The following is a 72,089-nucleotide window of genomic DNA, read 5'->3' as shown; positions in this document are numbered from 1 at the left end:
GTTATCTCCTGTAGGACTTCAAGTGACTCCATCTGTCCCAACATATTCCCTCCCTCAGTGTAAGACCCTTGCATTTCTGCTATCTGCACCAGGCTCTGTACTGTTGGAACTGCTCCTAGTTTAAAACAATCAAGCAACAGCCCCCCCACTACTCCGCACCAGGGGCTCTAGCCTAAAGGAAGGCTGAAAATTCCTGCAAAGATAAGAGGTGGATCCAGCTCTGGTTCCCATTGAGCTCAGCTGCAAAACTCTGAGGGACTTCCTTACACCAAGGCTCCTCTCTCATGGCTAATATTTGCCTGTGCCTGTCTTGGACAAGTCTGTGTGTCTCATGCTTTATTTCAGACCTATCTGGCTATCCACACCAGGGGTGCCTTCCCCATACAAGCTTCTTGTACACCACTTGCCTGCTCCTCCCTGCTCTCGGGGGTCCTGCCTGCCCCCCTCACCAAAGCCACTTTTGCTTCCTGCTTCTCCCATCCCACACCCAGTGTCTCTTTGTTTCTCCTTAGCTGGCAGCTTCATATGCTCATCTCCTTCTTCTCTCTCTTCCTTTCATTCTTCTCCCTTTCAATATCAGGATGCTTTATCTATCCCTCCATTTTCACATGAGGGGTGTTTAAGCTTCCCTCATGTCTTCTCTGTCTTCTGCCCCCTTTCTTTCTGCACTTCCCTGGGGATTAGGCAGGAAAGCTCAAATGCCTCAGCAGAAAATGGTGATGTGGAGGTGAAAAAATTCCCCAACGTGATTAAAAGGATGTCTACACTGCAATCAGGATAGTCTGGATAGTGCATGTACGAACAGGGCAACAGGGATGATAACAAGCTTTCAGGCAGCGGGGCAGGTCTGCTGCCCAGCTGTGTGCCTGGGGTCCTGGGCTGGCTGGCCTAGGAGGATCCATCTTCCTTGTTGCAGCACTTAAGCTGTGGAGCTGATGGTAACTTCTCAAGCCAAGGCTTGAGAGACTTTAATGGTGCAGGGAGAGGCCCTCTACCACAGGAGTCACTTGAGCAGCCTCAGCTGAGCAGTGAAACATGGAAGGGGCAGGCCTCTAGGAAGCAGCCCTGGGAGTCCTCCCTCAAGCCCAGATCCCTCACACCACTGATGCTTGCCACTTCTTCCAGGGCTTGGGTCTGGTTTTGAAGATGTGTAGGCCAAGGAAGCCAGGCGAGGGGCAGCACTCCTTCTCCCAGTCTGGAATCAGAGCTGGGTTTGGCGTTTCTGTGGATTTATACCTGGGTTGACAGGACTCCCCCAGCCACTGTCTGGAAAGTAGGAGAGCCACAGTGTTGAAAAGACTCATGTTTACCAGTCCCTTACAGAGGCCCACAGTGCGCAGGCAGCTCTTAGAGACAGTGGGTGGCTGCTGAGCTCTCCAGGTAGTTCTGCTCATACTGCAGTGCACTTCTGATTTTCCAGTTCCTGAGCATCTCAGGAGCTCTCTCTGTTCTGTTCTCCCTCTCTCCCTGCATTTCCTTGAAATGCTCTGCTTGTTATTTGGAGTGCAAATCTAGGTTACACAATGCAATTTCTTCCCTGTAAGTGCTAGTACAAAAATGGGGGGGAACTGGGTAGGGGATGGGAAGGACGAGAGAGGTATGGTATAATATCTATTCAGCTCCTTGGTAGCTAACAGAAAGGCTCCTTGTTTCAGTGTAGTATCAGCCTAGTCAAGAGCTCTTACACCCTCTGTGAGCAGGATGGGTGACACTGAACCCAGCTGGGCCTTCAACACTACCTGAAGAGTGAGAGTTACATTTCTACCTTGTGCACCAGCAGGAAGGCTGACTGTGGTCCCTGGCCTTCATCATCTTTCCACTGACAAACAGCATCTTCAGTCTGCAGCAGAAAAAAAAATCCCATCCCTAAGAGGCCTTGAAGGAATCACTCTGGATTTCAGAAATGTTGTGGCTGCTTTCAGCTCTCCAGTTACACTTCCCATTGCCTGGTGTCTGCTGTGGTTCCCAGGCCCGCTGTGCCTTTTTTCCAGCCACTGCAGGGCTGCCAAAGATGGTGAAGTTGCATAAGTCAGGAACTGAAGCAGTGGCTGGGAGAAGGAAGCAGAAGCTCCAACATGTGCCTTGTAGCAGGGTTTAGCTGGGGAACTCCTTCCCCATGGAGGGTAATCCTGTGAAGTAATGCAGTGCCTTTCCTTTCCCCTGCACATTTGATCCCCACTGTCCCTGCTGTAACTAGCTTTACCACCTAATGACAGAGAATAGCAGGACCTGCCTCTGTGGGCAACCATTTTCCAGGTGTTTCATTTGCAGCCTGGAGTCTCAGCTCTCTCTGTGACCACCCCTGCGCCCCTTTTCCTTTTCCACAGATTTTTTGCCTCCTTTTTTGGTTCACTTCCAGTTTGTCCACTGCTTTAAGAGGACAGTCAGGGAAAGGCTGATGAGTATAGGATGAATACTTCACTCACTCCACATTGGATACACAGTGCAGTGCAACTCTTGTGTCTGATTTCTTTCCTTGGACTCTGGACATCACAGCGAAGCTGCATTACCTAATCACTCTGTCCTCACTGCACACTCATCTGTTTGGTTATCTCTTCCCAAATCAGTTATTCTGCGTCTGATTTTCACAGACCGAGCTGTGTCTCCTGCGAGCCGATATGCTGTAATTTAAGGCTATGCTGTCCTGCGCTGTCTTTCCTGGCCTGCTATCACTTCACATCAGTGTTCTCTGCACTCCACCTTCCAGCTCCTTGTCATTACTGTGGTGCACGTACATGTACACACCATTATTAGTACTTAGAGACCCAGAACGGGAACAGGTCTCAGTGCCAGGATCTGTAAGGCATGATGCTGCCTGGGAGCCAACGCAGCTGAGCTTAAGAAACATGGCAGGAAGGGAGTGTACCCTGCCTCCAGGGGCAAGGGGGACAGCCTACATTTGTGTGGCACTGGCCATTCCTGGCATTTCTCCCCGATACTTGCAGAAAGGAAAAGATAAAAGAAGCACATTTTGTACCTGTAACAGAACAGTTGATTTAATGCTTCCTCTTTTTCCCAGGGTGTAGCAACCCAGGAACATGGAGGGACATGGAGGCACTTAGAGAGATATGGAGGGACATGGAGGAATGTGGGAGGATATTGGGAAACTCAGAGGGACATGAGGGGATAAAATGGCAGTGGGGGAACAGCACGTGGTCAACACGAAGTGTGATACCAGCTGTGCCAGGCTCATGGATCCTGGAGTGGAGGAGATGGTGACCATGGTGGGCCACAGCCTCTAGGCTCTGCTCGCCACCTTGCCTTGCCAGAAGTGGGCCTGGCAGCAGGGCTGAGCACTGGGACATCTGCCTCCGCAGGGCCTTTGTGTCACTCCTTCCTCAGCAAACAAAGCACCAGGGTCTGGCAGGGAGCCTAAACCTCCCTGTGGGGCTCCTGCACTGGGATGGGCTGGAGGTGGAGGGGCACGGTGTCAATATTGAAGGTCCCAGGGCGACCTGAAAGCTCGGCATCTCTAACAGGGTTTTATGCAGCAACAACCCATTCCTGGGTCTTTTCTGTGATGCTGAGTGAGGATCAGTATCTGACCCCATCACCCTTTCCAGCAGAGCTTCCTTACCCGAACATTGTTTTCAACCAAAATGTTGAAATGAGTACAGTAAAGATAGCGGTGAAATGTCTGCAGCCAACCTGCTCAGCAGGCTGCCTGCATTGGTGTGGTTGGCTGGGAATGACTCTGCCTGGCACACCACAGCTGCCAGAAATAGGTCCAAGAGCCACCTGCTTAGCTGGTACTGTTGGTAGGGCTGTTTCTCCAAAGTTAAAACAGTTTCCTGGAATAAATGCAGCTTTCTCATATGAGAATGTGAGCAAATCTATGTTTCTTCTCCTTCCATTATTTTAAGCATAATCTTTCTTTGACTTCGTCTAGTATCTGTGGCATGTGTGACAAGTCACATGCCTCACACTTGCTTCTTCCCACCTATTTGTGTGCACACACACATAAAAAATGGGTATAAGCTTTGTCTCTCCAAGTGTCCACCTTTGGCTTTATTTAAAAAACTTATAGATCATACTAGGTTGTGCTTATACTTCCATGAAGGATTTAGGTGTGGGTTTTTTTCCCAGCCAATAAATGCATTTGTACCAGCCCCACAATTTGGGTCAATTCTCAAATATTTTCTTTCAGTCTCTCAGTCAGAAGTACAACTACCATCTCAGACATTTGGGTACTTCCAGTTTTGCTCAGTTGAGAGTTTCTTTATAGCTGGAAATATGTCCTCCAGTTCTTCAGTTGCTCTGGCCACACTCTCATCACTGAGTGCCGGCTCTCAAGGAGGCCAGATATTTGAAATGTCTTTCATTTCAACCTAGTTATTTTTTTTGCCTGGTTCCATTACAAACTCTGTCTTCTTCCACATTCTCTTATTACTGTTTGTCTAATTCTTGTGCTCCTTTCACCGTGGTGGAAGTGTGACTCATTCATAGAATCACAGAATGGTTTGGGTTGGAAGGGACCTTTAAAGGTCATCTAGTCCAACGCCACTGCCACAGGCAGGGACATCTTTCTCTAGATCAGGTTGTTCAAAGCTCCATCCAATCTGACCTTGAATACTTTCAATGATGGGGCATCCACATCACCTTTTGGTGTCTTTGGGTTTCTTAGGACAAGGCTTCATGGCAAGTAAGAGCAGAATGAAATGCATTTCACTCACACCGTGTCAGTCAGGTGCAAGGCACGTCCAGCCTAGAAGCAGTGTGACTCTGCAGGCAGCACTGTGCCCTAGCTAGCATGCCCTGTCCAACTTGGGAGAAAAACTGCCATTTGGCTCTGTACCCACTTAACAGTGGATACAACCAAGCTGTGAGTCCTGTACAAAACCTGCATCTTGGCCTGCCTTTATCAGTTCTCTGCACTGGGTGCAGCTGGGCCCTCCACTGAACCAGAGAGCGTGTGATTTGCCAGAGCCAACTGTGTACGAGTGTGTGTTTGTGGAGGAGAAGGGAAGTGCTATCTTTTGTGGTTGAAAACACAGTTCATCTGGGCATCTTATTAGTCATTTCAGGATCAAGAGGTCTGTGAAGGTCATGGGTCATTAGAGAAGTGTCCTGCTATTGAGACTCTTGCAGGCTACCTCCACACTTACAGTTGCACAGAAAGAGACAGTGTCCTCTCCCTTTGGCTAAGCCTGCCTGAACTGGAGGGCTTTTGCATGTCTCTGAAGGAAGGAGCTTAATTCTTCCCCATGACCTGCTTCAAGCAAAGCTAAAGCAACCAAATGGACCATGCTGTATGAAACGCAAAGTCACACTAGTGTGAGTCAAACATCCCCCTCTGGTGCCGGAGAGCTCAGCTAAAGAGCAGAACAAAGGCAAATACATCAGCAGCTGAAAGCAGGTGGTTTTTTGCTTTCTTCATGGCAAAATCCCAGCAGACTCTGACTGAGATCAAAAAGTAACATATCACCTGGAGGTCTGTGGAGAAGCAAAGAGATGTTGAAACCTCCCACCACTTCTATCATCAAAGGCTCCAGTAAGGTTCTTTCCATGTGTTTTTTCATAGCCAGCCTCGGTGAGAGCAAACATTCAAAAGGCACGTTAGGTGTACCTTCTGTTGGCTGAACAATTAAAATTAACCTTCAATGTCACCAGGAGCACACACACAAAAAAAGGAAAATTCAAGGAGGAAAAGAGAAACAAACACAGAGTCCCACCTAGGGAACTGCCTAGTTTACAGGGACTGGTAATGGGACTATACTGCCGTGATTCAAGGTCACAAGTTTGACTTAAGATAAAGTCAGCAACAGCTGAAAAAAATTTTATTGGTATCTGCTCAGTGGTCTACGTGAAGTTAATGGATAGTCTCTTGTAGCCATTTAATTTAACTAGATAACTGCTGTTGCTTAGTTAAAAATATCCTCAAATAAAGCTATTGAAATTGTTGATGACCAGATGCGTGTGAAAATGAATAACAAAGTTCACTGAATTCTTTTGTACTAATTTATTAAATGATGATGTATTCAGATCTCTTCACTCCTGAACTTATGTCCTGTTTGTTGGAGTTGGATTGTAGAGCTTTAGGGGAGAGATGTTGGCAAAGGATCTTTTGTATGTGTGCAACATATCAAAATAAAAGATTTATTTTTTCTAGTCAGGCATGACTACCATTACATGCAACTCTAACATTAAACGTGCCGTAAGATAGCAGCAGCATCCAAATGCTGGCTGTCTTCCATACTACAACTTACTGAGAACACCTTTCCTGGAAATCTGGTTTATGTTCTGTACCTTTAGGCAGGGAGAAGCCAGAGCTCCTGGTGCAGGACTCTGTCAGAACTCTGATGAGTCCTATGGTGCTGAGCTCTGTTTTTGCTGAGTTCACTGTATTACAGGTGAAAGTATCAGTAGCATTCTGTTTTGGCTTTCACCAGAAGCCAAAATTTCACCAAAATTTTACTTATTTTAAAATACTTCCCAAACTTCTGTACTGCAGTAAACGTTTTGTGTGTTTTTAGTCAGCGTTGGATAACAGAAGTTACACATGCCATAAATGTCAGCAACAATGCAAAGACAGACCAAAACAAGACCTATCAAATCTTTAATTTCTGTAAAGTGCGGTGAAAGAAGAGACTAAGACTGTTCTTTGTTTTGTTTGTGATCATCATATATATTCATCAACAGGGTACTCAGAATCCATTGTTAACTAAAGTGATAATAACTGGTAACAAAGGTACCTCTTGGGTACCAGTGAGAGGCTTGTAGAATGGCTTTAGTATTATTAAATCATGGATTAGTCAATTTTTTGTTCTTGGAAATGTTTCTATTATTGCTTTTGGCGACACTGGAAATAAAACAAAGCTCTACTATAGTTTGTTGCTGTAGGTGCAGTCCTGACACCTTGTCCCATATACACACCAGGCATCACTTCTGAACCCTGGAGAAGCTGCAGTCCGAAGCTGCTGCTAGTGAACAGAAAACACACTGGTAGGTGGCAGAGACAGAGTTTACTGGCTGCATTTTGGAAAATGCTGTAGGTTATTTTTGTTTATTGCCTGGAATGGTACAAGTAGATTAGAATTTAAACTTGGGGACACTCGGCCATTTTCCTCATGAGATCTGCATCTGTATAGAGAGAATGTTCTAATATGCTTTCTTCTCCTTGGGGAAGGGATAATATCCCCTTGGCAACATGACTGATCACTTAAATGGAACAATAATATTAGGCAAGTGTTTGCAGTTGCCTTTCAGGGCGCATTAGCATCTGGAAACAGGAGAGGGAAGGGTAAGCACTATATGGGTAAGCAATTAGGAAGATAGGAACGTGGCAGAGGGAGAGCAGCATATTTCAAAGCTGTAGTTATTTTAGAAAAGGACTGAGAAAGGTAGGGTCGTTACTTGTTATCTATATGCAAATGCAAGGAGTACTCTTTGAAATAATGCTGTAATTGCAATTTTCTCATTATCCTTGTTACATTAAAGAGGAAAAAGAGAGATGAGGGTATAAAGCTTTTCATTTCAGGTTGAAAGCATACCTTTAAATGAGCAGCTTGGGAAGATCTTGTTCTGTGGGCTACTTATGATGTGACCATTGAATGTGAGGTATTTGCCTCTTTCTCCATGGTGTGGGCCATTGTCTGAGATAAGACATTAATTTGGCTTAGGGATGGTGGGAAAACCCCAGTCAGTGACTGTCTCTGCGAAGGTCACGCCTGGCTGGCTCTGTGCTCAGTGCCTTCTCCCAGGCTCGAAGGAAATGAACAATGAGCACAGCTGCCTCCTTGGCATCTCTGGGTGAAACAAAGTCGGGGACCCTCTCCAGCTGGAGCTAGGGGGAAAGCTCCAGCAGGAACAGGGTGCATTGTATAACAAGTTCTGTACCCAGACATTGTCATTCAGCTCAGAAATAGTTCCTTCAAGCCTCCCACTGACATTAACAATTTTCCCCTTGCTTTAACTGAAGGCTGTTGGGATCAGTGAGGCCCTGACCAGGAGCTCTTGAGCTCAGATAGGAGAGCTGAGCCCTGGTCCACTTCCTGCCATGTTGTCCCTTGCAGAACTGTGAGCTTTAGCTTAGTTCCATTGGCCAGTCCTGAGTCCCTGCTAGCTCCCCACCAGCCTTGATGGCTGCTGCAAAACTCAGATTTTCACCCATGCCAACTTCACAGTGGGTGCTCACTGTGAGGCCCAAGTGCCACTGCCCTGCTCTCCCATGTGGTACATGTCCTCGGACAAGGGTATGAAAGGGTGTTGTCTCCAGCAACATGCAGAGAAGGGCTGGAGCACTAATCATGCTGCAGTTGAAGAAGGAAATTACTATTGTGATGCCAAAACAAGCAGCTAAAATATGAAAGTCAAGGAACTCAGTCAAATTAGTTTGCCATAAGGACAGGATGATGCCAATCAGACACAATTCTTTTTTTTTTTTTTTCTTAGTGGTTCAAATTTTTTTCCTGCCTTTCACATCTTTTTGCTTGGAAACATAAGCTGTTTTGAAGGTCAAAGCTCTAAGAGGCAGAACTGGTAGTGAAATCTCAAATAATTTCATAGCAATGCTCTGTTGCCCACTCCTAATGCTAAGAACTCTTGATGTAAAAAATCCCCAGAGTCACAGTTCAAGCATCCATTGGAGCTCCAGTTTGTCCTCTGGTGGTTTTGGTTTTTAGGATTCCTGTCTGCATGTACTCATATTTGCATACTGTTTTATGCATCCAGAAGAGCTAACTTCCTCCCCTTTCTTCCTCCCCAGAGATGAATGCTATGGTTTTCTGTGGGGATGAGTGACACTTGTGACAGATGAGCTGACAAAACACTGCAAAATCATGGCAGTCTGCAACACCAACAGTCACATTGGTGTTTCCATGTCCCTGCTGAGAATGGGAGGTATTTTGCCATCACTCTTCCTACGTATATAGTCCTAATGGATTCAGAGGGGGTAAACTTCTAGTGATGTGATTTTCAAGTGTTATGTTGTCAAGACAGGGAGAAGTTGGACTCAGTTCTCATACATCATAACATAACATGAGGCCTGTAGCAGAACTGCAGTAGTGCAGTGGGACAATTTTCACACATTGCTACCTAGCTGGAGTGACCTTTTTTGTAAATGGCCTGCAATGGCAAACAAAATGGCCTTTTCCCTGTACCGTCAGGATAAATTCCTTGCAGTCCATACCCTATCTTTCTCTGTGTTCATCTGCTAGCTACACAGAAAGTGCTACACAATCATGCATAATTCATTACTCTTAATTAAAATGTAACTTTATAGATGGCTTTTTTTGGTAATTAAAACACCATTGTAGGAATAGGTTTAAGTTCTGTATCTGGAGTTCCTTTTGCTAAAATAAACACATGATGCTTTATGCTGCTTGAAGTGGTGCAATTCACTGCTGAGTGGGACAGAACCAAGCTTCCAGGGGAGGTCAGTTGGTTTGTGTCTAATATTCAACAGAGTGTGAATCCACTTTGCTATAAAGTGAGCTGGCTTTCTCTCCATGGTGTTAGATGCCTGCATTTCAAACTTGGCACAGATAGGAAGGATTATTTATAGGTGTATTTCTCCACCCCCCAAAAAAATCCAGACTATTTTATTGGCCTCAAGCTGTTCTTCAGGAGCCTTCAGAAGGACGTTTGATGGATTGCTGTGCTTACTGTAAACATTTGACTTACCAGAGCGTCTTGCAGGTTAGGCTTCATTCTTTATAGACCTTGAAGCTTCACATGCAGTTGGCTATCCATTAAATGGATGATTAAGTCATGGAAAAAAAAGCGTATTCTAGAAGGATGGGGTAATGACAGAGTGCTCAGCAGGGGACTTAGTTGTAATTGCTAGTGTTTCCCCCCTCCTCCCTCAATGCAATAAAATCCTTAAATTAGAAAAGAATGTAGAGAAGGTGGTCTTGGGGTTGTGGATGAAGTGCAAGGAGCTCTTCATGAAAGAAAATTGTCATGGGGCTGTGCATGAGTAGAGAGAAAATTCCCAGCTCTACCGTACAGAGTCATAGGGATTAGGAGTATTTTACCAGCAGGCTTTCGATTATTTTTTTCCCTCTAACAAAAACATGACCTCTCCTCTGCCTATGTCCTGTCTCTGTCTGTCTCTGTCTCCTGTGGACAGGCAGACAGAAGGTCATTTCAACTCTCAGGGAGAGCTTGATACTGAACAGAAGTCTCATGGACACGGATGGAAAATGCTTTGCTTTGCCATTCCCTGAAGTCACATTATTCTTATGTTCATGCTACACATGGCTCTCTTGGAAGGTCTGGGATTCATTACATGCCTTCTGCCGTAACCTTCTGGCTTTGGAGATATGCAGAGAGTTTCAAGATTAGCTCCCCCGGCCAAACTGTGACATGAAACCACAGTTGGCCGAGAGGCAGACAGGTTGTGTGCATGGCTCCTGATGCCCCTAATACTGTCCCCACCTGCACCACCCCAGCAGCTCTGCCCCAATGCTGGCAGCCCTTGGACAAGCAGGGTGAGGAGAGCCAGGGCAGGAATGGGCCACCAGCTGCCTTGTGTACCTTGTTGGTTTGCAGCACAGGAGCAATTTTTGCAGCCAGCTCGCAGCAATCCCCAGGTTGCGGTGGACTAGAGGAAGCAGAGTCTGACATTTATTTTCTAGGCCATGTTTTGACAGAGTCTCAGGAGCCCCGTTTAAATTAGGTTTTCTGTTATTGTCCTTTGCAGTGCATGCTACAGGATGGGGGATCTGCAAGCGGTCCTCTGCAGCAGGAGACGTCCAGAGCTGCCTGGGAGCCACTCACCTCCTCTCTCAGTCTCACCTGGGTCTCAGGTTTTGGGCAGCCAAGAGGGGGTTTGAGCTGACTTCTTGGCACGCACATGTACGTAGGGGTGTAAGGGGCGGGGGGAGGAACAGCACATCAGCAGCGGGGCCCTCGCTCAATGTCAGAGGCTGGTTTGAAAGTCGGTTGCTGGAGCGGTCTGACGTCAACTCTGTCGCTGTAGGAAGTATCGAGTTAAACTGATAATTATCTACAGCACGTGTACGAATTACGAACCTTTTGATGTTCAGGCTCATATGTTTTGAGTTAGCCAGCACATCTTAATCAGATTTTCTTTCCTTTTTAAATGAAGATTTGAAGCTTTCTTATCTCCCATTCCCCTCTCCTCCTTTGAACTTTTACTTCACTGAAATTTTCAGACACAGCCTTTCCTCAGCCAGGTCCCACCAGCTCCCATTCACAAAGCCAGCTCAGCAAGGTAAAATGGCAGGTGTTGTTGGCTTTGCAGTAATAAGTTCAAAACAAGGAGCTCTTTGTCACTGTTTTTCTTTCTGCAATATTGAAATGTATTTTATCAATGACACTGGGTAGTGCAAGGGGGAGAAAGAAAGAGAAAAAAAGACCCTCAAAAGAGACTCTCGTTAGTTCAATAAAAGCCTGGCTATTCTGCCTTCCTTGAGCATGAGCAATTTCCTCACTGGTGCAGGGAGTCTCCAGAAAGCAAACCCTAAAACTCATCGGCTCTGCTTGCAAAATTCAGTGTCTTTGTCCTAACCGCAAACACTTCACCAGCACCCCACCCGCCACAAAACACAATAGCTCATTCCCTCTATGGCTCTCCAAGTTTTTCACAGATATTAGTCAACGTTTTCATATTATTATTACAGCTTTACTTTATTACTCTCCATTTTTTAATAAAAATAAAACACTCATGCTGCTTTGGCCCAGTTTTTTTTTTTTTTTTATTTATAACCCAATCTGTTTTAATAGCTGCATTTATGACTGAATTGAGGGAAAAAATGGATGTATTTGACTCATTTCAGAATAATTTCTGAAATATTCTTTCATCACTTTTAATGGCCTGCATCCCTGTGGGGGGTTCAGGTGTTGGCCAGTGTTAGCTGACCTTGCCCTAGCTTGGTCCATGACAGCAAACTTTCCCATTGCAGCATGCTGCAACTCCCCTGTGGTTGTCCCGCTACCACTCATATTGTGCCTGTAGTCATCTGATCCTTCCCTGCATAAGACTGGACAGGATCTCCACAGCCACTGAGCTCAGTTTTCTGCTACAGTCCTGACCACCTCCTACCACCCTTTCCATAAACTTTGTGAGCTCCAGAGTTAGGGATTTTCTTCCTGCCCCTGCCAGGAGACTGGTGCCTGTGATGGCCACCACCATGGATGTGACGGCACCTTCTCCCCATTCCCAGCCTCAGACCAGCATGTACATCTCCACCCTCTCGGATGAGGAGCGGCTGCAGGTTGGGTCCTGCCCAGTGCCTGTCCTGAGGTCCCTGTGGCCATCACAAGCCATTCACGTGGCCTGGGAGAGGTCTGGGCAGAACTCTGGCATCTGGGGGACAGTAGCTGAGCACATGCAATGGCTTGGCAGGATTATCTCGCAGCCACGCTGGAGTAATTTCTTAGGTGGATTACACCTAAGCCACAGCGAGAGCGTGCCATTTCAAGAGTCTCAGACAAAGCTCTCACGGGGCTGTTTCTCCGTCTGTTTGCCTACCGATAGCCAAAGGGCTAGTTAAAAGCCACGTGCTACTCAGCCTCCTGACGACCCTCAGTGCATGCCTGCCCTTTGCCAGGGGGAAGGAAAGGCTGATTTTTGGAGCTGAGAAGAGCTTTGAGAGGACGGCCGCATTTCATAAGGCTCTCAAGCCCTCTGAACAGCGTTGTCAAGGGAGCAGGCAGTGAGCTGACAGCTTTTGGGTCAGTCCCAGAACAGCTTGCCAGGGAAGCCTACCAAGCCCCAGTAATCAGGTTTGATTTAAATCTTTCTTCTTCTCATCACCCTTTCTGGATTAAGTCATCGCCATCAAATAAGAGAGAGGCTGCCTTGGGAGGGGCACAGCCAAGCTCTTGTACAAGTGTTCGGGAGAGGAAGGGAAAGGTAGGCAAGTCACTATCACTTTTGGATCTTATCATCTCCATTCCAAGTTTGCTGCTCCATTGGAGTCGCAAGATGACAAAATCTAGAAACCAGGAGCTTTTGAGCCTACTTATTCTCTGGTCTGCTGTGTGGTTAATGTATAGAGTTATTTCCTTGGGTGCTCAGGAATCATGCTGGCTGCAGTGGGGTTTGTGACACTGGAGTAAGAGGATCTTCGAACCCTGATACTTTGGGATTGCATGAACTGAGGGAGGCCATTTCGCAGGCTATTTTTTCTTCATTTCACCCACTGTTTCTCACACTGAAAAAATGCAGCTCTTTATCTGAGGCTACAAGCTAGCACAGGCTTCACTTGTGAGTAAGCAGCACCCTGGCTTGCAATACAATGCTTTCTGTGTGCTGCAAGGGCACGAGTACATGGGGGAGCTGGCAGGGTAACCTAGTCCTGGTCTGTTCTTTCAGTGTGTCCCACTGCTATGACAGAAGAGAGAATGTCAGCATGGTGTTGTCTTGCTCATGGCCTTGGAGGAGCAGTAGGGTGGGTGGGAAAGGTTATTGCAGCAAGGAGAAACCGATGGCAAAGCTAACTGAAAAAGTCAATAAACACCACCTTTGCAGTTGGTACCACTCACAGAAGAGTGATCTTGTGGCATCAAGGTGAAAGAAAGGGGATCTAAACTGCCTGGATCTTGTGGGGAGAATGGGGGAAAAGGGAGGATTTCTTTGCAACATGTAGGAGAAGGGAAGGGTTTTTTCTCCCCAGCTCAGTGCTCACCCTGTGAGTGTGAGAGGGAGGTCACTGTATGCAATGCATGTGATCTTGCAGAGTAAGAAGGATCACTGAGCGGGTGACGCAGGAAAAGGAGGATTACTCTGCATGTGATGGAAGAAGGAGGATGGAGGAACATTCTTGCAAGGGGTGTAAGGATGGGGATTACTAAGGGATTTTCTTGGGGATCTAGATATAACAAAGAAACTCCACCCTCTACCTTACACTTGGGGCCTCTGAAAGGGTGTGAAGGGTCATCAGAAGCCATCTCATGTATGTTAAAGTCCTGACAGCTTTCTGTCACTCTTTGAAGGTACTTGCTGCTTACCCGGTTGACCTAACTACTGTGAAGTTTCATTGGCTTTTGGAGAGCCTATGCCATTTCCAAATCTCTGGTCAAAAAGAAGAAAATGAGGCCATCTTTGTGTAAGCTAAGAGTCTGTCTCTGCTGGAACAACTGAAATAGTTCGGCCACTTCCTCCTTAATTGTCCAAGTGCAACTTCCCATCCACAATGGATTTTGTAAACAAAAGCGTAAGCAGTACATAGAGGCTGACACACCTCAGTGCAAGAGGCTCTAAAACGTTCTGAGTTAACGGGAAGATGCTTCCATTCATTTCAGTGGGAGTCCTTCAAATGTACTGAATAGACTAGAAGCAATGCCCTTTTGTGTTCACACACTTCCAGGCCACTGTTGCTGCTTCATAACAAGCTGAAAATTTCACAAATTCATACATTCATAAAAACAAGAGAATATATTTTTGGGGGCCATACCCAGCAGGATCATGTCTTTCATGGCAGGAGAGGGTGGGGTGGAAACTTTGCTATAACTGTGGTAGTGACTTCTTTAATAGTAGTAACATAATCCTACAGCTGGGAGAGGAAGGCTGAAGTCTGGCTGCAAGTGAGTCTTCAGAAGTAGCAGCCTCTGTGAACAGTCCAGCAAAAATGGTTGAGTTTTGGCTGAGTTATGAAGTTTTGACAATGAATAATCGCTGTTGTTTACATAACACCCACGCACAAACCATAACGTTTGGCTCTTTGACCTTAGCCATGACCACAGAGATCTGCAGTAGATGCTCTTCACATCCTCTCTGTTACACTGCTCCCTTCCAGCTGTCTCGGCAAGGCTGGTCTGGGCAAGGGCTGCAAGTGATACCAATGGCAGGAATAGGGATAGACTTAGCTTGAGGTGAGGAAGAAAAGCTGGCAAAGGGCCAGACTGCAGGAAACACAAGGGAAAACCAAGACCTGAGGAACAGAAGAGGACAAAGAGAAGAATGGAAAGGATAATTGCAGGCAGAGAGACTAAGCTGTTTGTCAGAGCAGAGGTAAGAGCAGCCTTTGTATTGTAAGTACAGACTGTTTGCTATCTGTACATCCTTTCATAGAGGACATAGCACAATGCATGCGATGACAGTTGTACTGGCAGAGCAAGAGACAGAAAATTAGCAAACACTGAAGGGGAATTACCAATAGAGGGTCAAAGGGAAAAAGGGAGCAAAAAGAAGTAGAGGGAAATAATAGGCAAAGAAAGCTAGGAGAAAAAGAGAATAAATTCAATTAAAATAAAAAAGGTTTCACAGAAAAAAATAAGTTACGTTCTTCATAAAGGTAAGGCTTAATTTCCCCAGTGCTTTCCCTTGTCCCCATTGCACCTCTTCATTCACCTTCTGTCCAGTCTTTGTCCTGCCTTGGACCCAGCCCTCCCCCTCTCCAGGCCCCAGCCCTTGCCTGAAGTCCCTCACTGTGCTCTGCTTACCATTTCCACTCTGTGTCCTCATCCAGCATCCACTCCTTCCTTGTCCATCCTCCCTTCCTGTGCCCCCAGGCTCCTCCAGCCCAGCACCTCCATCACCCCAGGCCATGTCCCTGCCAGGAGCTACCTCTGCCTGCTCTGCTTCTTTTCCCAAGAGCTGGTCCATGGCCCTGCTGCTCCGTTCCTTTCCTCCTCAGCCCCCCTCCAGCTCCTGCAGACCCTCCAAATCCTTTGTGCCTCCAGGTTTCCAAGCTGAGGCTGCTGTGAATAGAGGGGATGTTTTCCCTGTTTCACAGAGATGCAGAAACCCAAGTTTGCTCGTACGTGGTGTTCTGGCTGGGAGTTCAGCACCCTTAGTCCCTCAGGTGTACCTGTCACTGCAGCGACTGACACCTGCCAGTATGACTGACTTGGAGGAAGACGGCCATCATCTGCGCTGCCAGTTCCACTACCTGCTGTAGCAGTGCATGGCTTTCCCTTGGAGGTACCCTATGCCAAGCCTCAGACAAGCTCAAACCCATGTTAAGTCTTTTCCCAAACCATGAGCACATGCTGTCTGTGTGTCTGTCTTTGGCCCAGCGGGCAGAAGCCCGTCGCTTGCCCCTTGGCCTCTGTGAGGAGCTGTGGAGCAGGGGTGCAGGGACTCGTGGAGCAGGGTGCAGGGCTCAGTCCTGCATGGAGGCAGCTCTGATCCAGCCATCCCTGCAGCCAAAGGCAAAGATAGCCATCTCCCAATTCACAGGCCACTTTTTGCATGGACCCCAGGGACCCTGCATCAGACAGGGGTCCTGCCAAAGTGCTTGCCCCCTTCTTCCCTCTGGGCACTGGTGGAAGGGGCACAGCAGCCCCAAGGACCCTCCTGTCCATGGTGCAGCAGCACAGGGCACACCAGGACAGGCAGGGAGCTCCGCGATGGCAGGGGGTGAAGTGCCAGAGGCACAGATGACAGCAGGATTATCTCTCTGCCTGCCAGCAAGGGTGAAACTGGACAGCCGGGAAGCAAGTGAACCCTGACCCGTGGCCACCACAGCAGCAGGCAAGCATGTTTATTTTTAAAACCAAGAAGAAAGGAAAAGTACTGTCCCTACGTCTCTTGCAGATGAGGTGCTGCCCAGGTCCAAGCTGTGTTTTCGGACCCTGGGAATGTCAGTTTACTCTTTCACAGTATTATCCACTTGAGACTGAGCAGATCAGGATTTACTCTCCTTTTACTCCTTCTCTGCTCCCCCTCACAGAGCAATTGCCCTCCACCGCTGCCTGTGGGAGAGGGAAGGTCAGACCAGCTGGGCGCCTCTTTTCCGGAGCCGTCACCCGCAGCTGCGGTGGCTGGACAGGAACCAGGGGAGGGGTTTAGAAAAATAGCCAGGAGAGAAATGGGCCGTTCCTTCTGTCCTCATCGCTTGTGAAGAAAACCAGGGGCAGTTCCAGAGCACGGCGTGGTGGGACCTGACAGCAGGAAGCCCAGGAGGAGCGATCACCTAGGCACTACCTGGCCTTTCAGTGGGCTTGGCTATGAGCCCTCTGTTGCTGGGGCTCATACCCATGCTAGTTGGTTTAATGCAGGTCTGGGTATTATGTATTAGTGCTTCGGTTATAGCACAAACAATCAGGCTGATCCAGCTAAGGTAAAGCAACTTTCATTTGCAGCCCTGGATAACATACCTGCCTTAGCCAATTTGCAAGAGGGCCTACAAGAGAGGGAGTGGCTTTCCTTCACATCTGCTGGTTGACTAGAGGCAAAAAACATCTCTTTAGGTGCTGGCACCATCAACAGAACAGAGATACAAGGAGAGGGAAGCCTAAGCCCCCTCTGGCCTCTCTTTGTTTATCCTTAAAAAGCAGCTCCTGCCCTTCAAGCTGTAAGCGGACTCTTATGTCGAAGGGCAAAACCCACAAGCCCTGCTCAAACAAATCTCAGGTGACGGCTACAATAACACTTCTGTGTGAGGATGCGCTCCAACATTTGGCCGATGATGTTAGATAAATAGGTAATTGTGTTAACAGTGAGAAGTGTAAGTAATTTGTTGTGGGAATTTGGGATTGTAGCCACAGTGGCTAGAACAGTGACTCTGAGCCATGCCTGCTTAATTAGAAACATAGCTGGGTTTTGTCGAGGCAGGTAGCTTCTCTGATGTCTGCTAATGGACTGAATTGCATTTGTTTAGACTGGATTTTTGGCCTTCCTGACTGCTGGGAATAAGAGCTAGATTGGGCCCTGCCATAAGCAGCTATCTCTTACACTAACTCATTCAGGGACTAGAGTTGTTGCAGCCTGCCAGCATGCTCTGGCTGCTACACATGTATTTCCCATTACAGTTTCTTTGTTGATCACACTTAGCCAGAACTTGGCCTGATCCCATATCTTGATCCTACAGCCTGTGGATGACCACACAACTCTGGGAAAATCAAGGTGAGCAGCCTGTTTGAAGGTCTTTGCTCCAGCTGCCCAAGCATAAGCACTGGCACCTTCAAAAGAGCACTTTTATTTTATTAAAGAGAAAAAACCACGAAGAAAACGGCAGATGCTGGAGCATTGCTCTGTACTGCATCCTGCTGAGGTGTGTCCCATGCGATCACAAGCATTTCTGATGAAAAATTAAAGTAACAACTGAAGCTGAAGTGATGAACTGAAAACACCTGCCTGCCGAGAAACGTTAAAGCACCCAGATTTACCTGTGAGGTGTTCAGAACCAGTGTCATTTATTTTTCTGGCTACCCATCAGGCTGTCCTTCTGCAAGACAAGCCTTTGAGGTGCTTGGTGCCTGCTGGCTCTGCAGCTCTCCTGGTTCCAGCCCAAGAAAAAAAGAAAGAAAAGGGAAAATTTCAGAAACTTTCCTCCCTTGGTCTGAGAGGAGCTGACAAAAGTCAGTTGCAGAGCCAGGAGCTGAACATTCCCTTCAGCTCTCTCGCTTCCTTTAGCTACTGTGTTGAGTGATGTTATTAGACTTGTTGCTCCCAAAAGCATCGCTTTTAGGATCAGCTCCAGAATGACTGTGAAATAAAGGCAGCTTACGATCCAGGCATAATTCCTAAGGTTTCTAACCCTATCAGAGTGGTTGAATAATGAGAGTGAAAGGCAAAAACTGTCTGGAACAAATCCTCCAGCCTCCGGCATGCAGTGTTTTGATACTCCCCTGTGACATGAAATCCTGTCCAGAGCTACTTCACCTACCCAAAGCCCAGACGTCTTTACGGGTGGGAAAGCTGTGCTTTCCTAGTGCCGCGGAACAGCCCTGCTGCATGGGAAGAGATTTTAGCAGAGGTGCAGACTCAGTCCATCAACAAGGTTTTCAGTCCAAGGGCTTCATGGGATGTTCTCTTCATCTTCTGTAGGGAATTGTGCACAAAAAAGCAGAAAAATCTCCTGGTCTCCAGACACTGTCCAGGAAAATTGAAAAGGTTCAATCTAAACTGTGTCCAGGGGAAAACCATGCTAACAACCACTCAACAAGGCTTAATGTCCTTGGCAGCTATTAATTATTATCAGTCCTTTACTTCAGCAAAGTGTGTGAGGCTTTCAGATGTAGCATTCCACAATCCCCGCACAAGCTGTTATTGATTTGGCACAAAAAAAAGAGGGTGATAAGTTTGTGTTTGGAGTGGGCTGGAAGGACATGAATAAAACTCTACAGTCAGGGAAGTATGTGCTTGTTTTGAAGGATGTGTTACTTTTTCTTGTTTGGTTTAACCATTCCTTCCCATCAAGGTCTTGTTCCTACTTTTGGGAGGTGATTGATTGATGGAGAGGAAGCTTACTTTTGACGTATTTCATGGAAGAAACTAGAATTAGTGGTTACTGCATGCTGGCAAAGCATTTATGGATTTAGATTCAGTCCTTTTATAACCATTTTCTGACAGCCCTTGACAAAGTTTGTCCCCGTATATTTTTCCATTTGTTCCCAGGATCCTTAGTGGTGGGACAGAAACACTGCAGCAGTACAGAAATGCGTGAGGCTGTTGGATCTCTAACAGGACAAAAAGCAGGGATCTAAATAGCTGTTATCCTGAAGATCCTTGGTCTTTGGCACTACAGTATGTGTCTCAGTTTCCTAGCATGGTGAAAAATTGAGCCACCCCCATTTACACAATAGCCTAAACCAACCTTGTGATTTGCCCTTAATTTGCAGTTTGCCTCCCGTTCTCCCCTTCTCCTTTCCCTCCTCCTTTTGTATTCCTCATTCGCACTGTAATCAGAGGTGGGTTAACATAATGCAATTGTGAATCAGGTTTTAATAACAGCCACCATCTGTGATGAATCAGAGAAGATGCAGCAGGGAGGAATGGCTCAAAAGGAGGTGATTTTCCCTGTAGAGATTTTAAGCATCAGGGATTCACACAGCCTACTTCAGGCAGTCAGCTGGGGTGCCTGTACATTTAGGGAGGCAAGCTCTCTGAGTAGCTGATGGACAGAAGCAGATACCTCCAGATGTGATTCAAAGCTGCTGTGCAAGATAGTTAAGGTTACTGTGTTCAGTTTTGGGCCCCTCACTACAAAAAGGACATTGAATTACTCGAGCGTGTCCAGAGAAGGGCAACGAAGCTGGTGAAGGGTCTGGAGCACAGGTCGTATGAGGAGCGGCTGAGGGAACTGGGGTTGTTTAGTCTGGAGAAGAGGAGGCTGAGGGGAGACCTCATCGCCCTCTACAACTACCTGAAAGGAGGTTGCAGAGAGCTGGGGATGAGTCTCTTTAACCAAGTAACAAGCGATAGGACAAGAGGGAATGGCCTCAAGTTGCGCCAGGGAAGGTTTAGACTAGATATTAGGAAGCATTTCTTTACAGAACAGGTAGTCAGGTGTTGGAATGGGCTGCCCAGGGAGGTGGTGGAGTCCCCATCCCTGGAGGTGTTTAAGAGTTGGGTTGACATAGCGCTGAGGGATCTGGTGTAGTTGGGAACTGTCAGTGCTAGGTTAATGGTTGGACTGGATGATCTTCAAGGTCTTTTCCAACCTAGACGATTCTGTGATTCTGTGATATGAAACCTGCTCATCCTTCTTCTCCCTGGCACTGGCCTGGTCCATCACATGCACATCACTCAAAGACAGTATCTATGCTAACAAATTGATTAGTACCAGGGGATATCCCTCAGCACCAGCTGCTGCTGGTACATCCCTACTACTGGTACAGCCACACCATCAGGATGGTCCCTGGCATGCTTTTGCCCTGGACCCACTGGGATTCTCCTGAGAAAGTCTCCCGGAGGGTTTGGTGGGAGCCAGGAGCCATTTCCATCAGGCATTTTGCAGAGGTCATGCTGAGTTGCAGGGTGAACCAGCTCTGCTGTGGTCTGCTCCCTGTCAGCTGGCTGGGGAAGGGTCTCAGGGAAGTTTAATGTCCTAGCACAGACACAACCTATTTTGGGGGGGTTTCTCTTCGTCTTCTTCCTCTCCAGTGCCAGAAGAGCCCTGTACATGCCCAGCAGATGGCACTCCTCCATGGTTTTACACTGAAAGCCCCTCATAAATAACCTGGCCCATCTCTGGGAGAGCAGAGTGGCAGGTCAGGGCTGCCCCTCTCATTGGGACCCTGCAGGGAGCCAGCTGCTGCTGTCATGCCTGGGGAAAGCCATGTTAAGTCTGGGCATGCATTTTGAGGAATTTGAATAAAATTACTTCATACATATACATATGCATATATATACATATATACATACCTACCTCTATATATATGTATATATCTGACAGGTGCAAACCCACTAGTCATTGTTAGAACACCTTCAGGGCATGAAGGGCCAGAGAGGGCAGAGAGTGCTCAGCATTTCAGGAGGTCAGAGGGTGGCTGTGTGCTTGTAATATGGTAATGCTCACAGGCTCCAAGCGAGACCAAGGCTTTGTCATACCAGGCCTTGTGCACAACCACCATGAGGGACAGGCCCAGATTTTAGTCCACACTGACATGGGAGGATGGTATTGCTCTGTGTAACCTGCAGCTGCCACTCAGGTCAGTCTGCCACACTTGCTCCGTCTCAGCACCCATTTCTATAGCTGCAGAGCCATCCCTTTCTTTTTCTTTTCCCAACTTTATGAATCAGTGCTCCCTCAGCCAAAAAGTATGGCTCAGCACATCTTCTCATCAAATCTTGAGTGAAGAAGTTAAGTTCTTCATCTGCTAGTCTTCCAGAGATTGCCTTTGCAGAGCATGACAGGATTATTTTTACGATCGCTAGAAAATGTTAAAAAACAAAGGCGGGCCTGCCAAATTCGCTCCAGTGAACAGTAAGCCTTGGCTGCATGAGTTTAGTCATTTTTTTCTGAGCTAATTCCCTCAGATAGCTCTCCCTTTTTGTCGCTTCTGCTGGCTTTTCACCCAACTCCATGCAGTGACAGATGCTTGCAAGGACAAAGTTGCTGTCTCCCCTGGTGCTAGATGAAGCCCAAATCTCAGCTGTTCTCACCTCCTGCGGATGGTCGGGCTCCTTGGTGAGCTGGGGTATTACATTTTTGCTGTAAGCAAACTGACAGCTTTGGGCTTGGAAAGCGGAAAGTTGCTGCTTGGCAGCAAACTGCTGCTCCCAGAGTCAGCGTCTGCACACAGGCTCCGGTACAAGGCTCCTCGACTGAAACAGGAGTGGGCTCAGGGAAGATAATGTGGCATTACAGGACCGCTGAGCCAACAACCACGGCTTCCTACCAAGCATTTTAACCTTCCCTAAGTGGCTTTGGATTTCGTCTGTCTCCTTTTTCCCTCTGACATTTCAAAAATGTTCAGACTGGTGAAAATTTGTGCTGTAGTTTTGAAGCAGTTGCCTCCGTGATCACAATTTCTCTCTTAAGGACACAAGATGACCAGAAATAAGTAATTTCTTAAATCTGTTGCATGTAAGCATGCGCTTTTCACTTTTAAATGCAGTTTCGGATTGTTTCATGCACAAAAGGGCAATTATTGGGCTATTGGTATCTTTTGTCTTCTAGGGTAAGTGACACTGCTTAGCACTGGTATGCGTAAGATGGTAAGACCAGAGCTTGAGCCTTGAACCTGTATCAGAGGAGAAATACGTCTATTTACATCAGCAGAAACAGGCCTTGCGTTATTTAATAAGGAGCTTATGAGTTCATTGTTGCGGCAGCTTAGGTCCATGTCTGTGCGCGAAACTCTTCCAGGTGGCTACACTGGAAGGCTGAGGAGCAGAGTATCTGCCCAGGAGGTTTCATATCACTACCCCTGTCAGCATCACTGTACCTGTGAGCTTGCCATCTCCTCTGAAAGCTCCTCCATGGGGAATGTTTCCGCTAACACGGCTGTGCAAGCGGACTGAGTTTCCCCAGCCAGAACAATCCCCTGAGCTGGGCAGTGTGTGCCCTGCTCTCTGCTGGGTCATCCTTTTATTCCCTTGTCCCTGGGCTGAGGAGTAGTGGACAATCAGGATTTGCCATCTCCAGTCACAGGCAGCAAAACTGTTACCTGCACAACCTGAACTGGCAGCTGCAGGTGTCTAATCTTGGAGGGAAAAGGGCAGCAGGGAAGAAGAAAGATGGAGACAGACAACCCCACCACACAGTCTGAATCTATTTCTTCGTTCCTGGAAGAGCTGCCATGAGCACTGGGATCTCTGCTTTGCTCTCTGAAAGTTAGTGGCTCACTCCTGTCAGTTCATAAGGATCGTGAGTAGCTCTGAGAGCATCTCAGAAGGTGAAATCCACTCCCTTCCCTGTCTCCCACCCTGGTGCTTGCTGTTTGCACTCTGGTCTGTCATGCTGGAGCTGGTGCATGCCATATGTGGTCTGTCCATGTCAGACCCAGCTGGCAGAGTTCAGATCTCCTCTCTGTAACAGGCAGAGTTTGGCCTCTGGCTGCCTCCTTGGCTCTTTCTGTCATAGACCTTGTTTCAGCTACATCTCAGCTTCACCAGAAGTGAACAGTTTGAACTCAAATTGCCCACACTGAGTATCTCTTTGGGGTTTCAGTCAAAACATTTCTAGTGTTTCCATTGGAAGCAACCAGCTGTGCTGGGAAGAGAAAGGCTGAGAAACTGAGGGGCTGGAGAAGGGGATCAGGCATGGAGGGAGAGAGGGCTGCAAGAGGCAGGGAAGTGGGTATAGGTGCTATGGTCTTGACTATGCATCATGCTTCAGTTCCTCCCAGGAGTGTGGAAAAGAGGAAAGAGGTGGTGTGGGAGAAGGCAGAGAAGCTTCAGGCCCAGCCCACCTTCCCTGAGCAGACATTTCCCCACCACAGTCCTGGAGGCAAAATCATCAGTGCTGCACAGAGACCAGGAGAAAAGCTACTGAGCTATCCAAGAGCCAGCATTATGGCCTCTTCCCTCCCTCCTTTCGAACTGTGTGTGGTGGGGCCACCCCCAGACAGATGGGAGGCTGGGACGTGGCTCCTTCTACTAGTAACCCTGGGTGGCACATAGCTATAGCTAATTATGTGCTTGCAGAGTACAGAATTTGAGGTATTTCCTCATCCCTGGGACTGTTCCAGCCTGGATTCAAATGTACACAGTGCTGACCTCAGGGCTTTGATCAGTGAAGGCACAAGTATGCAATTCCCCTTCCACAGGGTAAAGGATACACATGGTTCACGTACAGACAAAAAGGTGGCTTCTCCAGGCTTCTCCTCCTTCTGCTGGGTCTGTATTGCTGGCAAGAATATCACAGGACATCTGTCTGCAATGTGAAGGAGAAAGTAACTATTATTATGCATGTGGTACCCTTGAAAGTTGTCATAGCAAATAAATGAGCACGGAGAAATGGCCCTCATTGCTGGGGGCAGAGCCTGCAAATCAGGTCATTCTAGAGCAAGAACAAATACTTCTCTGGTGGGTGCAGCTTTCCTCATGACATAACTGTTCTGTGGGTATACAAAGACCTTCAACTGCAGGTCTGTAATTTCAGCATCTTTCATTGAAAGTTGTGTTTCTGCTTAGTTAGAAGAACAAGCCACTGTTCTTGGTTCAGATAGTGGAAGAAGACTGAAGCATGTGTCTATAGGATTTTTTTCCCTATAGAGTGAAGGAAAAGGAGACCATTCTGTAAGTGTCATCCAACTGACCCAAAGTGTCCAAAACCGGAGAGAAAGAAGAAAAGGGAAATTGTATATATACTAATTTTTTGTCCTTGCCATTTCCATCAGCTGACTTACAAACCTAATGAAAAAACTGTACTTCCATCCCAGGCTGTGATGCCAGTACTGCGTATTGCTATGATAAGCAGTTCCCAATTTAACTGAAAGAGAGGACACAATAGCACAGAGACAAAGCGACAAAATGTGCAGTTTTTACTTAAGCATTTCATTCCTGCAATTCCTCTAGCCTGTGGATTTTTTTTCCCCAACTCTTCCCTTTTGAATTTTACCTTGGAGCTGGGAGGCTGGCTCAGCCCAGCCATCCATAGCTGTTTTACACACACACGAACAACAGCCAGATGAACCCAGCCTAGCTTTAAAACACATCTGGGCTAAAACTCTGCAATTTCTAGGGCTTCCTCTCCCCACCATCCTCCAATATCACCCCTCGACATGCACCTACAGAAACCCTTTGTGTTTCCAGACACCCTGGGCTCAACCGGGCAGCCAAGGCTCCAGAGGTAGGTGTCCCGATTTCCAGCTCAGCCAGCTGCCCGGCTGCAGAAAGCGATAAGCCGTTGACCAGCATGGCGTTTATCTCCCCGGCAGCGGCTGCAGTGGGCGAGAACAGTGTGTCCTTGACCTGGGCAGGCGCTGAGCACACCAGGCTGCCTGCAGCCCAGCTGGGGAGCGCTATCCCAAATACCAGGTCCCACGGGAGCCACACCTGCGCTCCCCCAGGGAGTGAAGGGGGCTTCGGCCCCCACCCGGCAGCCACACATCTGGGTCAGTGTTCGGGGTGATGCCACCTCACGTCACTGATGCCTGGATGTCTCACAGCGGGCACAGGCTGCTGAATCCAGGAGAGGATGGGCAGCCAGGCAGCAAGCAGTGGTGCTGGGTTGCTGGAGCAGGGAGGAAAACTGAGGGAGTCACTGCGTGTGTGGCTTTTCTTTTTCTTCTCCTTCTTTTTTTTTTTTCCCCCTGGTCTGCTTTCTTGAAAAAATAAAAGCATCTTAATTGTGTGAGTTACCATCTGGAGGTCAGGCCATTGTGAACAATAAGCTTAGGTTGTAATTATATTTGTTCTGGGTAGGTTTCTTCATGCAACTCATTTTAATGCCTTGGGCCTCCCTGGTACGTTCAGCTAAAGGAGCAGAGTTAATTGGAGGCGTCTGGCTTAAATACTAAAGGTTACTTGAAACCTGCAATTTCGGCCAGATTAAAGAAATCTATGAAAGCACTCAAATGAACCACAGATCCTAAAGCATACCCATAGTACAACTTCTATTAGCTTGCAGTACACCACAGACCTGGAAAAATGCTTTCAATGAATATTGGTTGTAGAAAAAGTTAAACATTTGTGATTTACAAAATACCTGTGGCAATGAACTAAGTTTTCAGCCATAACACAGTCTTGCCTTTTGTGTTAAAGCAACTGGGCTCTGATTTACAGCACCTATGGAAAGATTTTTCAGGATAAGGAATTATGTTTAATATTTTTAGGAGAATCTTAGCCAAGAAACACCCTCTCCCTACTCTCTAACCCCTCACACGAGCCCTCTCATCCCTCTCCTGCCCCAAGTCCATCTTCTGGGGATCACCCCTTTGTGCACTCTCTTGGAGACTGTGGTGAAGTAAAATTGAAAGCTGCATTAATTTCCAGGCATCACTGAAGGAGCACCAGTGTATTTCTTTTCAACCACTTATCCCCACCACTGCTGCCGAACCATTCTGTGTTGTACAGAGATGCAGGCGCCTCTCGTGGTTTGTTCCCTGAGATGAGCCTCTAAGTTGCTGTGAGATGTGAGGAGGAAAGGACTGGGAGGCAGCTGAGCATGGAGCAGGCTTGTGGTATGGTGTCTGGACTCAGCCTGAAGTTTAGTGTGGGAAAGGCTTTCCCTGAACAGCAGAGATGCAGCAAATGTCTCCCTCCATTCTGGCATGAGGCTGCGAAGATAACGGGCATCTGTGAGGGACGAGTGGGAGGGACAAGAAAGACAACTTGCTTAAAACCAGTTGTCATGTTGGAGGGAACAGTAAAGACAGAAGCTGGCAAGTCAGTGTGTGATTAAGCTTGACCCAACAGTTGGTCCTGACCCCATGTGGGAATGATGCCCTTTTGGGAAGGAGATGCATGCCCAGGCTTTGTGGGCTAGCAGGCCACGGGCTCAGAAGAGACCGACCTCCTTTTGTCTCACATGTCTCTGAGTTTTGTATACATTGCTTTTTGTGGTTGAGGGTTAAAGAACAAAAGAGATCTTTTAAACACAGGGTCTGTTTGACTTATTCATCTCATGTTCTTGAGATGCTGAGTTGGCCAGACTGTGCCGAGGTCAAGAAGCAAGGCTAATTTTGGTTGTGTATTGGAATTTATCAGTAAAATAAGGATGAATATCCTGGCAATGAAAAACAATGGCACTCTCAAATGTGTTGTGCCCTGCAGTTTCCTCCCCATGCTTTACCCATCTCAGTTTCACTGCTGAGAAGGCTTTTCCTGGGATAGATGCTGCTTCTGGAGCCAAAATGGAAAGAACCAGCTCAGAGGAGGAGAGAAACTGGGCAGAGGGGACCAGAGGTTGCTTTTAGTCTCTTGTCCTGGTGCTGGCAATAGCAAATATAGTGTGCTTAGAGAAATGGTAAGAGACACATCAAAAATTCAGGGTGTCATCCATGAATCTGCAAATTCCTCTTTTGCATTCACTGTTACCACCATGGTCACTTAGAAAGAAATTTTACCTTTGGGAAGGACTACTGCCGTGTATCAGGGCCCGGAGAAGCAGAGGAAGGAAACACAAAGGGAGCAGATGGCTGACTGAAATGCTTGTGAAATGAGAACTAATTACAAAAGATATGTGAGGGGATAAAATAAGGAGGGAGGAAAAAGAGAGAAAGAAAGAGAGAAAGAGAGAAAGAGAAGAGAGAAAGAGAGAAAGAGAGAAAGAGAGAAAGAGAGAAAGAGAGAAAGAAAGAAAGAAAGAAGGAAAGAAAGGAAGAAAGAAAGAAAGAAAGAAAGAAAGAAAGAAAGAAAGAAAGAAAGAAAGAAAGAAAGAAAAGAAAAGAAAATATTTACTGTTGTACTTCTGTAGAGCCTCTAAACTGTGATCGTTCTGATCAGAGTTTCTCTGAATTGGGGAAGAAAGTCTTTTATTCTGACACTTTTTGCCTATTGCCCTTTAGGAAATTTCTGTCAGCTGTGCCATTTTGCCTTTTATACCATAGCTGTGCTGCTTTGACATTCAGGTTATGGACCAGGAACACACACTGGCACCAGTGACAGCCATTGTTTTCATTACAATGCCTGGGTCACGAACCAGTCAGAGAAAATTGGCATTCAATTCATGAGAACTGTTGCAAAATCCCAAATGTTGCAAAGCGAATGCCCCATCTTTCTTCTGGTTTCTTGTCTCCCAGAGATGGTCTGGTACTGTAAACATTTTGCTGGGAGCCAACAAACAACCCCAAATTTACTTTATTTTATTTTTTTAGATGAATACTGTCTTCATTTGGATATTCAGTGGCAACACTGTCAATGTTAAGGTGAAAAGCACAGGAGAGAAAGGAGAGATAGGAAGACAATAAAGGAGAAAAAAGATGGAGGGGAGTTGTGAGCAGAGGAAAAGGCAGAAGTAGTTGGCTAAAAAGAGGTGTTAAAGACAGTAGCAGAAATGTGGGAGAGGTGAGTGCAACCCAACAACCCCAGTCCACAGTAGGAAGCAAAGTAACTTCTCCTTAACCCCAACACTGGGGTGAGGAGGGTATGCAGTCATTTATACCATAGATGGCTGAATAATAAATGAATCCAATAACATATACTGTCCTTATTGTTAACACAAGCTTGAAATCCTCTGCTCTGAGACCATCCAACCCTCTGAGACCATCCAGCCAAAAACCATTTATTTTTCTCTCAAGTGCAGTTGTATTAATAGAAGCAGTTCAGGAAGCCCTCATCCCAGCGCAGTTTCAACACTTTATACAGCAGGGGGTCTTAATGGGATCTCTTCCATCCAGGGTGCCATTAGCTTCCCTCCCTGTCTCTCCATTTCCCCCTTTCTAATAAAATACTAGTCTAAACACGCACTGGGGTGTTAAGAGGAGTGATTTCTGCACTGGATGTGTGTGTGCATGAAGTAGCTCTGACTTGTTCAAGACTTTGGCTTTAAATGTTTGCATTCATGCAAAAAAAGACAAAAAAACCAAACCATGCTAAGTAAGTCTGAGTGATCCAGGTGTGGGCTTTCTTATTGCTGCATCACCGCTTCTGCTTTTCTGACCCCTTTCTCTTTTCCTTTCAGCCTGCCATCCCATGTCAGGGACACTTTGTAGGTGTAGGTTTCCATCACACCCTCTTGCTCAGTCTGAGCTGCCACTGGGCATGGCTCTGGGGCACGCGAGAAGCATTTCAGATGGCCTCAGCTGGGGGGATCTTGTTCCTTATATCATAGTTGACAGATGGAAACATGCATATCCATCATACATTAAAGAATTGTTACTCAGCACCCCTGCACAGGGCTGCAGATGGCTGGGGACTCGAGCCAGACTGTAGATACCATCATCTTTTTGGACCTGAAAGGCCTTAGCAAAGAAATAGTCACTGCTAGTGGCACCAGTTTGATTTGGTATCACTTTATACCTAATCGTCATGGATGGCCGTGACTACAGATGGGAGAGATCCACAGTGACTGCTTGCTTGCTGCAAAGTTCCCTAATCTAATGGCACCCTGCTCTGGGAAGGGCTCACACCTCTCAAGTAACCCACCTGGGCTGTGACACTCTCCAGCCACCCTTTGCATACTGAAGCATCCAAGCCAGGCTGAAAGGGACTTAGCCACTGTACAGTGTGAAAGCAGCTACTTCACTTACAGAAACAACATTATTACTCTCGTTACAGATGACACGGGTGCCTCCGTACCCAGTGATCGTTCACTCTCTTCCCTCAGCAGTAGCCTGGGAGGTATTATCCCCCATCAGAAAGATACTGATGTTTGCAAAGCCCTTTAGAGCTGCTTTTCCAAACAGGTCTATAGTCATGCAAGGGATGAACACTTCGTAAAAATATTTTTGTTTGTGGTGTGGTTTTTTTCTTCCTTGGCCTGCTTGTTGACTGGCTTCTTATTCCTGCTGTGCTGTCTCACCATTCACCAACTAACCTGGCACAATGACCTTTTGGACTGCGCTGGCTGAATCCTCCTCCTCCCCAGAAATAGCAGATGGCTTTCTGTACAAGCACAGGCAAGCAGCACACGGGTTCTGCTCTGAGACCTCACTTGCTTGACAAAACTTGCTGTTGTTCACGTTTTCAGGTAACTCGGGTGTCACAAGGATGCCCTGTTCATGTGCTTCCTGACATAAAGCTGTGATAGAAGTTGCAAATTTGAAGAAGAGCAAAAGCTCTCTCCTTGCACCACTGCCCATGGTTTCCTTCCATTTCTCTTGAACCATTTGGAGCCAGAGTTTGGGGAAAATCTGAAGACAGTTCCCAAACTGGAGTTCTTGGAAACAGCTTGTTTCCACGTATGTGCCAGTTTGTGGAAACAGGGAACTGCATCGCGTCCCACTTCATCTGCTGTGTTTCGTTACACTTCTGGACTGATCTGTTCAGTATCTCTCTCCCTCCCCTGCAGCAGGGGGGAGAAGATGATAAATTAGATGTATTAAGGCAAATACATCACAACCCCCAGCTGTCTGAAATCACACTTTCTTGCCCAGCCAGAGCATTGCGACAAATAAGCAAAGTCCCCCAGTAACTGTGGTTGGTGTCGGTGGGGACTTAGAAAGGAGAGTCTGCTACTGAGAAGTGAAGGCTGCTTCAGGCAGAACAAATATAAATGCTGCCATTTTACCAACCTCTTTCTTTTGTCTCTCTTTTCGTTCTCTTAATTTGTATTTTTGTGGGCAAACCAAGCAATGCATAGCTCGCTTGTTACTGTCACACACTTGGGTCACCCCAGGGAGCCAAGATGCAGATTTTCCATTAGCGTCAAACGTACATGGATTTATGAACTCCCATAACCTGGAGCTGATGAGAGCAGATTAGGGAGCAACTGTTTTTAGATAACTTGCATACCTAAGAAATCAGCTAATATAAAGCTGCATGCTGAAAGGTCACTTATTTCCCAAAGAGCGTGAGAGAATAGTATGGTGACCCCTTCTTGTTATACTGTCACTTTATTATACACGTACACAAGCACATATACACTGAGAGTTTGATATCCATTTCCCTCTCTCCTCACACTGAGCTAATTCTCCATGCTTTATGCGGTGCATTCTGTACGAGGACATCTCCCTGGCTGCAGGACCTTTGGGTTGTGTCTGCGCTACACAGACTCAAGGCTAAAGACACACCTGTCCAGTTTTAATGTAGGTAGCTGTGCCAGGGGTCACAGGCCTCAGCACATACCATATAAGCTTGGCCATCTCCTCCAGGTGGATCCAGGCTGCAGGTATCCTGTGTGAATCTCTACTGCTATAGGTCACCAAGATAAAGGATCTGTACCCTGCAGTTACAACATAGCCCTTTTGCGAAGATTTGACCACACAAAATGAGAGCGGTGAGTGAGAAACTGCACTTCCCCAGCATCCTCCATCACCAGGGCTCTGGCCTTATTCAAGGTATTGGTGTGTCCTGCTCTACAGGACCCCTGCTAGACAGAAAGGTCTGTCCCGTGTTTAAATGTCCCATGGTAAACTGTGTCCCATGTCGCAGCGTCTGAGACTCTAAGATGAGTGTCTTGTGCCCGGTCACAAAAGAACGCCCCTAACAAAATGAAAACTCCTAAATCCTTTGCTTTTAATACAAGATGATCACTCTGTCCATAGCAATGAAGTTCTGGGTCTGGTTCTTTTTGTTTTTGTTTTAAAGAAAAGTTTAATTTAAAACTGTGTGTTCCTTCCAGGATTGTGTTTGTGATTAAGTTCAGGTTACAAGCACAGGGAGACAAATAATCTGGATTTCAGGCTTTATACAGAGGCTTGACAGGGAACATACCACAGTGAAATGAGATGGAAATTTTCAAGTCTGGAAATATCCAAACTATCATAATTCTCAACTTCAAGTTATTGAAGGCTTCCATATCACCCCCTCCTCTCTTCTAGGCCTTCTTTGTAATACCTTATTTTTGGATTAAGGTCAAGTGCTGCATTCAATCCTGCAGGAGAGGAGTTGAAAGCAGCATTTCTCTAGTGAATGTGTGGAAGCTGCATCTGGTAACTTGGGTTTTGAATAACCCCAAGTGCTGGGACAAGGTGGAGAGATGAGAAATGGTCATCACTGGGTGCTGCACCTCCCTCATCCTGCAAGTGCCTTGGAAGCCATGCTCAGTGCAGGGAGAGCTGTGCTAGGGGAGCAGAGCATTGCCTCTGAGCTCCCTGACGCTCACTACATTAAGCTGATGGAAGTGGCAAGAGATTTCCTTGGACTAGGCGCTTTACCTGATGGAGGGTCTGACATGTGGTGGAGGGGGTGATATGGGCCAGAGGAGGAGAGGAAGGGGCAGAAAGGTTGACTTCCCTGGTGGCAATACAGAGACTGAGAGCACACCCTGCTCCTGTCTTCTGTTTTGCTCAAGAGATGAGTGACTCCAGTGTGGGAAATCAGGATTATTCACCCAGCCCTCTCTGCCGCAAGAAAAAGGTGTAGGACTGTGGGGAAAGGAAGATGCATTTTTCCTCTGCTTCAACATACACTTGCCCTTCCCAAGGCAGATGGGAGCTACACATGGACCTGGGCTCCCTGGTGCCCCAAGATATTGCCCAGGTCCCAACCTTGCAGAAGGCGGCCACACTTGCATTAGAGCTGACAGGAACCAGACACAGGGGTTTCTCTGTAGGAAAAATTACTGTAAGATCTTTCTGCCACTGGTAAGCAGCATTTGCAGCCTCCCCGGCACTCCTCTGTGCCACTTGAGGATTCCCAGCAGGGCAAAGGCGCGCGCAGCTGCTCATCACCAGGGTCAGCACTGCTTGGGCTAGGAGCAAACCTTCCCAAGATATCCACAGAAGCCTTGCCCAGCTCAGATGCACCTGCATACTTTGCATTTCTCAGTCAGGGTGATAGCCCTTGGTTAAATATTTTCTTGAGGAGCAGTCATTTAAGTAAAACCACTGATGGTATCATCAAGAATTCAGAACATTTGGAGAGCCGATGGGTGAACCAAGCTGAAATGTTGATTCAAGCTCACCATATCCTCAAGAAAAATCAAAGTAGATTGGGTGAATGGAGTTTAAAAAAAGTACATTTCACTCCACTTTCTTGCAAGGAATGACTAGCATAGACGTGGATGTGTGAACTGTAGTTGTTCACAGGTCAGAGATAAATCCCAGTCCACCCCATGCCTAACTCAGAAAGAAGACGCAACTTCCTCCTTCTCAGGAAACTGAAAAAAAAAAAGGACACTCAGATGAATTTCTCAATCCTAAGAAGAACTTTTTGGTACTACCTAAAGAGCATCAGCTATAAATGCCTTTTCTACCCAACTGACAGAGAGCAGAAAGGAGACAGGCACACAGCCCCACAGTGGGGCTTGTTCTTCTCTGCTGCATTTCTGAAAACAGTCAAAAGTAACTTGGAAATGGAAACTGAGTTAGGAGGTGTCTGCCATCTGGTCCAGCATGGCCCAGCCATCACGGCTGTTCTCATCAACCCCAGTCTAAAGCAGACACCTCCGTTGACTGAAGCTGAGTGAAATGATGAAGGCAGAGGGAAGCCTGTCTCCCCCTGAGCAGAAGGAATGGGACACAGGCATGATGATTCCCCAGCAGATGGCTTGTCCATGGAAACCAATGCTAACTTAATGAGTTGTGCTCTGCATGCCTCCCAAAGGGAAGAAGCAGCAGGATTAAGAGTTCAAAACTTACCACTTCAGGTCAGGATATGAGCTGCTTAAAAATCAGACGGTGCCTGGGAGGGCTGACACAAGCAGAAAGAGCAGTCCAGAGTCCTGGGTATCTTTATACTCTCTGCTTGAGTCATTTTATTCCATTTTGGAGGGAGCAGAGATGGGGAGAAGAGAGTGCTGTGATGTAGCTTATTTTGCACTGTGAAGTTCCCCCAGACTGCAACCAAACAATGTCTCCTGATGTACGAAGTGCCTGCTGTGTTTTGCAAGAACGCTCTGGTGCTTTCAGACCCACTGGTGGGGCTGTGCGTTGATTAGCAGTTCTGCAGGCTCACGTCTCCTGGGATCAACCCAGTCACTACAGTCACTTTTGGCATCCACAAAGGAGGAACCGTCTACTGCTGGAGGTCTGCATCTTCCAGTCTCCCCCTTGCTGGCAGTCCACGTCTCCTTCCGTTCCTGCCTTGCCTCATACCTTCTCTTTCATCCCTGGAAGCATAGCACCTGCCTCTGCAGATCCCTGTGAAGACCATGTTTGTCTTGTTTGTTATCTCCAGTGTGGCAAGGATGGCTTGTTTCTTCCTGCAGCCCCCACTCCCAGCACTGTGGTGTCTGTCAGAAGAGGTGCTGGCATGTCCTGGCTGATGGCTCTGCATCCCTAGATCAGCTGCCAAGAGCTAGGTTAGTGTGGCATCTACATAGCCAGATCCACTGGTCCTTTCTGTGGGTCAGTGTCCTGCCGAAGTGGAGATTACAGCTTCCACCTATTAGGGGAGTGGCATGGTCCAGAGTGGTGAAATGGGGCTGGGAAGCTGGAGATGTCAGTGCTCCTCTCTCCCAGATGGCTGGGGGGATGCCAAGCACTCTCATCCCTTTGGTGGCCCTGGCTCCTCTTAGCACCTGTAATTCATGCGAAGGGACAGCTGAGCTGGAGAGAATGGGTCAAATCTGAGAAAACCCTGGTTGCGCTAACCTGGTGTTCCCAGTCTAGACCTCTTTTCTGAACCCTGAAGTTTGGAAAAGGCAGTTGCAGTTGTGGCTTGAACAGCTCAGCTGGATAAACTATTAGTCCTTTCCTGGTCTAGTTAAAGACTTTGCAGTACTACTCTGGATGAATGGGGTTTTTTTTTGGTTTTGGGTTTTTTTAGAGATTTTTGCTGTTTAACTTGGCTTTTGTGTTCATGAAATGTAGTGGAATGGATTACGGATGTGTGCAAAGATCTGTAAATAGCTGTTTCTTGCTTACAGCTGTGACTGTATACTGTTTATCATGCTAAATGCATTCATTATTTCCTCCAGAATCAGCTATTGTCAAATATTTTAAAACAGATTATTTTAAAAAGTGAGAAAAAAAATCAAGCAAGGTTGGTGGCTTCTTTTTAAGACTTATGACTAAATAGTTGGGCATAAGCCAAGGCCTATGGACGGTCTTCCATCCTTTAAAAATAATACTCCTGATTAAAATAATAATGTAAAGAACCTACTTTTAAGAGTGTGCTTTTCTACCATTTTACACTACCACAGCTTTTCTACTTTACATACACCCCCTCTGTAATGAATACAAGGAAATCCTAGGAAATTGTTTTTACTCAGAAAATAATACTGATAAGCTACCAGATAAGATGGGTTACGGCTGGAAAGAGAATACATTCAAAGGAAAAATAGAGTTGAATTGATTAAACAAGTGATTTTCCTTTAAGAAAAAGAAAAATGCATATTTTAGGGGAGTTTCTAGTAATGAATGCAAATATTTTACTTCAGTCATTTGTTTTAAACTTTGACCATTTCTGTAAGTTATTAATGACAGGAGTTTGGACTCACTTGTCCTGGTATGTCATGCCAACTTACTCACTGTAGAATAAATACAATTTTAGAATGACCTGAAATGAAATACAATTTTTAAGTGACAATTTAAAAAATTGCTTGTTATATTGTACCCTTCAACATAGTATGAATGTTTTCCAATTATTCTGCATGTGCTAATTCCCTCACAGGGTCTACATTCTTAAGAAGTACTGGGCATTTGGAGACCCTGGCATCATGTCCCCCCAGGGATTGTGCTGTACCTCTTCTGCTTGCGTTTAAAATACAACCTTCCTCCCAGAGCCCATCCTTGGGCTGTCACATCCTTGGGGACGAGGTAGCTCAAGGATCTTGTGCAGCCCCTCTTGGAGCCAGTCTGCCAGCCACAGCCTGGTGCCCGTCACTCCCAGGGTGACAGGTCTTGCTCAGCCCTGGTGCTATGCAACTTCAGGTCTCTTGTCTGATAGGGACTTTGAGTGAGGCAGGACTCTGCCCATTTTTTTGGGGTGGGGCCTGCAGTTTCCCGGTGACTGCTGCTGGTGGTATTTTGGTTTTGAAAACATGCATTAATTACCCTTCAACACCTGGAGTTTTGTCACAGAGCGCTCCTTTATCTCACACACCTAGGCAGGAATACAATTGCTAACAAACTCGTAAAGATACAAATCACATGTATCAAGCTCGTACAACACTCTGTGAATATACCGTGAGTCTGCAGCCTCTATCACATTGGGTTTGAACTGGGTTGAGCTGACAGAGCTTTTGAAAGAGATTGGCAGCTTTATCCCCATCCATACGAGCCTGGCAACCCTTTATTTGCACAAGCCTTATCTAGTCTACCTCAATTGCATGCAAATAGTTTCACTCATCTGGCCCGATCATTGCTATCCGCCACGTGGAACATGAAAAACATCTTGGCCTCATGTACCTTTTCATAAAGAAAGTACCGTACGGAGTAGATAAAGCGGAGCATGTCACAGAGGCTTGGCAAAGGTTTTGAGCTGTTGCTGCCTCCATAGGCTGGAAATTACCCATAGTCATGAAGGACTGCACCCCCATTGTGAAGAGACGAGCAGCAAGGTAGTTCTGTATCAGAAGGGCATTTTCTATAGATCAAGGGTTACTCAACTTTTACCTTGGAAACATTTAAATCCATCTGCTTTGGCTATCAGGGTCAGTAAAGCACACAGCACCATTTGTCTTAGTTTTTGATGCTGGACCCCCATACAAAATCCCCCATAAGTGAATCCTGCATTAGTAAATTAAGACCACATGCTCCCGGAGCGGCTTGTGCTCCAGACCTTGGGCTTGCCGCCATGTCTGTGCAATAGGGCACACATGGCTGAACCAGAGATGGGACTGAACCCAAATTCTGCATCTAAACATACCCAAACTTGGTCTGGATGTGAGCGGGAGGGTCATCTGTGGGGTGCAGATCCAGGCACCCTGTGGCTTGTGCTCTGAGCCCTCACTGAACCCAGAGTCCTGCTCCTCCGGACCCCTCACAGATCCTCTCACCCTGAGAAAAAAAACCCTCTTTCTCCATTTGCAGATAGGCGGATGTTTTCTATGTCCTGAGTCGCCTGATGATTTAACTCTTTCTGTGTCTCAGCCAACTATACAGGAAAAGGGTGCAGGTGAACCAAATTACAGGGGTTTGGCTTGGCAAGCTGCTCTTGCTGAAACCATGACAGCAATATGGTTTGCACACTAAGAGTTCAAACCCAGGTTAGAAAGTCCCACTCATGCCCTCGTTGTCCTTCCCCCATGCTGTGTAGGGGGTATGTTGTGCAGGGCACCTACTACTTCTTGGAAGGGAAAGCAAAATCCCCCTACTTCTCCCTCCCTGCCAGCACCGCTTGCTGGTGCCTAGTGCACACACGAGACCCCTCTCCCCTCACCATCTGGGGTTTTCCCACTTTCATAGCCTGCTGCACTCCACAGCTGCCTCCTTTGTTTCTCCTAAACCCAGCCTCAGTTTTGCATACAGATGAATATGTGTTACATCTTGTGCTGGACGTAAGCAGTACCTGGCGAAAGCTAAGACATAGCAGAGCAAGATACCCATTACATCCATCCCTGCTGCATTCATGGTGAGCTTTGGGGGTGTCGTGTGCTTTGATTGAGTTGACTCCACTCACCATCACCAATTATCCTTTCTGTATGTCCACTTTCTGCTGTCATTATGCAAAGCTGCACAGCTGCAGCTCCTCGCCAGCATGGCAGCATCCACTGTTATCTTTAGGCGCCTGTGAAACAGCATCGATAATGGGGGGACGGCTTATCACTGCCATCATAGGCCAGGAGCAATGAGGAGCCGCTGGACAGCCTGCACGGCAGTCACCTCCTAGCAGGCGCCCAACGCAGCTGCACACAGGTGTGCTTGGGTGCGGCCTTCTGCAAGTATTTTATAAACAGAGCACACCATTGCATTTGCAGTAAATATGCATTACAAAGCAGATGATTATGTGTACCAAACAGAGCTCTGAAGGGTGCAGCTGGCTGGGGAAGGCTTTTCTCAGCACATCTAACAGAAACCCTTTTCTTTTTCATGTTACAGAGAGGAAACACATCTTCTGAAACTCTGCTGAACAGCTACTGGCATCAGATGTTAGACACATCTCAACCACACCAGCTGCAGCAAAAGGGTTTTGCAGTATGTTAATAGAACTTGCGAGGCAACTGGCCCTTGAGATCTGGGCTGCTGCTGCTGCTGCTGAAACACTGAACTCCTCAAGTTGTACATGATGAACAAAGACCTCAAAATACAACTCGCAAAAGTTGGGGCGTTAAAGGCACGTGGCTTTCCATGCAAGCACTAGACCAGTTTTCCAGCTCAGGTAGAAAGAGCCTGCTCACTTAAATATTCATGTGGTGGTTGCATTTAGTTCTGCTTTCAGGAGCTGTCTACTTGAGGTGGTGCAGAGATGCACGTGTGTTTCGGTGGTGCTGGAAGTGCCCCCACCTGTGCTTCCTTTCCCCTGCCCAGCGTGGGCATCTCACGGTGAGCACAGACACTTGGAAGGTGCTCTAAGGTTGTGTCCCTAAGCTGGGCCAGGCCAGGCGTTCAGACTATGAGCCAAGAGTTTCACCATGCTCTGCTGAAAAGGGAAGGGACAGCTTGGACCTCTGTGCCAAGCTAAGCTTTGCTGGCTGGAAACTGTCAGACCTTGCAGCAGCTTTACTTCAGAAGCAGGGGGGCTCAACGCACCCACACGGCAAGAACCCATGTGTCCTGGGTGTCCTGGGAGACAGCACATGAAAGCTGGAGACATGCTGGGCTGCTGGTCAGGGAAAACCTGTGCTGGCCAGTCCCTGGGGACTGCTCTGCACTGAGCCCAGCTTTCCTACGTGACGACTGGGTGTTTGTGTGCGAGGTGCCAGGTACCTTCCTCAGCACAGCAGGAGTGGTCAGCAGCAACAGAGATTCATTGTCTTTGAAAAATACCTTCCACATACTAATAACAGGATAGCATTCCTGAAGAAAAATCTTAAATTATTTACAAGGTCCTAACGGTCATTGTACCCCACTTGGTGTGGGCTTTTTGCTGGTGAGAACTGTGTTGTGTATCTGGATGATCCATATGCTGAGAAATGGAAAAGAAAAAATGAGTGTGTCTGGTTGAAATGGAGATGACAGGTATCAAAAATACATGAGCAAAGAAAAATGTAATTTAACAAGTGTCTGCCTTCTTGCCGTTGTGGTTTTCAAAGAACTTAATTAGCTGAAGGTTGAGCCCAATATTGTCTTAACTCACAGCCACCCCATGACTATGCTGTGGTTTCTGTTCTGTGATAAAATCAATGTGGAAGTATGTCTTCATGCTGTTAATGAAGAGTCCTGCTTTTCTTTCTCTACCTCTTCTTCCTCCTTCCTCTATTTTTCTCTGGAATTACGAGTAGGGAAGTCTGGGAATCTGAAACTGGGTGGCTCCTGGCATCAGTTGTTTCTGTGTTCCCCAGACATGTTTGCACAGGCACCTCTAATGCATGTGCAGCACTTAATGCCTGCATCAGGCTTCAGCTAGAGGGACCAGAAACAACTTCATGGAGATTGTGAACCAAGATTTAGCATTAAGCAGCTCCTAAACAGAGCGTTTCTGTTGCCACATTTGACATGTCATTGTGACAAAGACAAACCTGCATGCAGCACGTTCTCTCTCCCAGCACAGTCATAAGTCATGGGAGATCCTTCATTCTCATCTAGGCACACAAGCTGTATATCAGTTTAGGACATGACGTTGTCAAGTCACTGCAACCTTTTTCCACTTGAGAACCGCTGTATCAATGTCTTTGATACAGGCACAAGGTAACTGATTCAAGAGTGCGTACAAGGGTAGTCGCACTGAATTGCCCACATCTGCTTCTGATAGTTTGTGCCTAATTAAACTGCAAATCTCTTGTTGTGGAAGAAGTGGTTGATTTTCAGATTACTGAAGCGTGCCTGGTATCAGCTGAAGTTGTACTGCAACAGGGCACTCTTGCTGTGAACAGGCTGAGGTCTGACTTCAGGCAGCCTCCCTCCAAGCCCTCCACTAAGTGCCAGAGCTAGTGCTGGATGTGAATTGGTCTGCCTTAACACCAGTGGAGAAAACAGGCACTGACAGGAGGGAACAGAGGTGGGCTGAAATGCCCTTTGGGGGTGTCTGTGACTTCCTCTGTTGCTGGCACTAGAGCAAGGGTGGGTGACGCAGCCCAGCCAATGCATCAGCCCAATGCAGCCACAGCTGCAGTGGGGCAGCACCTCACCAGCATCATCCCCTGCACACATCTGCCCTCTCCTGACTCCTCCTCTTGCATCTGCTCTGGCACTGGCTTGACCCCTTGGAGAACCAGTTCAGCTCACAAAACAAGCAGCAAACTGGTCTTCTTTTCTCCTCTGGGTTCATTTGAAGCCATTCACATGAGCTGGGATGAGATGAGTGAGGGCAGCAGGACAGGACACAGATGGAAGCTGGCCCATACTTCCTGCTTCGGTGACTTCAGCCATACCAGAAACCCTCAGCCTTCAGACTTGTAAACTGGGCAGCTTTGCCCACTGGCTAAACTTCACTGGAACGAGTCAAGTCCTGACAATGTAAAAAGGATTTATATTAATTTAAGATTTTGTCTTTTGCCTCCATTTACAGATGAGGGCAGAGCTTAGATATGACTCATATATGAGAACTACAGGTAACATTTAATAACTGGCTATTCCCTGCTTTTTTGAATACACTTAGTGATATATTTCCCTTCATTTCCCTTATTTCCCAGTTTAAATTTTTTGAATGATCTGGGTTTCTTGTACTTCTTTCTATCCCCTTTCTTCCCCTGGCAAACTACCTAACATTTTTGTGTCTGATTGATTGTGAAATCAGAGTAACAATACTGCATGCGTAAAAGAAACACTGGACATCTTAACCTTTGGAGGGACATGAACTCATTGTCCTGACTTCCACTGAAATGTACTGAACGGGAAGAACTTTCAGCAGAGAAAGAGAAGAATGAGACCACAGCCGTGGACACTGAACTCTCCAGCTGTGTGAAAGATTAAAATAATAGCTGTAATCGCTGCTGTAGTCACTTGTTTCTTATCTTAAAAAATAGCATAAATCCTCCCAAGTATGTCTGTGAGCACACTGAGATTTCTACTGACATTAATAATCACAAATTTGGTTTGTTCTTGCAACTAATAAAATAATTAGCACCAGCCACGTAAAAGGAGAGAGAAATATGCTAATTCATTCTGGCTTATACATGAAAATCAGAAAAAACCCTAACCCACGAAGCTAGATCATGAAGGCTGTTTAGCTCACTCTCAACCCAATTTGATAGGGGGCAGTGGAAGAGCATCCAGATCGCCTGCTGATGACCCTCCTGCCTTTAATGGCCAACATGTGGCCATCCGGTCCATAGGATTATTATCTGGAAGTGCAAAACCTAACAAAACAGAACATTTAAAAAACTATCCAGAAAGCATTTGCACACAGATCAGGCGCCTATGGAGATTTGGAAAAAGCAGTGCTGGAGCTTTCTTCTTGGCAGAACAGCCGGGCCTTATGATCCCTATTAGCAGGCTGCAGCTAGGGGACAGAACATTTAAATGCTCATCAGTGTGGAAGGATATAGCATTTTGTAGATTACATAGCTGGAACAGAAGAGCCTCCAGATATTCATTCATTCATTTATTTATTTCTAATGACTTAGCTGGGAACTTGGAGAAATCAGGAGAGAAGGCACGAAGGCTGCTTTCCTCTCTGACCTCTGCTTGTCTCCCGGGGAGAGGAGAGTGATGGCCTATTGTTTGGGGGCTATTCTTGGGGTCTGGAGACCAAAGCCAGTTTCTCTGCCTGTGATTGCAACCAGCTGTTGAGGTCGGTTGGCAATCCCTGCAGCATTACGGTCCCTGCTGCTGGAAAAAGGAGCAGCTCTGTCCACCTTCCCAGCCACGTGCTCCTTTCCTTTCCCTCATGCCAGCAATAGCACTCACCCAGCCTTTGGCGAGCCCAGGCAGAAAACCAGTCCAGCAACCTGTTTTGGAAAACCAGCCCTCATCTGCCCAGAAAACATTGGTTTTCAATGAGATCAGGTGCCTGAAGGCAAGGCCATGTTTTTCTGCAGCATTTCAGACTTGAATCAGCTCAAACTGGTCTTGAAACTACATCTTTTAACTTTTTTCCTGCATACTCTAGAGATGGTGAAACTCCCTCTTTTCACAGAGCTCTTGTTGAGGACAGGAAGAGAAGAGGAGATAACACAAAGATAGGCACTAGACTGTGTCTGCATGGTCAATCCCAACCCTAAGAGACAGCAGCATGGTCAAGTGATACCTTTTTTGGGCACATAGTCTTCAACACTCTCAAAGGGCTTTAAGCACAAGTCTGACCCCCAGAATTACGAGAGTCACAAGTTATGAACTTTTAAAAGCACATATTTCTGAGTGGATTTTATTTGCCTTCAGATATTACAGCATCAGTATTTTCAAGCTCTTTTCTGCCATCAGAAAGACTTTCTCTCCCAACCCCTTTTTTTTTTTTTAACCAATGAAAGCTGAGATCCACACTTAAGAAAACCAGCAAGTGGAGTTTAGAGAAAGCCATCAGATGTGAGGAGCCCCATGCTCGTGTTGCTGAATTGGTAACATTGCTCCAGATTTATGTGGGATGGCAGGGCAGGTGTTGGTAGGACAGAGCTGGTCACACAGCTCACAGCTTTCTTTGCAAGCACACGGAAGATCACACACCGCTTGTATAACTGGTGAGGAAGGGTGCTTAAAACTTGTGAGCTTGAGTGTTTGTGCCAGAAGTGTTAGGTTTTATGGGAGATTAGACACCGCTTGACACAGCAGGTCCTCTTGCCAGATCCCTGGCGCAAAGACAATTAAATGAGCCAAATAACCACATCCATCTCCGCATGTCCATGCATGCGTAAACAATTACTCTGTGGGACTGTTATTAAAGAAAATTAAATTTTAAGTCTGTACCCAGCCAGGAAATCTTAAGGGAGACTAATTTTCTAGGAACCATCTAGTGGGCACAGCCTGGGTAGACCTGGAAAGGTTTATAGATCTGATCTTAAAGTCCCTAATCCTGTTTATCTGCTACTGTACTTCTTTTAAAAACCCAGGACTTCTGAGAAATTGAGGAATTCAAGCCCCAGGGACTCCTGCAAGTCCTTTGGACTTGCAAGAACTTCGACATTTGTTTCCAGTCAAGGCCATTTTTGGTCGCTTAGAACTTCATCAGTAGTTTACTTTTCAGCTGAAATAAGACTGCTTTGTCTCAGCAGCAAACTCACTTTTTACCATTCTATACAAAATCTGCTCATCTGTTTTCAAGGAGATGAAGACTGACAAAACCTTAAAATAAAGCAAAACAGTCTTTTGCCCCCTAAAATAGACATACTGGGCTTTGCGTGGCTGCTGTCTGGAATCTCGATAAAGGCCGTGAGACTGTGTGAGCCCTTGTGGAGGTCTGGTGTGTTGCATATGTAGAAGTTGAGGCAGCCCTAGAGTATCTAGGAGAGCAAAGCCTGCAGTAGCTTCTGTGGTGGAGGTGGTGCACACTGGGACGTCTCAGTGCAGACTGGTGCATGAAGAAAAAGGCCAGAGAGGGATTGCTGAGGATGCCGGAGATGTCTTCACAGCCCTGGCAGTCCAACAAACTCATCAAAACTCATCAAATGCTAGCCTGCAGAGTCACCACTCAAAAATGCTCGGAAAAAAAAGTGGCTGTGGAAAAGGGAGAAATAAACACAGGTGTGTTCATGTTTTTAGTTAGGTATTGTGACTCCACAAGGAATGGGCAGGAGGAAGATGAGGAGGCTCAGGGAGGAGGATGTTGATGATGATGATGATGATGATGATGATGATGATGATGATGATGATGATGGTGGCTGGCACCAAACTGGCATTTGAGTACCTTAGTCCCAGTTCTGCTGCTCAGACCACAGGGGGATTTCAGCAAGCCCTTCTGGGCTGGGAGGGTCTCCACTTGTCCATGCCTAATAATGAAATGGACCTCCTCTTTGCAGACCTTTTGAGATCTGCTGCTGCAAAGAATCATACAAGTGCAAGATACCTTTTTTCCTTTATGTGATAAATGTTCCTTTAAAGTCTCCTCGGGCTGCTCAGATGATTCCCTCTCCTAATGGGGACAGCTGGCTCATTGATGTAAGAGGCCATCCATCAGGCTGACCGACTGATAGGTTTCTACTGTGGCTCCAGTTGTAGTTGCCAAAAGAAGCACTCCAGAATTGTCTTTGAAATATTGTATTTTTAAGTGGATAAGGAGGGATTGGAATGTCCTCATCCAGCTTTTATTATTTAGCTGCTTTTGAATGATCCTTTTCAAAAAGAGATTGGGCAGCTATGGGGAAAGAAAAAAAAAAAAAAAGAGAATAACAGGTTTTAATGCTCCTTTATACATTTTATAGATTTAATATAAAAATAGTTATAACAAAAACACAAATCCCATGGTTTGCCTTCCTATTTGCACAGGCTGTAATGAGTTGACATTTGAATGAGTCTGGAAAATTGTATTTAAAAACTCCTCAGAGGTCCCAGAGTGGGAAAATATATTATTGCTGCCTGATTTGGAAGTTATTTGTTTTAAGGACATTTTCAGAGTTGCACACCTCCATCAGGCTGCAATTCTACATCTTCTGAACAAGTGACACTTAAGTTCCCCACTCATGATGCCTGTATGTCTGCATGCACTGTCCCATATTTTGAAGCTCCTGTAGACTGGTAAGGGCAGGGAACTGATCCATGAAGCTTTGCTTCAGATTTGTTTTCAGAGGCAAAAAAATTAGGTGAAATACACTGATCTCTGATTTCTACTTACTAACTGCCCTATAAGGGAGAGGGGATGGACCAGGAGAAACACACACTGGACTAAACAGCATGAGATCTTCAGGAGAGAATAAACTCTGTGCTGGTGAAGAAGCAGAGATTTCTGCAGCTTGCCTGGGCTTATTGCTCATCTTGTTTCAGCAGGGAGTTTGCTAGAAGAACTTCTGCCATCATTAACAGTGTGTTCACATGTGCCTGCTTGGACGTTAGTTTTTACAAACAAGCCTGTAACCTCCCTCGGCTACCAAGGGGACTAGGTGACATCTCCTGTCATACTCCAGCTGATGGGTGACAGCTAACTCCAGTGTTTGTGCTCTTGCATGGCAGCAGCTGAGCCCAGCTTACATCAATACAGATTTTTTCACTAGTTTCCAAAGTAAAAAAAGGTTGTACCGACCAGGCTGTCTCCATCCCCCCTGTAAGTCATTGACCAGGTCCAGTCAAACCTGGCAGAAGTGCAGGGTATTTCTCAAAGGAATGAAGCTCCTACATGTTTTAGGAAGGTCTGTAGCTGTGTGGACAAGAGAAGTCCACAGAGTGGGGCCACTGGCCATGTGAAGAGAATGTGGCAATGATGTTGTGTGTGTTGTTTGGCACCCAAATCTCACTGATCAGTTCATGCATATGTTGCTCAGAAAAAACACACTTGCCTTTCACTAGGTACGCTGTGGTAAGGACAGAGATTTAGATGGAGGATAGGGCTAAGGATGAACTGTGATTATTTTGGCTAGAGGTGTGAGACTATATAACAAAATTCATAGGAAGCCAGACTTCATTAGCTCCATTGCCTAATAAATGACCTGAATTTTGGAGATACATCCGACAGCTTCAACAGAAGTTTCCCAGAACTGAGGTATTTTGAAAAACAAATAACTTAAGATACAAAATGTAGTTTTAAAGCTCAAGTTTTAGGTATCCACACATGAAAAAAATGTTATCAAGGCCCTAAGTATAGGAAGGAGGAACCAACTTGTACAAAACAAGAACTTCCATGAAGAAAAAAATTGCCACTTCAAACTCAACTATAAAATTCTCCTCTTGCTTGTCTGCAGGGGAAGTGTTGAAATACCAGCTATGGGGCTGGTCCCTCCAAGAGAGAGAGAATGCCATCTAGATTTTGGTGGGAATATTAGCACTGCATTACGAAGCACCAGTTATTGATGGCACACGAGGCTGCGTGACAAAGCACCGACTTGTCTGATCCAGGAGTCTGTCAATTAACGAGTCACACCACTTGGCTCTGGAGTACAGACACCCTATAATGGCCCAAAGCAATAAGTCATAGCACTGACTAACAGGTACAAGTGTGTATAGGAGGTGAATATTGCTGCTTTCAGGTGACAAAGAGTCGCACGTATGTGCAAACATTCATTATGTACATAGGCTCTGAGTACTGGGGGATTAAAATTTCATTAGCTGTTGCAGAGCTCCTGGATGGTAATTTCAGGATGGCAAGCACATAGATCTGCAAATGAGGATACACAAAGGGCTTTATTTCTTCCAAGTGGAGAACAGTTTGTGTGATTTAAAAAAATAAAGCAGGGAGCTAACACGCTCATTTTGGCATTTGTAGTTAATGTCTGAATGGGGAAGTGTTCCTAAAATGCATTTTACAGTAAATTTCTCCACCAGCTATCTCTTCTCTGTGCATTTGCAGAAGTCCTGAAAGGAGTCCAGTTTAGCTCTCAAATATTCAGCTCTACCTACTCATGGGGTGCATTTTAGGCCCCTCTGAATCATCACTTTCTTTGGATCTACATGGGAAATTAGACGATGATGACTATCCTCCCCCAGCTTTCTGGGGGGAAACATCCCCCAGTAAGGACAAGCTGTGACCTCTCCCGTGCCAGCTTCCCCAGCTCCCAAAGCAGAGGCAGAAGCTGTCCAGGTGGAGGGTGGCTCTTGCTCCCTGGGGGGCTACTCCCTCCTTCCCTCTGGGCGTCTCCCCCAAGGTAGGCAGATGCTGAGGTTTGGTGGCTGGGAGTGGGTTTGGTTTCTCTGGATGGGTACCGAGTAGTCGCTGAGCCTCCCTGCAGGGTCACTGTGTGGGGCAGCTCTTCCCCTGTCCCAGAGCTCCAGAGGGAAGTGAGAGCCCACAGTTTGTAAGCTCATCTTCGGAAACTGGATAAATGCTTTCAAGGAAATGTTGGGTCGGCACCCTCAGCCCTTCCAGCACAGTGCTAAGAATAAGGAAAGGGCAGTGAAACTGCCCTGTGGAGAGAGAGGGGAAGATGCTCTGAAGCCCATGGTGTCTTCATCCTCCTTTGTGGATCCCCAGATCAGGGGGAAAGGCATCCTCTTTTGAGGGGCTTCACCTGGAGACAGTTTTGCTCCATGATAGAAATGCATTTGTAAATGCCAATATCAGACAGATTTAGAAAACTGAAATAACTGTTCTCCCCCTCTTCCCTGAAATTTCCTAACCGTCTCTCTTCACAGAGGTTGTGCATTTGTATATAATTATTTCTTTTTCTATATATCGATCCTTTTCTCCTTCCCCTGAATGCACTGTAATTATATTTTCTTTTGATGAGTGTAAGGAGTGAACTGTCACTGGTACACAATCGCTCAACTTTATCAAACCGGAAAAGAAAAAGCCCCTGTTTTGGGGGAGGTTTCAGATGGCGGGCTGACAATTGTGGGTTCTGATTCATACCTGTGCAACCGCTACTCTGTAATCAGGCAGCGATTAGTCACCGACAACCAATTACTGCGCCCAGCTTCCTAAAGAAATTTGTCTATTGGGAACTTTATAAATCCTGGTTAACTCTGTAGGGAAAAGTCTGTCAGCCTGCAAGCGGGGCAGAAAGCAAGTGCATCCTCCTGCATGCCATCCTGGGGCTGGTGAGGGGGCTGCCCCAAGCCAGTCTGGTGAGACAGCAGCCTCCCTCAACAGAGGGATGTCAGTTCTGCAGGCGTTGTCACTTTTATGCACTGTCCCATACGGGACCAGTGTGTTTTCTCAACTTGTAGTGACAAACATAAAAATCCCTGTATGGTGGGATCTTTCCCCAGACATTTTGCATCCCAGAGTTAGGGGAGGTGGTGGCACAGGTTTGCATGAGCTGGTACCTCACTGCCCTGACAACTACCTGTCCGCTGCAGTGGGGCCACCCTCCCTTTCCCCATGGAACTGCTCCTCACCTTTCTCAAGCCCACCACTTGTCTGCACCTACCCACAATCCAAGTTTTACCAAAGGCTTCATCACTTTGCTCAACCACAGTGATGCTCAGAGGCTGCCCATGGCCCTCTCATCCCCCAGCTCTATGAGAGGGTCTGCATAGTGCCACTGTCACCACAGAAGGACAAGTGACTTCGGATGGTGCCAGGGGTGAGAAAAGGTCTGTGAATTACCAGCAGATTTTCCTTAACAAGCTCACTGTGTGGCTTGTCAGAGTTATCATTAGCCTTTGAAGCCTGTGAGATAATATGGTTTCAGAGGGAATGGTCAATGGAGCCTCAGCTTTTATTTCCTGCTGGTGTTAGGAGCTGCCCTGCACCACCCTCAGGCTCAGGTGGGCTTTCTGCAGGGGTCACCATCTCAGTGAAAACCCAAATACCACAGGCATAAAAAAAGTTGCTACCTGCTGGTAGGTTATTTTTTCCCAAGCAGAAATGAGCAGTGTTTGCTGGAAGCACTTTTACACTGGTGTAACTGTGAAGGAGCAGCAGCCGCTGTTTTAACCATACCAGCAAGTGTGGAGTGCCAGAATATTTCTGGATAGATTAACCACCAGTGTCTTCTTTCCTGCCAAAGCTACACTGGTTTGAAGAGCAGTGGAAAAGCAGCTGCTGAAGTTAGTGTTTACAAAACAGCATGGCCAGAAGCAGGCAAGGATCCTGGATGGGTCACGGGGTTATCCAGGCTCTCCCTGTGTACTTGGCAGGGCCAAAGGAGGAAAGTCCCAGGTGAACCTCAGCCCTTGTGTGGCTGGAGATGCAGCTGGGGCTTCACAGAGAGGCATGTGCAAAGGGAAACCAAGTCCCTGATGTGGGGGATGGTCCCTCTCCAAATGGTCAGGGTGCAAGCACCTGGAGCTGGCTGGCTGCATGTACTGCCTGGGAGCCCTCACCCTGCTGGAGCATGCTTTGGGGTAAAACTGTAGTTTCTGACCTAAACATTTATTTTCTTTCACAGGTCCTTCTCTTGTCATTATGTCTAGAGAGGCTGGTTTCTTGATGCAGTTTCCCTGTGCCCTCTTGGTTTCCATCCCATGCCCAGTGATATCTGAGTCCAACAGTCTTGTCAAAGCATGCCAGGAAAACATGAGACATGTTAGGTGACCTAATCCAAGTTCATCAGGCCAAAGAGATGGGCAAAAAAGACAGGGACTTACTGAAACTAGGCACTAGATGTGCGTGGCTTCAAGCAGCCGGTCACTTTTCCAGTCCTTGGAGGAAAAGAGCATCGAGTCCTGGCGTTTTATGCTATGTTGGACAGTAGCCACGGCCAAGATGGAAATATGTATACTGGATACCTCCTACCCCAGAACATCAGTAACACAATTGCTAGTGCCTTTGCTCTTCAGAGGCTGGTGACATAATCCTCTCACACACCTTGCATGCTCCTCCTTGACCCCCTCATGGGTAATCACATCACCCCGGACTTTGGGCTCAGCCTCTCACTAGAGGAAGATCACAGGAGCCACAGCTGACCACCAAGCAGATAGAGGTGCACAGGGATGGCGAGGATGCTGGAGGTGGGTCTGGTGCCAGGAGGTCTCTCCCTCTGTGTGGTAGGTTGGAGACACATTTGCACTTTCTGTCTGTTGTTCTTTGACAATATTAGAGTAAAGTTTCTCTCCTTGTTTTGTTTCTTTTTTTCCCCTCCATCTGTTATTGACTGGTTTTTAGTGACTGCAACGGTCTATCCAACTATAATAACAAAAAATGGGACTCTGAGGAAGCAGTACACAGTGTAGTACACAGATCCTGTGGCCTCTGGGGGAGGAGGGGAAGGGTTATAACAAAATTAAAGACATCCCTTCCAGACTCCCTGCCAAGCCATAGACAGGGGACCCTCCTGTATCAGCATCTCCAGAGGCACTGGTACAGGAGATGGGCTTGAGGATGAGTACACACACACAAATCCCACTCTCCCTCTTTTCCTCTCCTTCCACCTACCTTTCCCCAGAGACAACTTGATTGCCCAAGCACCAGTGGCATGGCTGGTTCCCCTTTGTTAATCTTATTGACATATCAGTGATATTCACAATTTCTACCTGTTATTTTTTTCATCTTTGCAACAGAAAACAAGAATAAAAGTAGTTTATTTTCTCATGCCTTATATATTTTAACTGCCTCTGTCCCTGAGGCCCCCAGCCCCAAGGTACTTGCTGTTTCGCTGCATTATTTGTTGCTGCATACTAATCCAATAAATCTGAACTCCCATAAATTACCATACCGCATGGGGAAGGCTAAGTTTAGCTCTTGCATATTTTAGACATCTGTCAAGATAAAACTTGGACTGGAAGGAGTCTCTGGCACGCTCATCCATACTGAAAGTGGACAGTGACACAGGCATTTCCTCTCCTTGCTCTGTCTCTGACTAAACCACTTCAATATTATTAAGTTCACATAAAGTTTCTCTGTGCATGCTGTCAGGACCTGCTAGAGCACAGTGCATACTTGGAAACAAGCCCCATGACTTCACGGCTCTGAAGCATGACCTGCTATGTTCTTTCTTCCTTCAGCAGCTTGGGTTTTGGCCACTTCATGCAGGGTGTTAAAAACTGATTGTGTTAAATATCCAACAATGTCTTCACCCCCCTCCCCAAGCCTTTGTTGAATAGAGCTGAGAATTGGTTTTTTGGTGAGAAAATAACAAACATGCTGGAAAATGTGGTTTGAAAAATTTTCTGTGCCTTTATTTTTGCTCAAAAATAGGCCACCTTTTAAAGGGTTAAAAAGGATGACATCATTCAACAAATGAAATGTCCTATTTTGGATGCAGTGAAGCATTTTGCAACAACTCCAAATGAAATTTTTCATTTTTCGTATGTGACTGGAAAAGCAAATCCAGTTTGACCTCAATTTTTTCTCTTTCCCTCTTCTTTATTGTAGTAACCAGACTTGAAAAATAATTATTTGCTTCCTGCTCCTCCCATAGCCATTCATAGTAATCTTTTACCTTTCTTTACATGGACTGTTTCTTCTTTAGGTTGTTTAATGGTCTCCCTGGCAGGTTGAAATCTCTGTAAACACCTCCTGTTCCTTCTCCTGCTTCATCTTACAGTTTTTCTAAAACTGCCATTGCACAATATTAATAAACACAGTCTGTTTAAAGAATGAGCATATGCAGCAAATAATAAAGGAGAAAATCTCTGCTAACCGCCATGAGAGTTTTCTCAAACCTTTCCTCTGTGTTCACGGACACTTACGCTGCCCTTTTCTGCCCTGCAAGGAGGAGGGCGATCCCAACCCATCCAGGCAATGCCTGGGAGCTGAGGTCCAAACTCCCTTCCCAGCTTTGCCAGGTCTTCCCTTGTCCTGGCAAATAATTTTTGAGAAGTTCTATGTTTCTTAGCTTTCTCTTTTTTTAAAATGAAAATTATAATGTCTACCTGAGTGAGGAAGAGACATTGTCCTGATTGATTAATATTTCAAAAGGGTCTCATAAATCTCTAATCTCTCCACAGTAGTGCAATCCACTGCTACTGCTCTGTTTCCCTGGTTAGCCTTCGAATCCCCTCGCAGGCAGTTACTGGTCTAAGTTTGCAATACAGATGTATTGAAAAGTACAGTAAAGGAAACAGAAGAAGAACATTAAATGACAGGGATGTGGAGCTGAAAAAGTTTAGCAACCATTTCCTGCTCCATCAATAAGCATTTTTATTTTTTTTCAAATACATCAAGCTAAGTACCACGTATCTGTCATACATTTGATGTAAGACTGGAGTTTCTGGGTTTAGTCTTCAGTCTTGGCGATACCTTTAAAATCTCTCTGGAGGCAGAGAATTAATTTTCTGTCTTTGAGAGTGTTTCAGACTGGAAGACTAGGCAGGAAATCTCTTGAAGCTGTCACTCTCAGATCGGTTTCGCTGCAGTGCTCGTAACAGGCACTGAGGTCTTTGCAGAGCAAGTGCATGAGAAATGCGAGCGGGATTCCGCTAGCAGCTTGGTTTGGTGCACCCTGTGCAGCCCTGGCTGGAAAGCCACCCAAGAGGAGAGATGCTCTGCAGACCCCCATGCGAGCACAGGAAGGGCTGCACTGGCACAGCCAGCCCCGGGGGGGGGCCCTGATATCCTCCAGGTGTCATGACTTCCTGGAAATAAGCTAAAGGCAGGCTCAATATGGACCCGCTACTGGTCCTTGTCCTCATCGCCCACCTGGGCAGTGGGACAGGAGACACCTCAACAGGTATGGGGTCGATATACAACCCGGGTGGGGGTGGTAGCACGCTGGAGAGCAGGGCTGCTCCTCAAAGCCACCTGGGCAGGCTGTGGACAGGGGCTGCCAGGACCATCATGAGGCTCCTTGAAGCCAGGTACAAAATCCTGCAGGCAGGATGGATGAGTCCCACATGGCAGTGTGGGCTGAGGACAATGGGGAGCAAAACCGCTTTGCAGAAGAATTTGGGGGCCTGGTGGCTATAAGCCCCCCTGGTGCAGGCTCGTGCATAAGGCAGAGCCCTTCCGAATGTCCACAGCAGTGGGGGACAACAGGCACAAGATGCATGAGGGAAAAATCCAGCCAGCTTTACATGAGAGTGGTTTGGCAGAGGGAGAGACTGTCCAAAAAAGGCTGGGAGATCTCCATCCTTGGAGACAGTCACAAATGAAGAGCACAAGGCCCTGAGCAATCTGATCTAACCAAGAAGCTGGCTCTGCTCTGAGCTGGGGGTGGGACCAGATGACCCCCAGAGGTCCCTTTCCAACTTAAATTATTCTTTGATACTTAGCTCAAAATAAACAATTTTAGACATTAGTTATTCGACCTTGGCTTTTCCCTATCAGCCAGTCTCAGAAGTAAAGTGTTGTTCCATGGACTGTAAGGCGGCTTGGAGGAGCTCTCATTTCTGGAGAAGAATAAGGGGAGCAAGCTGAGGGAGACTTGGCAGGGTGCTTGAGGCTTTCATGATCTAATTGAAAAGAAGGTGAATTTTATGTGACTTGACCCTTATTTAAATCCTCCACTCTCACACTCTGAAGTTTACAACCCCTTCTTTCACTCCCAGGCAGAGTTACACCTCCTTCAGAGACAGGGCTGGCGTGACTCATCCTGGAGGGTACTGCTGTGCACGGTCGTTTGCCTGAGCTGTTGCCCTGCTGTGAGAAATCTACTGTAAGAGAAAACTGGAAACAAACTTAACCTCATTTTGGATTATCCGCTGCCTTCTAGGAGTGGTGAGAATTAGGAATCCATTTTTATTTATTCACTTTAAAGTGAATTGTACTGCCTGCCCATGGTAGCATTGGGCACAACTGAGGAAGATGCTGCTTTTGTGCAAGAAATGCCACGAGGTTTAAAGTGCACCTAGGTACAATGTGTGTGGATGAGTCAGGAGATCCTGGCTTCAAATGTGAGCTCTTTGAAGTGGTGTCTGCCTTTTTTGGTGTGCCTCGCACAGACCTCTCATTTAAAGAATGCAAAACTATAATGAAATGCCAAAGGGCTCTGATGTGCAAACCGAGGCTGCCATCCACTGCAAAGCAGGGCTCCCCAGGGGTTTTCTTTCTGCCCCAGGCAGATAAAATACCACTGCCCATCTTTCACGTTCTTTATGGAGATGGTGCACATGGCTGCCCACCCCAGAGGTCTGCTGCTCCTGCCAGCCAGGTATGCTGCCAGCTCTGCCCCAGAGCTTCCTGTTGGGTCAGAAATTTCCTTCTCATTAAAAAGAGACAAAGGACAATTAGGTTGCAAATAAAATGTGTATCTCCGCTTGGAAGGCCTGTCAATCCACCAGGTCATCACTTTCTCTATGGTTAGAGAAGGTGCCGTGCCAAAGTCTCAGATCCGTGTTAGTTGCTCCATCACTGTTTGCAGCAAGCTTGAACCTGAACGAGAAGATGATCTGCCCCCAAATCTGAGGTCTGTCCCTCAGTGTCTGATCCACAATGCACAGTCTTGGAGCCTGGCCTGGAGCCCTCAGACATTGTGTTTGTAATTGGTTTTGGTAATTAATCCAGCATCTCTACACCCTGCACTGTGCTATCCTCCTCCCAGCTCATCAGAACGGCACTATCTCTTTTAGTAGTACTTCACTAAACGCAGCCCTATCTGCAGCTTAAACCCTGGCCACTTTAATTAACTGACAACTTTAATCCACACGTTACACTCTGCTTATCTGGAAACTGACTTTCACTTCTGATAAGCCATGATCTAATTGCCCACCGTCCTCGGCAGAAGTGCAAATTTGATGCACGGCTTCACCCAGGCAGTTACCCAATATGCAAAAGTGCTCCTGCTCATCGCAGCCCCACGTTAATCCCCAGCATTAAACCGCAGCACTGGATGCAGCAGAGATGCTGAGGAGGTCCTCGCAGCCCCTCTCTTCCTTCTCTCCCTGCCTCTCTCCCACCAGCCATCATGACCTGGACCATGCTCAGCTGACAGGAGCTGAGGCAGCATCACAGGCTGCCAGCATTTTACCTTCCTGCCTGCATAGGGCACCCGTTTCTAGGCCTAAAAGCAGAAGACAGTTTCACAGTAAGAGGTAAAAGTCTTGGTCCCACTAAACTCAACATACAAGAAACTGATGTGTGTTTGGCTATTATATTATGGATTTTTTTGCCATCTGTTTTTTTAACTTTCCGGAAACATTAAGACCCCAGAATGCAAATCAGCATTTGCATTCAGCAAATGCTTTTCAGGCATTTGCTTCTCTCCAAAAATGAGGGTTTTCCAAAATCCAGCAAATGCATTTCAGCTGTTTTCCTAGAGTTTCTAAATGAGTTTTTATGCTGAAGTCGGGTGTATGTTTTATCTGTCATTAGGCCCTGCCATTTTTAGCCTGTCCAGACAGCTCTCCACTGTTGCACTGTTGCGGAGATCTGGCAAAGAGTTTTCATTTGAAGCAGTGCTTAAAGTCACAGATATCTTCCCTTTCACCCCCCTCTTGTGGAGAAACAAATGAGAGGAAGGCTTTGCAGCAAGATGCAGAGAAAATGCCAGCTCAAAATGAGATGAGTTTGTGTCTTTCTCTAGTGCTGGTGGAGACAAGGAGGTGAAAAAATGTGGAATGGGAGAACTACAGAAACACCTGGTCACTGCATTTTAGGAAGGAGAGGTGGGAAGGGACCTTGTCAAGGAGGGCTCCACAGCCAGCAGCAAGGAGAGGACAAGGAAACAGCTTCTCTGCACAGGAAGAACCACGGTGTGGTGCAGAGGCGTGCATGTGAGCGCCTGCCCAAAGGCTCCTTGCCGGTAGGGGCAGAATGCAGGGTGGGAGCCAGCAATGGCGATGCTGCCAGACCCAGTTTAGCCATAGTCTGATGACTGCTGCAAGGAGCAGGAGAATGATGGGGACCTGTGCCCTGGGTGAGACCCACAGGTTGCACGAGGTCTTGCACTGGTCCCAGCTGGGGCAGGTCCCAGCCCTGGGCCTCTCCTGCCCCAAAACCACACCAGCACAGGAGAAGAGCCTGCTTGCCTGCCTCCTGTCCCTGCATGATCATCTGTGGAAAGGATTGCTGCTTGCCATGGTATGACAGCCCACACATGGAAGCGGGTCACTGCTTCACCCTTCTGGTAGAGCAGCACCTTCCCAGTCTCCTGCTCATACTGGTATCACCTTTCTTCTTCCTCTGTTGCTTTGCTGCCTCCTTAGTGGTCCAGGCTCCAGATGCTTTGTAACATGTCTGTAAGCTATTTCCAAATCCTTTGTCCGTAGCGGGTGACAGACCCACAAACCATGGGGCTTACTTTCTTCCAGACTCTTTCCGTTCACAGGCAGGGGCTCATCTGCTGCAGCCATGCATTGGCCTGAACTGCATGAGCCTGAAAGGAAAACATGGAGCTGGGAGGATGCTTGGTGCCACCCACTGCTATTTTGAAGGCTAGGTTTCCAGTATTGTTATGAGTCCTTTCTCAGGAGGATCAGGGAGAGCTATGCAGTGTTTCTCTGGTGCTTGAGCGGTTCTCTCCATCTTGCATGACTGCATTCCCTCACAAATGTAGGGACTTGGATACTTCATGTCATGAATTGCATGGGTGAAGCTCTTAGCAACTCTCTGAGCCGTTTGTAACACTTAAAGATGAAAATATATGTAATTGCTGCAGCATGCCAGATGCTGAGATCAGGTCCTGTAGCATTCTCTCCATGCAAAACAGACTTCTATTAGGCACTCCTCCGGTGGCATTTACAAGTGATGGCCACTGATTTTCCCCCAGCCACCCACAGGGAGGGACAGGGCTGCATGGGGACCTGGGACAGGGTGCAGGGGGCCTGTGAGGGACTCCTCACACAAGGAGCTGCCTCAAAGGACAAGTGTTTTTCAGGGAGCACGGTGAAAAATATCCTGCACAGCCTGGTGTTTTCTGCAGCTGAAACCTTGTTTACTTTCCCTCCATCCTTATTTCCTCACCAACCATCAATCCTGGTGCCCTTTCAGTCCCTTAGTCTTGCAACGTCAGCAGCATAGGGATCCCAAAATGCTCCAAAGTCATTTCCATCTTGCTGTAACACAGAGACCTCGCTATCCCAGAGTGCCTGAGGCCATCTACCCTTTCCTAGGGGATTTTATTCCTGTGGGGTACAAATATTTTTACAAATGACAGAGGCAGTGCTGTGGGAACTGGAGGAAGATGCACATTCTTCCTTCCTCAGTGGGGATGTCTGGATGGACAGCACACACTCGAGCCAACCCTGGTCAGAAAGCTGTGGTAACTATAGTACACCTCCTAAAGCCCATATGGAGAGAGGAAAGCTCAGGATGTTGTCAGGGTAAGCCTATCTGTGCCTGTCTGACACCCCAAAAATCAGAGATAACCTCTTTGGCTCTCACATGAAGTCACCAGCTATGTACAGCTGGGATTGAGCTGCCTTCTCCTCCTTTCTTGGGCAAAGAAAGAGGCTGCAGTTGGAGAAGCTGTTTTATGGTTCTTATTTACATCTTAGTAACCTTTAAGTCATGGTTTAATCACATTTGATCAGCAAAACGTGACTGGAAAATAAGAACTCAGATGTTTAATTTTGAAAGTACTCAACAATGCTTTGAGGTTTTTTAGCACTGATTTTTTTTTTTTTTTTTCCCCCTCTGGATTGTTTTAGCAGAGAAACTCTGCACTTCTTTGGTTTAAATTTGAAAAAGGTTTCATTTGACCTAAAATTCCCTTTTTTCAGTGAGTAATCCATTCATTACAAGAACAAAATACATGGTAACTTCCAGGCAGAACACTGTCCTCACGCTAGCGCGGCGTTGTGCCTGACCTGCCCTCCAGCCACTGCTCCCCACCGCTTCAGGTCTAGCAAAACGATGCACCATTAGTTCACTCTACATGCCAACATGCTTTTATCCTCCTTCCCACTCCCAGCTTGAAAAATAAAGTCCCTGCCCTACACACCAATGAGATCAATAAGCAAAGCCCCCCTAGACTGCATCTGTTGCACCCCCGTTTTTGGCTCTTTGGGCTGTTTTGTGGTCCTTGGACCCCCTGAGGGTGAGTTTTGCCCCAAGGGACTGAGACAGCCCAGGGCACAGCAGGGCAGAAAAGAAGGTGCAGACGCAAGGCTCAGAGAGCATAAAGGAGATATTTTCACCCCCATTGCTGGCTGGCCTTGGCCTTTTGCTTCATGGCACTTGCTGTTTTCCTCCAGGTCCATATGGCATTGACTGCCTGATGAAATTCAGTGGAATTGTGTTTACTGACTTGTACATGCACCAAAAGAAAGGGGAAGTTGTTTTATTATCAGCTTCAAAGCCATCATTTAGTTGCATGTATAAAATACCCATAAATGGAAGCAATAGCAGACCAGGATTTGATGAGAAAACCACTAACAACCCCTGATCAATACTGAGCTCTTGCAAACTCCCTCGTGCAGCTTCAGCCCACTGTGCAACACCACCCCCATCCACGCAGCTCCACCTCAAGACCGGTGAGGAAGCAGGGAAACTTGTCCCCTGCAGGTATCCCTGGTGGGCTTCAGCTTTTCCTGCCTTCCCCAGGCACACACAGGCACCAACCCACTGGGGCTGTGTCCCCCGCTGCATGGCTGAGAGGGTCCTTCTGGTAGGTCATCCTCTCACCTCATTTACCAGATAGCTTTTTATCTGGTCAGTCAAACCATGGCTGTTACAGACTTCAAGGATATTGCCAGGTTTGCTGGTTTCCAGGTATGCAACTGCATCCATACACAGCAGCTTCTCTAATGCAGACACATCCATGGGATTCCAGGAGCTAACGGAAGGGGAGAAATACCTCTTCTATCAATCATCTGTCTGTTTTCCTGGGTTTGTCCATCTCTCTATCTCCTCTTCCAGGATAGTCTATTTTTTTTCTCTTTTTTAAACTGATTTTAAACCAACAAGCAGGTAAATAACAGGAAGTGTTTTTAAGTGGGAAGATAGGACGTAAATTAGTGTAAAAGACTTGAGAACCACCATCCCCCAAGGTATTTGAGATGTTAGGTGTGCAAACAAAAGGAGGAGATCGACAGATAGATCAGGTTGTTGCACCTCACATATAACTATTTTACTGGGCCAAAAGGGAAAATGTGAAAAATTAAGAGGAATCCTGAACAGTTTGGTAAAGCAGAAAGAGGCAGCCAAGACAGACAAATGTGGAAGAAAACACATCTCGTTTTCTGAAAAGAACATCTTAAAAAACTGTTTTTGAGGCATTTCTGCGTGAGACAGCCATTTGGCTCCTAGAGCTAGAGTATGGGCCAGAAGTAATCAGGAACGGCGGGCAGAGGCAGCATACATAACAAGGGAGCCTGCATGTGGGCTCTTATCACTTGGAAGCTAATAGATGATGAAGGCAGCTTAATCCATGCAAATATAGAATAATGACAACCTTGACTTCATGCGTCATAAAAATAGGGGGAATAGGAAAAAAAAAAGAGAGAGAGAGAGAGGGAGAGAAGTAAAAAGCAACAGTATTTGAATCGACGTGCGTCATTAATGGATGAGGCCAGAGAGAGAGAAATAATCAATCCCAAGGCAGAGAGAAACGGTGGCTGCTGCTCGTGTGCGCAGGGAAACCTGTGGGAGGGGAAGGGGAGAGGAGAGGACGTCAGAGGAAGCGCCTGGCCAGGCACACAGAGATGCCGAACTGCTTGGTGCCAACCCAATTTCTCAGCCTGGGTGCTGGCAGTCCTCACTTCAGCCCAGTGTCCTCCTGCCAAGCCCAGCCAGCTGCCAGCCCCCGGAGAGCGTTTCTCCCCACAGCAGTGGGCGAAAGCCCCAGTGCCGGTGGCACGGCACAGGCTTGGCCGGGAGGGTAAAAGCTCACCTTTCCCTTTGGTGGCAGAGAAAAGGCTGTGTTTTGTGGGCATCTGGTGAAAAGACAACGACCAATTACCCTGGTGTGGTAATGGAGAGCTTAATAATAACCATTGGAACAACTTAAGAGGGGTTGTTGTGGGTTTAGTCATCGCTAGGAAATTTTAATTAGCCATCAGATATTTTCTTTCCCAGCAATAGTGTGCTGTCTGCGAAGCGGTACCGCCTGCAGGCCAAAGGCTGCAAAAGTCAGACCAGGTGACTGCAGAGGTCCCCAACGCTGCAGGTGGGGACATGACAGGCTGCAAGTCTGTAAGAGATGAGCAACCACACAGCCAGATGCAAAGCAGCACATCTGATTCGCCATCCCCCCCAGGATAAGCCTCCACATGGAGGTGTCTGGGCTTTCATTTGGAGTGTAAAAGCTACAGTTGCTACAGAGAGGGCTTTCAGCGCAATCTGTAGGCATCTCATCCTTGGTCTACTCCTTACTCTCTTAATTCTTACTAAACCACTCCTCCATTAATTACTGGGGAGGGGGCCAAATAGATGACATCCATGGCATTTTATTGTCTGAAACCTCAGCTGTTTTTATCAGAAAATACATTGAGTTTATCAGGTCAGATCCATTTCTGGTAACCTTTTTGTTGCATTTTATACCATCTTCTTTTAAATTCTACATCTTTCATTATTCCTCCCTTCAAAATTGGTCAAATGCCTGTCATACTCCTGAGGTTAAGATAATAGATCAATTATTGCCTGGATTAATTTCCCTTCCCCTGCACCATCTTTGAAATGTGCAGCCTCAGCTGTTCTCCAGCCTTGTGGCCCCTGCTTGCTTGCACAGACCTGACCGAAAGCCTGGCTGCCAGACGGGTAACATCAACTGCCTGCTTTTCTAATAGTTTGGGATGGAGCTTACTGTCCAGCTTTATCTATGGATTTCCTCTGCCTCCTCCTCAGATATCAGTGCCCCTCCATACTGATGATCCCATTAAACTTCATGTCTTTGACACATGTCCCATCACATCACCCTGGTTCTGGTTCCTGCTATTGCCACACTTTTCACCTTGCCAATATCTTTGTGTACCAAAGTCTTCTCCCTGGGATCTCAGTCAGAGGCCTTCTAAAGGTCAGCTTGGCATTGTCACGTACTTTTCTTTAGCTACTCATGGTTCATCTGGTGAAACAATTCAGAAGTACTGAAGTTCTGTCTGTTCATTTATGTTGAACTAGTATATGCTGTTAATAACTGTATTTTAATTACCTTTTCATCCAATTTTCCTGAGCCCGCAGGAAGATTCACTAGGCTGTGTAGTAACGTTGGCATCCTTTCTGCAGATGAGTGTAAATTTTCTTTTCCGTTTTTGATTCTCTGATAAAATAACACACTTCAAAGAGAGATTGCATATTTTGTTATCAGTTTAGCTATTACTTTCCTTTATCCCTTTGCAAAAACTTAACCATGTATCATTTTCTCATAGGTCCAATTTATAGATGTAACACAGTATCCAGTTCCTGGGACACACTTAAAATTTTGGGTCCTCACAACTTGTGATTCAATATATTTGTTTGAGCCAGCTCACATCTTTTGGTACCTCAATTCCTGACGAATCCTCAGCTTTTTTTAACCTGAAAATCATATATCTGGCATACAAATAATCTCTCTAAACATCCTCTGCAACAACCCGAAGAGATCCTTTTCTCTGCAGTGTCCTTAGTCTTTAAAATTGCCCTGTCAGCTCATTTACAGATCTGTAGTTCAGCAACACTCTGGCAAGTTTCATGCTTCCTGTGTGCCTGAAATGTTCTTGTTTGCTTTAATATATTCAGCACTTGCCTGTTCTGGACCCTTCTCAGTCTTCATAATTTTTATAACACATCTCACTTGATGTTGCCTGAACATTTCTCCAATGGTCTTCTTCACTGTAGGTTACTCCTTTCTGAAGGATGGATTTCTGGGGTCAGACATCCTTTTAACACTCCCAGGGCTTTGGGAGGTGTTGGCCATCATGGGAGGCACATACTGAAAGCTGAGCAAGACCTGGCGATGTCCAGAATGCATGAGGTAGCCCTGCCTGCCTATTGGCATCCACAAAAATATCCAACCCCTTGCTTTGCCTAGTACAGGTCTGTTACTCTGAAGCAGGCTAGAGCCAGGAGCAGCAGTCACTTTAATGCCTTCCAGGTCTTTCTACCGAATGTCAATAATCAGATAACTGGGGAGGAAACAGAAACCAGAGCATTACCTGGAGACTTTAATGCTGGTCATTCCCCCTGGACTTTGCTAATACAAGAGATTGCATCACCTGTCCCATTACACTACTGTGACTTCAAAGGCATTGCATAATGATAAAATCTGCTATACAAACAAGCTGCATTCACTACTTAGGACTTGCACTGCAAAATTGTTTTCCTGCACTACTCCCTGACACTGTGTCTGAATCCTCAGCACCAGGTGAGCTGCCTTCTCCATCCACTGAAAGCAGGGTGGTCAACCACGGACACGTGGACCTTGCTCTGCTCTCCATGTCATGCTGCTCTTGTCCTGAGCTGTCACTGGGGCCACAGTAACACTGCAGGGCACTGGGAGGTAGTTTAGAGAGGAAGGTGCTTCAGGAAAGCAGACAGCCTGCCGGCCTTCTAACTGATCGCTGCAGGTGCTTTTGAAACAGGGACTCACATTTGTTGTACCAATTCTCTTTGGAAAAAACATAGTCAGGGCACTACTAAAAATCTTAGATTATTTCCACTGGCTAGTACTGGGCAGGTAAATAACCCTGTAAAAAGACACTATCAACAGTTTGCACCATTCAGTTTGGACTCTAAATTCTGTCATCTCACAAAATAAGCACCTGAGCTCATTTCTCTGAAAAGGGCTTGCTTTGCTTTAACACGGTGCTAAAGCAGGGATAATATTGTCTTGCTACTTCCCCTTTTTCTCTTATCCTGTTCCCCTCCTCTTACGGAAGGCATCTCCGGAGGCATGGGAAGGCTCCTTTTTGGTGCGGAGGCAAACTGAGTCTGTCACAGCTGAGTCCTTCTGCTGGCAGTGGGGTGCAGATGGCCTGTTGGAGCAATGAGCATCTCACCAGCATGTATCTTATTCCAGTACTTAAGGGCTGGGGTTGCAGGACTGAGTTTCTCCACTCCTTTCCCTGCCACTCACCCCCTCACCACATCAGGTTTCTCCTTGGAAAGGCCAGGAGGCACGTGCTGAGGGCTGGGACCCACGTGCTAACCCAGCTCTGTCACAGGCTTAGCTGCGTGGCCGTCAGCAAGTCACTTTGCTCTTTACTTCCTTCACTGCCTACAGAACAGGAATAATCATTCTCAGCCACTCACCTTTGCGAACGGCTTAAGTTATCACCACCCCGCACTGCAAAATGCAACCCACCACTAACAAGCTAAGGGATGGTGACAGCCTGCTCTGTCTGACAGATGGCTGCAGCCATCCCACTCGCTGCCCAAGAGCGATGGCACCATCACCAGCCCTGCCCCTTGGTGAAGGTGCTGCCTCCTTCTTCTTGCTCCTCTGCTCTGGCCAGCGAGGGCAGAGCTCAGACCCCCGAAGCTGCCCCACACCTCTCCTGCTGCAGAGGAAGGGGTCTCCTATTTACGTTTTTGTGGCAAGCCAGAAGATGCCCCCTTTTTTCTGACATTGTGCCTCGGGGTGATGAGGTGACCCCCTCTTCTGGTAGGAAAAGATCAGTTTCACTTAACTGCTCCTCACACACACACCTGCATACTGAAAGCAGCCCTTGCGGCACTAGTGAGTAATGTCGAGAGGAGTCACCTTCCAGGGGCAGCTTCAGATGGTGTAAGGTGAGCCGTGAAGGACCTTTCCACCACATCAGGTCTTGCCGATGTTTGGCTTCACCATCTAGTGCAGAAAGTGGCTCTGCAGGATGGCTGCAATAGGAAGAGGTCTGAGGCATTCAAGTTCCCAGAAAGATTAACATGGTTTTGTTTTGTAGGACAAAACACTGCTCTGGGGTGCAGACTGGTGCTGCAGGAGGGATGGGCAATAGGGTGGCTCTGCTTGCACCCAGAACCATCACTCGCACCTTGGCACTGAAGTCAGGCTAATTTTGGTTTAGAATGATTATTTTTTCATTATGAAATAAATTTAACAGACGGAGCTGACTAAAATGCAGTTCTGAAGCGGTCCCACAGAGGAATGTCGCTTCTCCAACCTCCTGTGCTGGCTTTGTCATGCAAAGTGGGCTTCAAGCTCTCAGGTTCCCCTGCTGCTCCCTGCTCCCCCACTACAGCCAGGGATGGGGTGCTCGGTGTCCACAGCCGGCTGTGCATGGTGCAGGGGACCCACCTCTACTCAGCAAGGGGCCAGGGTCTGTTTCCCTGTCACAGCAATAGCAGGAGAAATCAGGAGGAGCAGCTCTCCTCTGAAGCGGTGATTGCTGGGCAGCTTCTAGTCACAAGGAGAAAAGGAGAGATGAGCAGGTAATCAGGCTCGGGGAAAACAAACCACTTTCCTGTTCCCAGCCAGGGCCTTGGCTCTCAAAAATGCAGTCTCTGAGTAACCCATCCAAGCTTTCAGTTACACTGCAGCTCACACTCAACCAGAGCATTTGGAAATGGTTATTCACTTCACTAGGCAGGCTGCGCTCAAAACAGCTGCCCGCTCTTCACCTTGACAGTCAGGCCTTAGTGCTTTAATTTGCAAGCCTGTTGATGGGCTTAACTGAGTCTCCAGCTTGTTTGCTCCTTACAGCCGAAGCGGTAACCCATTGTGAGGGACTTTTGATCCAAAGTCTCATGTGCACTCCTCCAGTGTTTGGATATTAGGCTGAGTATGCTGTCTGTCGCCTGTCTCTGCTCCTCTGATGGAAAAGCTAAAGCCCAAGAGAGAGAGAGAGAGAGAGAGAAATCCTATTATAGTTTCACAGGTCTAATCTGCCAAAGCAGAGCAGGAACAATTTTTAATTTTATAAGCACCCACTTTTAACCTTATTCAGTGATATTACCCTTTTCCACAATCAAATATTAGTTTAAACTATCTTGAGCTTAACACCTTATTACACAAAGCTTCTTAGAAATAGAAATAAAATAAATAATCTCACACAAAAGAGTCTCAGACCAAAAGGGCCTGTGAATGCATGGCTAATTCAAAGCCAACAAGATTTCAGATGTAAGGTACATACATTTATGAAGCTATTATTCTCCTTCCTCAGAAAATGTTCTTAGTTAAAATTTTAATCCAGCTGAGGTGTCTGCTGGAGGGTGGTCTTTCCCTGCAAGGTGAGATAGAGAATTCTCCTCTGATTTCAGTCAGCATAAGGCTAGAGTATTCCTACTGCAAACACTGGAGTGACAGGATCTTACCCTAATTTTACATCACTTTTACTGAGTATTTGCCCTCTATTTTTTTCCAGGCTTCTAATACAAATTTTCTTTTCAGAAAGGTAATTAATCCAAAACAAAGCGCTGAATCCTTCTGTAAGCTCTACAAGAGATCAGACCACTTCTGCATATCATTCCAGAGATAATAAGAGCTCTGGGAGCTTTTCAGTGAGTAACTTATTGGACATAATGAGATTCTTACTGGGGCACCTGCCACCAGTGCTACTTAAGAGTGTCTGCTCCCAAATACCTCTTGAAATTTAACTGTGACTTCTTTTTTTTCCTAGTCAACTGATGACTGTATCCCTCAGAGACATCACTGGAGATGGCTCTCAGTCCTATGTGGTGTTTCAGTCTGTGGCTAGGCAGTGACCTTTGACTGTAGGTCTATGAGTCTTGAATGGCTCAGGCTTAGCATAAAGGGTGCTTGTCCTGCTTAGCTCCCCTTCAGTGATGGCACTGGAAGCAGGCAACAGAGGCCCTGCTGTGTGTCAACCAGGGTGCAGAGAAACCAGTTATGTGGACTGGCTCTGGCCCCAGTGTGTGGGCTATGCTGTTGCTGATGAGCACCCTGGGTTGGTGCATGAGTGTTGTGAAAAGGGGAAGGATGTGCCCATGCAGCTGGTGACAGATGAGGGAGGTGAAGGAGACCGAGAGCACTTAGAAAGAGCAGAAAAGAACTGCTGTTAGGTAGTCTTCAGGGTAAGAGTGCAGGGGAGTGAACACCGGGTGAGTCAGCACTCTCCCCTTAGGAAAGGCGCTGATTTAATTTGCTTTTCAGATGGCATTTCAGGGCTTACACAAAACTGCAGGCATCTTCCTGGGTCCCTGAGCAGCTCTGCTCCAGCTCCAGGAAATGCTTGTGCATATGCACAGCATGGCAAAAATCACTAGGCAGCACTGTTACAGATGGGTTACATCTATAGCAACCCCAGCAACTTGTGGGTATGCATAGGCTGGGGCTAAGCTAAATTGCTGAGGGATGTCTAGGTGGGAATGTGCAGCAGCGAAGCCTTTGGAGTTGCTTGGGACAGCCTAGGGGGACTCTGCAATCACACACTGCTGTTTGCAAAGACATAGCTGTGACTTTGCAGCGTTTTGCATGCTGCGTCCAGTCTGGGGAGCACAGGCAGTGATACAGGTTATGGTATGGGCTTCCTCTGATGAAATTCTCTTCTTGAGGGGACATGCTTCCTCCCTGGGAGCAGGACTTGGTCTTTGGGTTGATGTCAGGGTGCAGTTAGCATTGCTTCCAGCCCTCCTCCTCTTCATCCCTTTCTGATTAATGTCAGGGCTGTCCATTGCGAATGATGCTGCCCATTCCTCCCTCTGCAGAGCTGTGAATTCCCACTCAGTAACCTCAAGACCTGTACATCTGTCCTGCCTCTTGCTCCCTCAAAGCCAGGGCTGCTTTATTTGCGGCTCAGTACATGGTCTCTCCTGTACTTTCTGACCCCAGACATCACCCTTGATACTTCTGCACAACTGAGTCCAGCTGCTCAGGGTGTGGAGATGGGGAACAGCCAGAGCACGGAGTTGCAGTGGAGACCAGGCTTCTTTGTAGGACCACTGTACTTTGACCAGACCCTGAAGGCATCAGGCCTCCCCATTCCTTGGGGATAACCAAGTGACACAGCTCTCACAAGATGTGCTGAGCCTGACACTTCCCACCACACTTCACTGGCCATGGCATCATCTCTGCCTTGACCCAGAATGAAGATCACTCTTCTGGTCCACCAAACAGGTTGGTCCATTTTTGTATCTGGTGACTTAGTCAGACAAATTGCCCAGAAGAGGTAGAGTCTCCTTGAAGGTTTAAAGACTCCAGTAACCACAGCTGAGCTGACTTTATGTTGGCTATAGCCTTCCTTTTGGGGCAGGGTGGGGCAGAAGTGGATTAGATGACCTCCACCGTCACCATTCTGTGACTCTTTATTGTTATACAGTTTATTTTAGCCTCTCCTGTATTCTTCACAGACAGAAACATTGTAGCCCGAAGGAAAGATTTAGCAGGAGACATGATTCCTTTGACAATATTCAGTGTGGCCTATTGCCGAAAAGAAGACGGGTGGGCAGTAGCTCTGTCTTTTTAAGATGACAGATGGGGATACTAACATCAGTGCCTTCAGTTTGCTTCATTTTCCAGAGAAGTCATTTGAAACTGCTAGCACCTCTCACACAGCCCTGAAATATGGCAACCATAAATCCAGATACTGCCTTCTGTGATGCTCCTTGAATTGTGCGCCTCTCTGCAATAACATCTCAGCAAAGGGAAGGCTTGCGTAGAGATAACAAGTGTGCTGTGCACGCAGCTGATTGCCCTGAGATAGTCAAGAGCCAGTGCACACATGCTCTCTGCAAGAATCAGATTTCATTATGGAAACTTTTTAGTTGTTGCTGCTTTTAAATAAGCCCCAACCGGGCCTGTCCTCCTTTTCCCTGTCTGTTTCATATCTGTAGTGAAAAAATAAAAAAGCCCATGTCAGAGCAAGTGGGGGGAGGCTCGTACCCTGTTGCTCACTCACTAGCCCAGCATACTCAAAACCCCTGACTTTGTTTTCACTTCACCTTCTCCACTGAACGGGGTTTTTTTCCAAACTTCTCATGTAAACTCATTAACATCACTTTTCCATCTGACCCACTTAGAGATCTGCGTCACTGGTGATGTTTCAGCGCTGAGCAATCTCCCTCCACTTTTCTGCTCATATCCTAGGTGTGGGGGGTTGGGGTGGTGCATGTGGGTCTTGGCTGAACAGCACTGCCTTTGCGTGGATCTATATTTATACATTTAATGTCTGAACGGGCTCAGCCTTGCAAGAGTTGTCTAGAGGGAACCACGCCACGTTCGTGTCAACACCTAATGGGGCCCTTTCCACCTCTGGATCCTGATGTGTCAAGCCTGCGCTGCTGTTGCAATGCCTGCTCTGCGCAGTCAAACAATGCTGCTTTTTTTAGACTGACAACCTATAATACTGCTGGTGCTGTGGAGAAGTGATAAAGGTAACATTTCACATCGCCAGTCAGAAACTGCCTCTCTTAGGATAACTTGGCAGGAAAAAAAAAAGGAGGGGAAAAAAAACAAAGCAGAGTGCGCAATTGTGAGCAGTGATGACGTCCATCGTCACATAATCTCTCCCGAGCCATATTTTGAGCAGGATTGGATGACACTGTTGGAGGGAAAGGAAGAATCAGACACCGAAGGGATGCTGGGGTCCCATTAACGCAGTCCATAATCCTCCAAGCTGGAATGCTACTACACAAGTTGTACGTGAAAAGAAAATTATTTCTAAAGCACTAGCTTGCTGTAAAAGATGACCAGTGAACAAGCAGTTTTCTGTGGCAAAAATGGTGCTGCTGGTGAGGGGACCATGGCAGGAGAGGGCTCCCAAAGCCGTGGTGTTTCCCTGGCTCCCAGACCTAGTCAGCTTGCACCGAGGAGAAGACAGCGTGCGGGAGGGGAGGCTTGGCTTTCTCTGTCAGCTTGGCAAACCTGCCCTGGGCTCCGACAGGCAGTCTGGGATCATTCCATCTCCTGCATTATCACCTATAATGGAGGAGCAGCTGGTCAAATTAGACCCTCTGGCTGTGGTTTTGCAAGGCAAAGTGTTCAGCATCGATACGTGCCAGCTCATCACGCTGGCCCCGAGCTGCAGTGCTCCCTCCTGCTCTACGAGGGGACACCCCACTGGCACCTGTTGGGCTGTACCATGAGCCAGATCAGAGAATTGCTAGCACTTTCATTTGCAAGTTTTGGGTTTGGGGTTTTTTTTTCAGTTGGATTGATTTCCTGGAGCTCCATAACACAGCTCTATAGAGCGTGGTCCTGGAATGAGTTGGGAATGGTGTTACAGTGTGGGGATGGGGATGCATCTTGGAGAGGGTTCGCATGAGGATTAACAGGCTTTTTTTTGTTGAGTGCATCATGTGGTGAAACCACCATGGTGGTCAGACCAGTGCCAGTGGCAGGGTCTCTCAGTTACATCTTCCCTTGCCTCTGTGCCAAGCCAAACTATGGAGGCTTGGCAAGCCTTCCTCAATGCCCAGCTCCCCTGGGGCTGATTACTATACCAGGAATATGTCCAGGGGGGACCATTGGATACTCAGCTCCCACATGAACCCATTGATGTGCCCCTGTGGAGGGCTGGAGCCAAAATTCATGGTTAATACTGTGCTGGGAAAGTCTCTTAATGTGCCTCAATGCACAGCAAGCTCTTCCCCAGCTACCTCTCCTGCAGGCTCCAGACAGGTCCTTCAGCTTTACACCTCCTCCCAGAGAGGCCTGGAGCAGCTCCACTTTTGGGCTTTTGCAAATCCCACATGCAAAGGCTTCACTTTCTCTTAGAGGAACTCTACTGGATGTTAAAAAAAGTTGGGGTTCACCTGACATCCTGGTTTCAGGGCACAGTGTGATTTTTCCCATGGCTTCCCCCAGCAAACCACCTTACTCCAAGTCCATCAGTTGTGTCTCTCCCTGCATACCTGGGTTCCCCTTGCTTGCTAGACCATGCCAGGTTCAACAACTCCTTTCTAAACCTGTATCATTTTACCTGGAGGTCAAAAAACTTTGGTGCAGAAATTTTCCCCCAGCCAGTGAGCACAGGAACACCATTTACACAAAGCTGCTTTTGCAGGTAGTCCTCTCTCTCTCTTCACTCAGCCAGCTTTATTCCCACAAGTAATCCGCTTGCAGAAGAAAGAGCTACAGAAAAAGGTCCTAAGCTCAGACTCCTCTACATTATAAAATCACCTGGGAGATTTTTTGCTGCTGTAACAAGAGCTGTGCTGCTTATGTGCTGCACCCTGCTAGAGAAACTACCTGCTGGAGAAGTCTGGAGGATCTGAAAATTCATTGCTCCAGGGCGAGGGGAAAGGGTCGTTGGTTTGCTTTTTGCTTGGTGCTTTGGGTTTGGTTTGGTTGGTTGGTTTTTTTAATAGGGCATTTTAACAAATGGATTTTCATCACTGGATGCTGGATGTCCTTTTGCCTCCTAACTGTTCTGCCCTTCCTTTGATCCTCCTTCAGGAACCTTCAATGCTTCAGGTCACAGCAGAAGGACTGATCCGCTTGTTTTAGGCTCTGGTGTAGGAGTGAAGTTGCAGAGGGAGGCTGTAGGCGATTGATCCAGTAAGATCTGAATGAACATGATATTTGATCTGTAATTATATAGCTAAAGAGGCTCTGCAGGGCAGGCAAGTCAGCATTTTGAATCGGATATAATGTGCTTTTTTCCTGTTACTGTAAATTAGCTGAGAGCACACCTTTACATCTCATTTTACAGAGCTCCCTATCAGACATCTCTGACTTCAGCTGGTGCACAGCAGAGCAGCACCAAGCACAGAGAAACAAGAAAAAGGGACAAATCTTGCTGCATCTCCTTCAGTGCCCTTTTCACGTGCTGTTCTAAAAAGCACTCAGCTTGCTTTCTGGCTAGGTTTCACCAGGCTGTAACAGTTAGCTATGTGCTGCAGTGGTACTTTATGAGGCTACAATTTAATTTAGAAGTTAATTTATGCAAGTTATGCATCTCTCTCTCTCTTCCATTAGAAGGCAGCTGTTGGGTCCACCCTGTGTGCAGCAGAGCAACAGCTATGGATAATTAATGAACTGCGAACTCACCACTGGCCTCCAATGGGAAAAGGCAGTAACAGGAGATGCAAACAAGGGTGGGCTATGAAGAAGGGATTTAGAAACACTGCCTGGGAATTGTAGGGTGGTGCTAGAAAAGACAAAGCTCACCTAGAGTTGTCATTAACAAGAGGCATCAAGGGCAACAAGAAGAGTCTCTACGCCTACATTAGTAGTAAAAGGCTGAATAAGGGAAATGGGGTCCACTGCTGAATGGGGCAGGTGATTTAGTGACAGCAGAGACGGGTAAGGCTGAGGCACTCATTGCCTTCTTTGCCTCAGTCTTCACCAGGAAGGTCTTCCAGGCCTCTATGCTTAGAGAAAGGGTTGAGGGAGGAGGAGAAGTGGATGAGGATCAAGTCAGGGTTTTCTTGAGAGAACATCCCGCACATGGGGCCCACTGGACTGCACCCAAGGGTGCCAAGGGAGATGGCTGTTGTCCTTGCCAGATTGCTTTCTATCATTTTTGAAAGGTTGTGGAGATCAGGGGAGACCCCCGGCAACTGGAGAAAGGCAAACATTGTGCTCATCTTCAGAAAAAACAGAAGTACAATCCAAGAGACCACAGCCCATTCAGCTTCATGTCAGTCCCTAGGAAAATCATGGTGTGAGTTCTCTTGGAGCATGTTTCTGGACACAGGAGGGAGAAGAAGGTGGTTGGGTGGTGAAGGAGAAGGTGGTCAGCACAGACTGACCAAGGGTAAAACATGCCAGACCAACCTGATTACCCACTGGGTTAAAAATCCAGAGGAAGCTGTGAAAGAGGAGTCAGATCCTCCATTGCCTGGAGGCTGAGCAGACGAAGATGACACCAGGGCTCATCCCAGATAATTTGGGATATTAATAAGAGTTTTTTCTCTGCTAGCATGCCACATGTTCCTTCAGGCGCTGAACTGCCAACGTGTCAGGTCCAGGAGGTATTCTGGTATTCTGCATTTTATGGTAGTAACCAAATAAATATCACTACAAATCCTTTGGCTTTCTTGCGGGGTGTCAAAGAGGAGAAGGGAAACAAACTTGGCAGAAATCAGCCTGATCACATATCCTGGTATTGATGTACCTCATCCCTTAGGAAATTTTTTCCTTCCTAGAGAAAATTATGCTTTCCAACCACTGTTGCTCTCCTTTCCTTCCCCTTCAGCGGTGGTGGGAGATGAGGTGGTCTGACAATGCAGTGTCAGCGGGCCATTTTATGAGGACTGTCCATACTTTAGTCCCTTAAATGTACATTTCCAAGGGATTTGAGTTTCACAGCATCCAGGGAGCAGTGACACTGTCTGATTTGGCCAGGAGGCTTAGCAGGCAGTGAGCTTGTCAAGGAGAAATAACAACTCTGCCAGAAAATCTAGGGCAGCATCTCACCTTGCCGGGGATAAGTGCTCACCTGGTTGTGGACACATGAGACCGCAGCTCTCAGACACTCTAGAAAGCCTGGGAGCTGGGATTTCAAAGAGATACAGCCCTATTGGCTTTCAGGCCAAATTTTCCCTGAAAAAAAGGTTCACCTAAAACTAAAAAGTTCAGACATGCAAAACCAAAAAATACTAATAATAAGGTGGTTTCCCCAGATAATTACATATTTCAAGATCGGAAGTTCTGTACTTGAACACAAAATATACTCCCCACAGGTTTTTCAAAGCTCAGTTTTGTCTCAGAAAACAGCACTTTTGTGGGATTGTTGCTGCTGGTTTCCTACAAAGGGAAATGTTTGTTTGTATACAGCTGCAGCCCTTTTTACTGGCCATTAATAACTATATGCTAATAAACTAAAGTATGAATATTGATGTTGTAAATTCAAGTGGGGCATTTGCATTTATTACTATACATTATTTGCATAGTGTCTGCAGAGTGTCTGTACCCTTGTGGTGAATATGTATGTGAATAAATCAGTGAGCATTAATTGCTGAGGCTTAGCCTGTGGGCCCTGGATTCGACTGGAGCATTACTGTTGAATTTGTGAAGGCAAGGTCTGGTCCAAGAAGACTACTGCGATTAGGTTGCAGTGAAAAATTGTTGAAACTATCATAGTTTGTCACTGAATTGTAGTGTAAACTGGGGTTTTACAAGCATTTTTGACAGACTTCAAGGGCCTTCCTGGTTTAAAAGCTTCCCTGCATGTCTTCAGGAGCAGGATCAGGGCAAAAAGCTGAAAGCATGTTACAGAAAAGCCAATATTTTCTTTTCTGTTAAGGTGCCATATATTTCTAACATTTGGCTAGTGCTATTGCTGTCTTTGATATATGTGCAGGAAGGAAGCTGTTAAGAATTTTTTTGTCTTGGCTCTGAATTTTCTCAGTAGAATTTCCTAATATCCCAAACAAATCTTGAAAAGAAATGAGGATTTTTTCCTTATGTTGTATTGTCCATGGATGTGGGAAGTTTGTT

The sequence above is a fragment of the Strix aluco genome, chromosome 2 (genome assembly GCF_031877795.1).
Source record: "Strix aluco isolate bStrAlu1 chromosome 2, bStrAlu1.hap1, whole genome shotgun sequence".
NCBI classification, from domain to species: Eukaryota; Metazoa; Chordata; class Aves; order Strigiformes; family Strigidae; genus Strix; species Strix aluco.
This window is presented reverse-complemented; position numbering follows the sequence as displayed.